Raw genomic sequence first — 72,089 nt, 5'->3', positions numbered from 1 at the left:
CTTATATATTTGATTGGGAGATAGAAATTGACTTAGTTACTCTCAGCACGTTAATCATCAGCTTAATTATATAACACCCTAAGTTTTATCCTATCTTGAGGGTCTTTAAAATAAGGTACCACACTCGACAAAGAAAAAGAATGACTTAATGGTTACGCAAGGAGGGAGAAAGTGCACGCATAGAGGAAAATGAGTAGCATTAAAACGTTGGAAATGAATAAATATGAAATAATATCTTAACCACGAGTATGGTTCAAAATAAAATACTTAGAGGAAATTATAGCAAGAAAAGAAACTAATTACGTCCTAACTAATCTCGTCGAAGAGGCTCCCATACTTGTATCCTATCCTATCCTTGATCAGGACCCTTCAGTTATTCACGAATCGAGGTACCAGGGGTCTTCCTCCAACACCTTTTTGCGCAGTGAAGATCTGGTTCCATTGTGTGGGATGAAACAAAACTCGACGGGGTGCCGAAGTGGGGAATAGGGCACGTATTCCACCTTTGGACTTCCGCAAGGGTTCAACTCCTCCTCTGGATCCTCCTCCATGGTGTCTTCCTCCTGGCCAGGGTTGTCGGATTCCTCTCCCTCGGTCTCGGAGTCTGACTCGAGGTGTATCACCTTAGATGACCGATTCCTAGATGCTGAAGCATTCCTATCTAGGAAGGTTACGACGGGCAGTTGGGGTTCTTCTTCCACGAACTCTTGACCTAAGTAGATAGTTTGGAGCACGATAGTAGTGGTCGCAACTACCGACGCGTGCTTCGAGGGGTCATACTCAGAAGTTACCTTCGGGGACATTGCGTCGTCTCTATCCGCTGTGCCATGTTCCTCTGGAGACAGTATGGGAAAAGAAAAGGAATGAGAACCTAACGTCTCAGTAGGAGTGCTATGCAACACCTCCATATCCATCTCCAGTCCACGTGCGGGATTTTTAAAAAGGGGCGTATGATATGGCATGTAATATGAACCTCTTGTAAAGCGTAAAACATATAGGTAAAAAGGAAAGAACATAGAAAGAAAATAAAAGGATAACATCTTAAGTAACATCAACATAATCATAAATAAATCTTAAAAAAAACATAAAAATCAAACTTTCATTCATGCTTTCTCCTTTCTTAACTTATAACTTTTATGGAAGGTATTGAGCTCAAACCGGTATAAAAGGTGGGAGTCCCCTTCCCTTACCGAAGGTTCTTATCCCAAACATTTTGGCGATCACCTTCCCTTACCGAAGGATCATCTCGATCGATCACCTTCCCTTACCGAAGGATCATATCGATACCTTGTCTTTGGGGGTCACCTTCCCTTACCAAAGGATCATTCCCTCAGTTCAATTTACAATCAATGTTATTTTAAACATACATAAAAGAGGGTCATACAAGAAGCATTCATGAAGATGGATAAAATTAGGATATACTAAATAATTAAATGTAATATGGTAAAAAGGTATGTACTCTCAACATTAAAGGAACATAAATGATATAATGATGTGAAAAGTCATGTAAATGCACAGGATAAAATTAGGATATACTAAATAATTAAATAAAACATGGTAGAAAGGTATGTACTCTCAACATTAAAAAAACATTAATGATATAATGATATGAAAAGTCATGTAAATGCATTGGATAAAATTAGGATATACTAAATAATTAAATGTAACATGGTAAAAGGTATGTACTCTCAACATTAAAGAAACATTAATGATATAATGATATAAAAAGTCATGTAAATGCATCGGATAAAATTAGGACATACTAAATAATTAAACAAAACATGGTAGAAAGGTATGTACTCATGAGTCAAGAGATTATGAATGACAAAAATAGATAGACATGGTCAATATGGATAAGGGATGAGAAAAAGGTACTTAATGTCATGAGACGCATGAAAGATAGTAACCATGCATGAATGGAAGAAAAATAACTAGAGCATACTACATGCGAACATAAAGTGAGAAAGGCATAATTTCCTACTCTTTTTCCTAACGCTTCTTCGAGCTTGCCTCTTGTGTTTGCACACGGAATATTATTTCTTTGTAGAGAGAGAAGGGAGAGGATTAATATTTGAGAGGAGTGATTTTCTACCTATGGGTGTGATAAACCACTATTTTATGGTTTATATTGTGTTTAATTGTGTGGTTTTATCATGATCTTTACCCACTTATTCATATGATTAGCATGCATTTATATTTCCTTCCTAAATTTGTTACATGATTGAAAACTTGCTTCCTATAGACTTTTAATTATGTATTTTATCTCTCCTTTATTCCATTCGATGCCGTGATATGTGCGTTAAGTGTTTCAGGCTTTATAAGGCATGAATGAGTTGGAGATTAGAAAGGAAGCTTGCAAAAATGGAAGGAACAAAAGAAATTGAGGAGATGACCAGCGAGAAGCGACGCAGCCGCATGGATGACGCGACCGCGCGAAAGAGAGGAAATCACAGTGACGCGGCCGCATGGATGACGCGACATGGAATAGCACGAGTGACGCGGCCACATGGACGACGCGCCCGCGTGGCAAAGCGAAATGCCGAATGACGCGTCCGCTTGAATGACGCGTCCGCGTGACATGCGCGATCTGCATAATCTGCAGAATCGCTGGGGGCGATTTCGGGCCCTATTTTGACCCAGTTTTCGGCCCAGAAAAGCATACCAGAGCCAGAGAACATGCAGAAACTAAAAACAACATTCATTCCGCGTAGTTTTTAGTTTTTAGATATAGTTTTTCTCTCCTCTAGGTTTTCTCTCTACACATTCATAGTTTTTAGGATTTGTTATTTTTATTGTTTTTGCATTGGGATATTAAGAAGAGTTATTGCCTCATCAAGACTTCGACATTCTAGTTCGTTCTCTTTACTTGTCTCTTACTCTTCCATGTTCCTTAATTTATTTAATTTTACTATTGGATTATTTTAGCATTTATTGATACAAGAATTACTTTTATTTTCAATTAATCTTTTGATCATTATTTATCATGTCTTTCTTTAATTCCCTTTCTTATGTTATGAATTTTACATTTACAATGAGCGAGTAGTTCCCTAACTTGATGGGGAGTTGATTGAAAGGAACCCTTGAGTTGGAATGCTCAAGAGAAAGATTGTAATTGGGTTTATTGTTGGATTGCTCTCTAGTCACTAACACCAATCCTCCCAAGAGCGGATTGAAACTTGTGGATAGAAACAGCATTCCAGCTTGTTTGACTTTCCCTTACTTAGTAAGGGACAACTAAACATAATAACCCTCAATTGTCAATTAATCTTGAGAGTACTCCAACAAGAATAGGGCTTCCAGCTAATCAACTCCCAGTCAAGGCTTTTATTTAATTTTATATAAATTCTCTAATTTAATTTTCTGCCATTCAACTCAACCCTTTTGAAAATATCTGATTAATAAAATAGCACACTTTTCTGCAACTCGTTGGGAGACGACCTGGGATTCATACTCCCAGTATTTTAATTTTAATTTTTGTGATACCCTTTCTAAATTGATAAACGAATTTCTGGTTGGTTGAGGACTATACTTGCAACGCATATTTTATAATCATTCTTAACTCGTCAATTTTCGCAACATCAGGGTGCTCCCCTATTTATATACATTTGGGGATAGGGTGGTTGGGATATTTTAAATTTCAAACGGAGGGTGGTTATTAGGTTCCTATCCATAAATTCAAAATTCTAAGCTTATCTCCTAACTGATTTTCAAATTTCGAATTTAATTTTGTTTCTAGAAGGGGTGGTTGTTACAGATTATATATAATATAATTCATGATTTTCATAATTAATATAATTACATGAAAAATTATACATTAATATAAAGGTTGTGCAGCAACAACAACAATTCTATCAACAATTCAATTTCTCTACAAATTTTTAATCAAATACCTTTGAATCCCATTCAAAACAAGCTTGGAGAAAACAACGATAAAACATGACAGCAACAAACACATGCTGCCATTAGAGGCCAACCATTAGAAGCACATCTCACTAAAGATAAAATTTCATAACAATATGCAAATCAACATCACCATATTACTGGTATTGAATCTCCTCGATACAAACAATGGATCCAAAATTATCAGAATTTGATTTCTTAGTTGTTAGCATTCATATATTCAACTTTCACACACAAGATAATAGGTTGTTCTTATAGCTATCAAATATGGAAGAAGATCGAGTCATACTTTACAAAATTAACAAAATTCAGAGCCAAACAACTAAAGACACAACCCAAGATGATAAAAAAAAAGGACTTACAGCTTCAGAATACATTACCAAGATCAAGACTGCTACTAACTCATTGGCTACATTCAGAAAATCTCTCAAACCAAAAAAACAAATTGAAGCAATTCTAGATAGATTGGCTATATAGCATGACATTATTTTCATAGATTTAATCAAAAAATACTTCTTACATCTAAACCTCGATTTACATCATCAAGAATGAACAATTTCAATTCTGCATCATCTTTATTAGCATCATCACAATCTGGTTCCACAACCTTTACATCTCCACCTTCAACACCATCATATCATAATCATTATACTTATGTTGTTGTACCATCATCCATTGCTGATGCTTCTTGGTACTCAAATTCAGGTGCGTCACACCATGTGACACCCAATCAATCAAACATGCTCACTAGTACAGATTATACTTGTCCAGATCAAGTACAAATTGGCAATGGAACTGGGCTCCTTATTAATTATATCGGTAACCCGTTACCATATTCTTTTGATTCACAAAGATGGTTTTGTTTACAAAAACTGATTCATAGCCCTGATATTACTAAAAACTTGATAAGTGTCTCAGAATTTGCAGAAGGCAGTAATGTGTATTTTCAATTTCAAGCATTCTATTATATTCTTAAATATAAATTCACTCACAAAGTACTTTTGCAAGGATATAGGAAAGGAGGTTTTTATCAATTCAGTAATATAGTAGTTCTTCACTTTGAAAAAAAATTGCCTTTTGTACATTCTGTTCAATACTTTTCCTTCGACTTATGGCACAACAGACTTGGACACTCAGTGACTAAAATGGTAAAATTGGTTCTTTCTTAGTGTAATACTCATGTGAATAATGGTTTGAATAAAAGTTCAGATTTGTTACCTACTATGTGTGAAAACTATGCTCATGCTAGGATGCATAAAATTCCTTTTTCCTGAAACAATTACTGAATTTATTTGTCTTTTAGACTAGGCTTGGAAGGGAGACGGAGACTAAGAGACTAAGCTAGGAGATGGAGACTAAGAGACTGAAACTTAATTAAGTTTCTATATTGTGTTTGGTATAAAATATTTCTACAAGAAAAATATTGAGAACTGTCGGATTTAACGTTGCACATTAGCATCGGCTTTACTGACGATTTTCGTTTCCAACAGTAAATTCGCCGGTAATACTTGCAGAAAAAATGGGGAAATAAGCGCAAAATTTAGCGTGAAATTTATCGTCAAAACAATCCGCCAATACACCCATTTTAGTGAAACGCTGCATTTTGGTGACCCGCAACAAGTTACCATCGGATTTATCCGCCAGTAAATCTGATTATAATGAGCCCTAAAATTCAAAGCGCAAACCCTTTCCCCCTTCAAATAGAAACCTACTCTCTCTCTCTCTCTCTCTCTCTCTCTCTCTCTTTCTCTCTCTCTCTCTCTATCCACCTCCTCTCCTCGCCGTGCCGTCAACCCCACCGCCGCCTGCTCCTCCTGTCGCTGTCTCCCTCCTCTCCTTGCACTGACCCTTCTCCGCGACGTTTTCATTGCAGCCACCATTACAAACCTAGCCTTCATTGCTGCCGCACTTCTTGTCACCGTTGACATCTCACCGTTAGTCCAGCATGCTTCATCATCCACCGCTAGGTCCAGCTTCGTCGTCGTCTGCCAAGTCCAGGTTGGTTAATTTTTCTTGCTTAATTTTTTGTTTTTAACCTGCTTTTCATAAAAAAATGTAATTTAGTTAATGTAGTTTGTAATGTATTCATAATGATTTAGCTAAAAAAATTAGTTAATTTTGTGTGTGTTTGTGAGCTCTGATGATTTCTTATTATGCTATGTATATAATGTAATTGACTAATTTCATGGTTATCATTTTATGATGAGACTTGAATTTGTCAGTTTGTTAAATAGGAGACTTAAATTTGTTGAATCGAAATCTTGCTAATTATTGATTTAGTTATGCTGCTGACTACTAATTTTGTGTACGTTTGCTAATTTTGAATTTCTTGAATGGGAAGTTTGTTTGTAAGACCCCAAATTTTTAAAAAATAAAATATGAGCTATTTGAGATTTGAACTTTGTTTTATGAATAATAAGAAAAAATATTTTGAATAAAAATCCGAACTCTAATCTTAAATATTTTGATCTTAGGTGGGCCAAATGGGCTAAATATTGTATCGGGCCTTCACCTAGGCCCAAGGCCCAAGCCCATGACCTATATAAATCTCTCATTCACTCCAAAACACACTCATTTTACAAAGAGAGGGAGTGAGGCACGAAGAAGATATGAGAGTAAGGGAGAAATCCTTGTTCACTATTTATCACCACACTAAAATCTACATATCTTTCAATCCATAGTTTTGATTGACGACCCCAGCTACACATTCATATTGGCTCCCTCTTCGATTTCTTCTAGCTATTGTGGTAAGAAACTTCAAAATCCATGCCCCATTTCCTGTTTCTTCATTGAAAATGCGTTTTGGGTATGTGGTGTTGAGATTTTTGTGAGTTTGATATTTAGAGAAAGTTTAACTACCAATTTTAGAGGTGTTTTAAGCCAAGATTATGTGGTATAAGGTAAGAGAACACTCTTCCTTTCAATTTCCCCTATATGTGCGATCCCTAGTTGAACTATGTGCAAAATTTGATGTAATTAGTGTTACTTGAGTGCTTAGATTGTTTTGGTGTGGAATTGGATGCTTGGTTTGGCATGTGGAGCTTTGGTTGAGGCTCAAGTTAGATTGTGAAGGAAATTCAAGGGGTTGAAAATTGCCATCAACAAGGTATTATGAGTTTTTCTTAAAACTGTTTTATTACTAAGAATTGTTATAAATCGATAACGATATGGAAATTATATTTTTGGTGATTATGCGAGTCTCATGAATTAGTATGTATGATTGTTGATTGCTTGAATGATGAATTAGTGTGAATGTTGTGTTTGATGGTAGTTGAGGATGTGTTTGATTAGTAAATGAATGTTGTGATTTTGATTACCTTGTGATGAGCTACGAAATTTAGTTGAATGGTGTTTGATGTGAGAGTTGGGCATAAGGCCATGATATGGTGAAATATTTCCTATTTGGTAAGTCACGGTAAGTGGTGTATTTGTCATGAGTGATTTGTTGTCGGAATGATGAGAATTGATTGTATGAATTGATTGTTAGTTTGGTTATTGGTGGGATAATGTTGGAAAATAAATGATTAGGGTTTTGATGGATTAGATTTGGTTGTTGGGTTTCAAATGGCTAGGGAATGAATTGTAATTTGTAATTGTGTAAAGGTGATGCCTAGGAAATGGTTTTGGGGTGGTTAGTTTTGAAATGAAATGACTTGGAGATTTTTTGAAAAATGACATTTTGCAGATTTTGGTAAAAATGGATTTTGATCAAATTTATCTTAAATTAAAGATAATGTGGAGATCTTTAAAACAATTTAAAAAATGAAGAAAAATAAATTTTTTTAGAGAAAATTATAAACGATTGAAAACTTGGATAAAAATCTAAAATATGAGATTATGCAGAAAACCAGAAAATTTGGGCGTGCCTAGACACATGGTTGTGCGTGCGCACCCATCAGAGCGAGTTTACAAGCTTGTGCCCTTGCACAGTATGGTGCATACGCACTCATTGGGAATGACAGTCTGATCTGTGCATAGACACAGTTGTGTGCATGGGCACACACCCTGTTTGCTTCAGAAAAACTTTAGTTTTGACTATTTAGTCTTTCCAATAAGCTTGTAAACCCCTTGTAATCCCTAAATTAAGTCTGATAACTCATGTTCATGCTCTAGATAAAGTTTGGTTAAGTCCAATGAATTAAATTAAATTATTCTCTGATAAACTCTTGGTTAAACCGGATGTTATTGTTGTGAAGATGGTGGTTTGTCCCACCCGCGGTCAGTACGATGGTGTTATCCCACTCACGAGGTAACCTAAGCTTGATAAATTAACAACAATTTGGGGTTAACGAATTTAGTAACTTATGAAATAGCTAAAAGACATTGATGTTGACTATTTATGGCGTGAATGGCTAAATTGGCAAGGACAGAGGTTTGTCCCACTTGCAAGGCAAGGTCGTGGGTTTCGTCTCGCTTGTGAGTTGATTTGGCACCTGCACTGGGCAAGGACGGTGGTCCCATCTCGCGTTTCCATGGTTGCAATGTGATGTAAGGACGGAGATTTTATCCCACTCACAAGTTGGGGAGGTTGAAGATTCTCTCTGGTTATACCTTCATATATATGAAATGAATTTTATAATTAATTATGAATATGATGAGTTTAATGATGATAATGATTATGATTGAAAAGTGTTGCGGGCACTATATCCCAAGAGTGTGCTGGGCACTATATCCCTGATGGATGGTAATTGTGATTATGATGAGATTATGATCGAAGTGTGATGGGTACTATATCCCAAGAGTGAGTTGGACACTATATCCCTGATGAATGCTGATTTTGATCATGATGAGATTTGATTGAGAAGTGATTATATTAAGTTGCGATTTTGTTTGTGATCTTGGTTGTATATGATCTGTTCCCTTTTATTGCATCGTACTCTCTCTGTTTAAGGAGTGTGTCGGGAACTATATCCCAAGAGTATGGCAGACACTATTTTCTAAGTGTGACGGACACTATAACCCAAGAGTGTGGGAGCACTATATCCTAAGATTCTGGCGGGCACTATAACCCAAGAGTGTGAGAGCACTATATACTGGAAATTGTGACGGACACTATATCCCAAGAGTGTGGCAGGCACTATATCCCAAGAGTGTGTGAGCACTATGTCCTAGAAAAGATATCGAGCACTATATTCCAAGAGTGTGGCGGACACTATATCCCAAGAGTGTGGCCGGCACTTTATCCCAAGATTGTGGAAGTGTAATAGAGAGACAATGTACGGATTAGCTACCAGATGTGTTGAGTTCTGGTAGTATAACTGACACATGAGCTCCTGGTCAGTAGGACAGGCATGCATCATACTGCATTTTTTTGCATTTGCTTGGGTTTGCATAATTACTTGGCTTGCCTAATTGACATCCTATTAATTGCTAATTGTACTACTTAACATACTTGCTCTCTATGTGCGATTGTTTGACTATCCGTGTGATTGTGACTCATTAGTTTGAATTATAGTAATTTGAGTACAATTGATTATATATTAGGGGCCAAAGGCCGTGAAGATTTATATATTTGGGTCGGAGGCTGTGATTTGATTATGCTTTGGGTTGGAGGCCATGACTAATTGGGCTAGAGGCCATAATTTGGTAAGTTGGTAAAGGTTGATATGCACATTGACTTGTGGTAGGTTGTATGTTGATTGATTTTGCTTGGGCCAAACACTGAGATTGATTATATGATAGGCCGGAGGCTGCGATTGATTTGTATTTAGGGTTTAGTAAAGTATGAAAAATCAAACTGGTTCAACATAGACTTAATGAACCTATGCTTGGAACAGATTGGTCATTCATACAGTTTAAGTAACTTTTAAGATTTTATAATGGAAATATGAATTTGGGTTTTGAATAAGTAACTATTGGTTTTTAAAATGATTCATAAGACGAGCGATGATCATTGCGGTTGAAAATAACTTTCTTTTTTACATATCCTCTTATGACAATTCTAAAATTTCTCTGGTAAGACCGTGTGGTTAGGTTCTTACCTCCCTACAGCCTTATCTTTTCAGAAAAACAGACAAGAAATTCGACGAAGATTTTGTTGACTAATCGATTGTACTTAATTGTTGTATTATCTTCGATATTTTCCTCGCCTTTATTTTTGTTATTTATTTTTTTTATAGAAGGATAGGAGTTATGATTTTATGATATGTTTGTATAGTACTTGATTATATTATTCTTATATATATAACAATGCTATTATGATTTGTATGTGTATAAATATATAAAAAGAGAAAAAAATGTACTTCCAGTTTTCAAAGAAAAATCCGATAAGGTTTTCAATTAAAGGCTCCTACTTATCATTATAAATATAGCAAAGTAGTCGTAATGTTCTCGCTATCAAAGTGGTGTAGCCGGAAGCATGACATTCTGGTAATAAGGATGTTACATTGTTAATTTTTATATGTTTGCTATTTAGTTCTGCTTTACGTAATTTCATATCTTGAATCTTCCAATGGTTCTAGTTCCATGAAAGGCTGAATAATATTATGAAAATATATCTACATGAGAGAAATTTGAATGACAACAGTAAAATATAAGTTAATAATTGTTATTTTTAGTTAACATGAGAGAGATTTGAATGATAAAAAACTTATTTTATATTAAGAAAAAATTAGGATAAGACTCGAGATATAAACATGAAAATTTAGTTATAATGTTAGTATATTCATTATTTGCTGTGTGTGTGTGTTTTTAATATATAAATTATGAAATTAAAATGAAATTTTTCTTAACTATAATTTTTAGTTGGCCATTAAGAATAAATAGTTGAACTTTCATTTTGCACAAATCTAATCTTATACAAATCCAATAATATTTTATAGGTCATTACAAGTTTACATAATAACTTGTTAGTCACATCTCTGCAGATTGAATTGCTAAGTTGTATTAGTCCATGGCACAATCCCACTCATTCAATCAAATTATGACGTGTGGGCAGAAGTCGGCTAATTAAGAAATCAATATAAAGAATGCATTGAAAGTATAGTTCTTAACCAGCTGAGATCCGCCTTGTCAATTTAAAAAAGTTTTCATGAAATTTAGAAATAAAAATACTGGGAGTATGAGTCCCAGGTCGTCTCCCAACGAGTTGCAGGAAAGGGTGCTAACTTATTAATCAGGAATTTTCGAAAGAGTTTAAGTTTGGGTAATGAGCAATAATTATAAATGAAAGCAATAAAACTAAGAATTATTATTGATATAAAAAGGCCTTGACTGGGGGAATGATTAATTAGAAGTTCTATCCTTGTTGGGATCTCTTAAGTGTAGTATCAAAAAGGTTGTTGTTTTCACTTAGTTAACCCTTACTAAATAAAGGAAAGTCAAGTGATTGAGCTAATCCTTATTCGCAAATCCTAGTCCTCTCCCTTGGGAAGGTCTAGCGTTAGTGAATACAAAACTAGCCAACAATTTCCAATTTAATCAACACTCAAGCCTTCCAACTCAAGTGTTTCCTTTTAATCAACCCCCATGTCAAGTATGGAGTCTACTCCATTGACATGAATATAATACTCAGAAAAATATAAGAAGACATAATAAATAAATTAAAATAAAAGAGAGACTGAAAATTAATTAAAAGTAAAAGTGATCCTCTTCACTAGCAATTCATGAAAATAATCCAATTAGAATTCTAAATAAAATAAATAAGGATATGGAAGAGTAAGGGACAAGTAAACAAACTAGAATAATGTTTTCAACGAAGGTAATGACTCTTCAATATCCAAAAGTATGAAATAATGAATGTAAAGTGAACCTAGAGGGAGAGTAATCCTCTCTAAATTCATATCTAAAAACCTAAAACTATCCTAATGTATCTAAAATTGTATATCTATTATGTCTAAGATGTGTGTGTTGAGTCTCTGCATGTTTCCTGGCTTTATTCTGTGTTTCTGGGCCGAAAACTAGGTCAAAACGCGGCCCGAAATCGCCTCCCAGCATTTTCTGTTAATTCTGTAGATCACGCAAGTCACGCGTACGCGTCGTCCACGCGTTCGTGTCATTCAGTGATTTTCCTTGTCACGCATACGCGTCGTCCACGCGTTCGCGTCGCTGTGATTTTCTCCATTCCACGCGTTTGCGTGGGCCTTGCACTCGCGTCAGTGTTCGCTGGTCATCTCCTTAGTTTCTTGTGTTCCTTCCATTTTTGCAAGCTTCCTCTCCATTCTCCAAGCCATTCTTGCCCTATGAAGCCTGAAACATTTAACACACGGATCACGGCATCGAATGGTATAAAGGAGAATTAAAATATACTAATTAAAGATCTTTAGGAAGTAAGTTTTCAATCATAAAACAATATTACGAAGGAATTATAAAATCATGCAATTAGTATGAATAAGTTGGTGAAGATTTGATGAAACCATTCAATTAAACACAAGATAAACCATAAAATAGTGGTTTATCAAATTCATACTTAAAGTTTTGTATATTGCTTTTGCATTGAATTTATACATGCCGCATTTTATTGTGCTTGATTATGTTAACTTGACTCTAATTAAGAATAAATAGTTCAATCTATTTCATACTTAAAATTTTGCATATTACTTTTGTCATTGAATTTATGCATGTCACATCTTATCGCTATAGATTTGAATCATGAAAGCTCCTTATTTAGTTGAGTTTAATTCTTATGAAATTAATTGAGTGTTGACTGATGCTGTGGAATGAGATTGGTTAAATTTATGGGAACTATAAAGGTAGATATATATCTAATTTTATGGGAGGTTATGTCCAATTTTTTCAGGAAGTTTTGTTGAATGATTCATGTAGTATATATGTTGATTAGTGTTAATAATATATTCTCTTTGCAGACATGATGATAGGTAGTAGAGGTAGATCGAGTGGGTCTCGTGATTGCGGGAGAGGGAGGGTTTCCACCGAATCCCAGGGACTGTTTAATCATCGCCTTCTACCCCGATTACCCTGTCGATCCTTATGACATCATAGGCGGGTCCAGCAGACTAGTAGTTCATCATGGTCCGAAACCTGAACTACGTGCCTCCTTTTGCTATGCCCCCTACAGATCCAGCGACAAATAATAAGTGAGCACATACTATTTTTTAATTTTAAGTTTGTTAATCTTAAGTTTATGTGTTTCTATGTGTTTGTTAATCTTAGATTTTTTTTTTCTAATAGGTTTGCACAAAACAATAATGTACACCACCCATAATCTAACTACACAAAAATCCCTGCTCAGATCAAAAAACGATGATTTCAGAAGTGAGCGGTAAGAATCCAATCATATTAAATTAATTTTTTTCCTTCTTTTATATTTTTTTCCTTCTTCTATTGTATTTTTGTGTGTGTTTAATTTGTTTTTTAGTTGTCACTTCTCCCCAAATTTTCTCCTTTTTTTTTTAATCTTTTCCTTCCAAGTTCACTATACAGAATTACAGATCAGTTGTTTAATTCAGATGGTAAGCATTATAAATTCATTTTCTTTTAGTTTCAAAATTAACAACTTAAGGGAAAATGTCATTGGGATTTTAGATTAAGTCAGTTAGTTAGTTATTCGAATAATTAATTAGTTATCATCAACTGCCACGTGTAGGTATTGGCAGAGTTAGTTAGGAGCTTAAACTTGTATTTAAGCTTAGCATCTCACTTCGCTAATTTAGTTTTCAGTGTATTCTAGTTTCACTGTAAGCAATGCATGAATAATAAACTCTCCCCTTCAAACACTCTTTGATCTCTGTTTCATTCTCTCTAATCTTCCACGCTCTTCTCTTCTTCTTGATCAAGATATTTCAACATTAGCATATATTTAAAATTTTATGAAAAAGAAAAAAATAAACAACAAAAACAGAAGAAAAAAAATAGAAGACTTGGATACCAAACAAACTTGATCATTAATTATTTGTTGTCTATTATTCTTGGAAATGAAGAGTCAAATGCCATTTCTAATGGTATCATGTATTCTTTTTTACAAATAGAGAATTTTTACTCTAAATTACTTTACATTCATTCATTTATCTTTATGTTATATTACATTTTCATTTTTTTAATTAAATATTTGTGACGATGAATCAATGTGAAATAAGAATCATTATTCTTTGACAAATGAATATAGGAGGTTCTCTTTATGAATGGTTGGTTCAAAATTTTTTGTTTTTCCCAAAGTTCTGAAAACGGGATTGAATTAGTCAGTCGAACTTATCAGACTAAAAAAATCGTTCATAAATTCAGTCCGGTCTATAAGATAAACTACCAATTTAAAAAATATTTGAATATCTCACATTTTACATATATTAAAACCCATTCATATTAATATTTTTATAATTATTGAACAAGTGAGTCTACCTTAAAAAATATAATTATATGAAACTTAAATAATAATAACGAAATTACTATTGTTGAATGGGATTCTTGTATCACTGCAAAAAAAAAGTAGTATTTGTTATAAAAAAAATTTGTAACTATGAAAAATGTCAAATTTATTACGATAAAATTCTGTAACAAAAAAAAAATTGTTACCATATGTTCTATTACAAAAGGTTTCTGTAAACAAAAAATGAAATTGTTATAATATAAAATAATATTTTGTACCAATATTTTTAATACAAAAATTAAAATTTGTTACATAATTAATAATAAATATAACAAATAAATTCTTTTTTATAACAATTTAGATTTTTTATGCTATAATATTTTGTTACAAAATACCACTTACTTTAATTTTGCATTTTTATTCTTTAGTTACAAATTTTGCAACATTTAATTAAATAATTAATATATCAATTAATTTTCTAAATACACTAGCTCAGCATTTATATAATTATAATCACATAGATAATTAAAATATCTTACATTTAATATAAATTTTTGTAATAAAATAAATTCAACAAATTCAACTAAACACAACTTTTTTTCTATCATAATATTTGTATCATATAAAATTTATAATTCTTGACTCTTCTAACATGTTTTAGTCAATATACAGTTTAGCATGTTACCATCAATTTTGTACCCTTGCAAATATAAATAATAAAAATTAAAATTAAAAAATAACATATAACACTATCTTCATGAGAGTAAAAATTAAGTTAGAACCTACAAGTCAAAGTTACCTAATTCTTTGATAATCTATTTTCAAAATTCAAAACTAGCCAATTAATAAGGATATAAATTATTAAGAATTGACAATTCAATACATAAACTAAGGCTAATTAATCATACTTCAATCACAACTTGGTGAACAAATTCATTAAATTATATTATATAAGATTTAATTACTCTTTTGGTCTTTATAGTTTCACCAAATTTTCAATTAGATCCTTATACTTTTTTTATTTTCAATTAGTTTCACCAAATTTTCAAAATTACCTACACTGCTTTTAATTTTATAATTAGGTACTTTTCAGGTCGAAAATATTAAAATTAACATAATATTTCTCCCAAAATACATGCGATCAAAGATCTAATTAGATTTTTAATTATGAATACCTTCAATTTGCGAAAAAATATTCAGTCAACTCTAACTTTTTATACACTAAAAAGGATCTAATTATAAAATTAAAAGCAATGTAAGGACCCAATTAAAAAAAAGTATAGGAACCTAATTATAAATTTGGTAAAACTATAGGAATTAACAGAATAATTAAACCATTATATAATTATATATTATATTTTCTAATTAATATATATGATCTAAAAATTCAATTATTATTTTTATAATTATTTAATTTTTATTTTTATTTTTATTTTATATTCAATCTTTCTTAAATTAACTATTTTTAATGGTACAAAATTATTAACATAAACATTAAATTTTTTATTAAACATCTATAAAAAATTAACAAAAATACTTTCATTAATCATAAAATAAATATTTTAATCATAAATTAAAAATAAATATTTTATGATTGGGAAAAAGTTTTTTGTTTATTTTTTATAGATGTTTAATAAAATTTAATGTTTATTTTAATAATTTTGTACAATTAAAAATAGTTAATCATAAAATATTTTACTTAGTTATTTATGATTAATTAAATATTCATAGATGTTTAATTAAATTTTTGTGATTAAAATATTTATAATTAGTAAAAGTATTTTTATTTAATTTTTATAGATGTTTAATAAAATTTAATATTTATATTAATAATTTCATACAATTAAAAATAATTAATTTAATAAATAATGATTATAAAATAAAAATAAAATTAAATAAATATAAAAATAATATTTAATTTAATTTTTAGATTATATATATATATATTAATTAGGAAATAGAATAATATTAAAAAAAGTATAACATATAACAAGAAATAATTGAATCTAGTGATAGTAAAGTTGTTCTCCCTCCATCAAGTTTCCTGTTAAAAAAAATCCTAGTCAAAAGTTGACAAAAAAAATCAGTTGCCACCTTGATATATATTTGAAAAGGATAACAATTTAATAATAAAAAAAAAAGTTAAAACAGTAATATATCAGTTAAAAAAGAAAGTCAAAAATATTGTCATCACTCAAAATTCTCTATATGGATAATCTACTGAATGGTCGATATGTCGTACAATATTACATCAATTCATCACAAGAATCCAACACCTAACCTCACGTTAATAACACACGGGTTAATTATTACTTAAAAACCAAAAGTAACTATTGAAAATTTCCCTTCACTCCTGTGGCAAAAGAGAAGTGCTAGGGGCAGTAGATTTTGTGAGTTGTAGCCATCAATTAGCCATCAATAATATATTTAATGGTGTGAGATTTCATCTAATGGTGGAGAATCACTCATTTTCTTTTTGCTGGCTAAATACTGGCCAAATTAATTTGCTGCCCCTAGACTTTCCCGTGAAAAAATGATGAGAAGACACTATATATAAACCCTTCATTGGAGGCAAATAGCTCATCAGCCACCTTCACAAATTCTTAAGCTCAACTGCTCACTTAACTACAAGATTTTCCAAAACATGGCCTTCAAACCATGTTCCTCTAATAATATTGCTCTTTTCTTCACACTCAACCTCCTCTTCTTTGCACTTGTCTCTGGATGTGGCTACAAATGCCCTAACCCTAAACCTAAGCCGAATCCAAACCCTAACCCTAATAATCCAAATCCCAACCCCAACAACCCAAATAATCCCAATCCTAACCCCAATAATCCAAACCCCAATCCCAACCCCAACAATCCAAACCCTAACCCTAACCCAAACAACCCTAACAATAACATGACATGCCCACGCGACGCGCTCAAATTGGGCATATGCGCCAATGTGCTGAGCGGTTTGTTGAACATAACTTTGGGTCAGCCGCCGGTGACCCCCTGCTGCTCCCTCCTCAGCGGTCTCGTCGATCTCGAAGCCGCAATTTGCCTTTGCACGGCGCTTAGAGGAAACATCCTTGGCATTAACATCAACCTTCCAATCTCCCTTAGCCTGCTTCTGAATGTCTGCTCAAGGCAAGTGCCACGTGGCTTCCAGTGTTCCTAAGCACAAATAATAACTATTATACTTATGTGAGAAGGTGAAAACTCAGGTGCAGTCAACTTCATGTAAAGTGGAAAACTGAGAGTCGTTAAATAATTTGACTGATTTGACTAAATTTTAATCTAACGGCTCTCAACTATCAACTTTATGTGAAATCGACTGCACCTAAGTTTCCACCAAGAATTACACTAAAATAATTTAATTAATGAATAAGTAATCGCTAAAAATAATAAATTCAAATTAGCATTTCTCTACTTATGTATCATATCATGTCCTTGACATACACAATAGTATTTACTTGGTGATGTATTTATGGTAGTGTGGTGTGGTGTGTATTAATTATTCTTATTATTGTATTACGACGTTGTACGTGCATGGATGGTTAACCTTTCGTTATCATCACTTCATTTCAGTACTTTCCAGTCATTGTATCATGAACACTGAATAAATTTCCTCCAGTCATCATTGTGTTGGAGGGACCCAAATGTTTGATGTACTTTAATTTATAGTATTGTTATTTAATAAAATGATTGAAGAATGTTACGTATAATATCAAAGATAGTTGTGACAAAATTGCTGAATCAAGATATTCTCTTTAGTTACTTAAATAGTTTGAGTTTGATGAGTGTTGATAAAAACCATTTTGTTTGAAGTCTTTAAATTTTATCCGTAAAACTTCTGTCAAGTCAACTTAAGTTAGTTCAATTGTTAAAATAGAATCTAAATGTCAAGTTGTGGAAATTACTTATAACAAACGTTTAAGTTATTAGATAGATTTAAATGACTGATTAAGTTGTGTAAGACATTTCTGTACTTAAAGCGTGATTGTATATAGGTTTATTTTTTGCCTTATGATAAAATTCTTTGAAAATAACGCAGATCAAATAATTTTAGAATTTTTCGTCAAATAAATTTGATATTATATTAAATTACATATTTTAAATGTTTAAATTGTTTAGTAAAAATTGAAATAAATAAATAAATATATATATATATATATAAAACAAAAAGTGTTTAGATGAAAGTTTGGCAGTGGAATTTTAAAGACCTTTCTGTTAAGTAATATTCTTTTAAAAGATTTTTAATAAAATAAAAGTAATTTGATATTTAAATATTTTATATAAAAATATATTTTGTCTATTTATCATGTTAAAATATTTTTTAAAGTCAAAAATACCTTTTTAAAAAATAAAATTGTAACTTTTGGAAAAAAATTTTTATTTTTTTAATTTTTCTAATTTTTTTTAGTTAAACTCTTTTTTTCTTAAATTTATTTAAAAAATTTTAAAATATTTTATATTAAAAATTTTTTTCTGATAATTTAATGACGACATCTAAACATACACTAATTCTCAAACAAATTAAAATATTTACAATCCAATAAAAACTTAATTTCCAATATTTTTTTTTTAAAATATAACATGCATAATGTTATATTTTTAAAATAAAATTGATTTAATATGAATGAATATTCATGAACGTTATATTTTTTAAATAAATATTGTTTTAATTAATATGAATGTTATATCATCCCGCGAAAATTGAAATTATCCAATATATAACAATCCGAATATTTCAATTAACTTTTACTTATTGGATTAACACTATTTTTTGGACTGAAATGGGACCCTGAATTACAACATGGAGTAAAACGATATGTAATAGAAAAAAAAAAAAATCCTAACTAATAAGCTAAAACAAAAGAGCACAAAAGTTTTCTTCAAATTAAACTTTTACTCGAATAAATTTATATACTTTGAAGGTTATTGAGGTATTAAATGAAGAAATGTCAGACGTAGGGTTTATGGCCTGAAACATAATTTTAATTAATTATATAATCAGTTATATATGTATAGAATATATATTAAAAAAAATTTAATTTTAATACATATTAAGATATTTATTATTTACATTATTAATATAAAAAAATAATTATTTTTATTAATGTGATATTATATAATTAAACGTACCGTATACATATAAAAATATTTTATACAAATATATATATAGCACATTAAAATTAAATTCTACTAAACATATAAAAATTTGTATTAAAAATTATGAAACAATAATATACATTACACACAAATATATAATAAATAAGTTGACAACTGATTTTTGGTATTCATAAAATAATTTTGTTCATCATATCACTAGGCTTCTTGTTGATGAACCTCCGTTACAAGAATTACAAATACTCTGATAAAAAATGGACATATAGAAGAGCAAATTGGTTGTATTTTTCTCCATCTGTCTAAAACAAATGGTTTATTTTAAAAATTTAATCTTGATTCATTCACAATATAATTATATTTTTGTAATTATTTAATTGATCTATTTTTTAGATAATTATTCACATAATAAATGTGAAAAGTAAATGTTTTTGTTGACGTAACAATATATAACTAATGGACATGCAAATATTTTTTACGTTAATAGTGTATTAACATTATATTCTTACTTTAAATGTATAAATAAATTTTTACATAAATTAAAAAATAACGTTGTTACATATTACAAGTTAAATGAACCTAACTCAACAACTTGCATTGTGTATAGAAAACAATTAAGTGAAATTTTTATTTTTAGAATTGATACTATATTAGAAATTAAGTGAAATCCTAAATATATAATAGCTAAAAGAGAAGACCGTTGCCTTGAATTTATAAAGCTAAGGATAGAAAAACATTCAAGTTTAGATAACATGGGTTGATATTACATAACAAGTGGTGGGTCTAGGAAAAATTGAAGTGTTAGCTTTATGGCGAGTTTTTTTTTTTTTTTTTTTGTCACTGCTAGCTATGTGGCGAGTATGTATTTGGCTGAGAGAGTTAGAGGTCGATTTGTAGAAATATCCAACACGCTTCATCATATGGAAACATTCAAATGAACCCGTGACTAATGTTTGATTGATTTTATTTCATAATTGCATGTATGTGTATTATTTTATTTCGCATTTGTATTATGTTTTCATTATTGAATAATTTTTAAAACTAATCTATATTAGCTGTCTGGGCCAACTCATCAATCCATTTGGCCAGTGAACTGAGCTGTTCTTAATTAGTTTTATCATATATAATATCACGGAGAGGAATATAACTAATCATCATGTATAGGTTGAATCTTATATGAACACTTACTTTAGCTATGACATCCCGCAAGAAATGATTTTTAGTCACGGAGTTGGGTACTCTAGTAAAACTGCTCATTTTAAAAGTTAAATTATTAGGTGGATACATATAAATAATCATGTATTTTAGATGACTTCTGATACAAAGTTTCTTTTAGATTTAAAATATGAATTATATAAGGGTCTTTTTTATCTTCTATTAGAATTTTTTTTTTCTAAAAAAATTGAGATAACAAGAATCAAATATTAAATTTTTTTAGTCATAAAATTAAAATTTTAATATTATATTATAAAATTACTTATTCAAAAATTTTAAAATATTAAACAGATATGTATAAATAATTATTTATTTAACGGGTACAAATATTTAGAATTTGACTCCGACAAAATATACTTTAAATTTTTAAAATATTCAAAAAGTTTCAAGATTTTCTTAACATTTAATTTGAGTTAACTATATCCTTAATATTTAAAATATATTTTAATTTACTGTTATCATCAATTTTTAACAATTAACTATTAGTCAAATTCTATTATTGTAATTTTACTCCTATTTTAATCCGAACTTCTCCGTCCTTCCCCATCCTTTAGGGACGGCAAATAGGTTTGGCCGTCCCACTCCACTCTGCCTTGCCAAAAATTTATTATTTGGCAGACTAGCACATCCCGTTTTGTCCCACCTTGTGAGGTAGTCCTAAATTTCTATTGTCAACAGATTTTTTTATTACTGTAACCCTAGTCGACCTAAACTTTGCAAGTTGCACTAGTGGCTATCATACTTATGTTATATCTATATCCTGTTTTTATTGTTCTTCCTTAATGTTTTACTTTATCTTCGCTTTCCGAACACGCTTTATCTTCCTTCTTAGATACGCGAGTGTTTTTGTTTGTGATTTTTTACTCCTTTTTAGGCTTCTCATTAAATAATTCTATTCATTTATATATGTATTATAAATCCACCTTGAGTCGTACCACCTTATTATCATTGATTTATGACTCGAGTATAACGATTTGAACATTAGGATGTTACACTTGTGATGTGGCTGTGTCAAGGAGAGGCTTGGATAATTAGATCCGAGGGGTATTTTATCACCCGGTAACTTGGGCTAACTAGCCCGGGATTATCGATTAAAAGTCCATTAAGAGTTGCCTTTGTGACAAAATACTAAGAGTTAAAATCCCGCAAAGATCTTTTTCCTAACCCAGATAAGAAGTGAACTGACTTCAAGTCATACAAATTTAAAAGAATTCTTATAATATAAATCAAATTTCGGTTTTGAAAATTTCTAAATCTTAAGTATGCAAGATCTATGTAGGATAAGAGAAGGCAAATGTAACCACAAGAATTATCATAAATTTCACTTTTGTTTCCAATCTTAAAAGCTTTTTAAATCTTTTTCATTGAGCTAAGTTCCGTTTATCTTTTTTTATACTTGAGGACAAGTAAAGTCTTAAGTTTAATGTTATGATGACACGTCATCTTAAACGATTTTTAGGGTACTTTTTTTATTTATTTTCTTAGGTTTTTAATCAATTAATTGCTGATCTCTTTGAATATCTTAGCTCCTAATGGCATCCATGATGATCTTTTTGCATCCGAAGTGGGTATTGTTACAAGACAAAATGCTCCTTTGGATGTAGAGAAATGGAGTCAAGTTGGAGATGATGTCAAGCAAAAAATATGCAACATTATTTTAGTAATACATATTTATATTTTTGGCTATTATATATTTTAAATCTTTATTTGTACTAACTAACTTTGACCAATCTTATGTAGGAAAAGTTTGATATAGCAGATACACAAATAATACGTAAAATGATTTTAGCTAAGGCTAATATCTGTTATTGAAGTTAGTGCTCAAGATTGTGTGAACACTATGAGTTGTATCAAACTGATGAGGAGCGCCTTCAAAATTCACCGAACAATGTTCTTCTAGAGACATGGGAGAATTCAGTGTGCTACTTTGGAGGTTCTTCTTTTTAGGTTTGAATTTTTTATTGTGACAATTATTAAGGTGTTCTTATATTATTTTGCTATTTTAGGTCAATGATATAATTATTACTTAACTCCTTTTGTCTTTTATGAGTTTGGTATTTTATAGGAAAAAAGTTTAAGAAATAAAGATAATAGAAAGCATCATGTTGTACCACATATTGTTGGTCGAAGAACATTTCAAGTTATTAAATGTGATCAGGTAAATAGTCTTGAAGTAGTCTTTAATTTGGTGTTATATTTTTTTCTATGTCACGTTTGCACTTAACTATATGTGATATTTTAAACTTTAAAAAATTTGCAGCGCCATCCTAGAACTAGTGTCGAGCCTGATATTCAAGAATTGTGGCAAATTACTCATCAAAAGAATAATGGAGAATAGGTCAATGAAAAAGCTAAACAAATTGATGTAACATTACTAACCTTTTCCTTTTGCTGTTGTATGGAAGTTAAATTTTATCTTCATTTTCGAATCACAAATTGGATTGTGCAGGATGATATTAGCTGTATGATCAATGAATCCTACGATTCTAAAAATTCTATCACTCAAAATGAAGCTTTTTTATTTGTGAGAGGTGAGAAAAGTGGTGCAAATTATGGCATAAAGGCTTCGAAATCTAAGTTAAGGATTCAACCACAACTTGAAGAGGCAATGCAAGACCATGAGGAGCTAACAAAGGTCATTTAGCTTTAATTGTAGATTGTTCATGCTGAGATATATACGTCGGTTGTTCGTGTAGTACTCAAGTTGGTTTTCTATCTCTAACTTTAAGTTTTATGCTAGACTTACTTTTGCTAGAAAAAAGTTTTAGAATGAAAGTGGGAGAAGGTTTCCTAGTGTGCCTTCTCGAAACCCTTGTCTGCTGAAAACTTGCGAAGTAATAAGGCATTATGCACTAGAACGGCTAGGATTTGATGTTTTATTGAATGCGTGCTTGTTTTAATTTATGCCTACAATTGTTTTCTCTAAAAAAATTGATAAATTTTTTTAGTAGATGTCTCTGAATTAAGAAAAAACTCTGCCAATTTTTTGTTAAAATTATTTAAAAATATTTTTGGTTTGTGAAAAAAAAAGAAAATTACAGTTGGTGGAGGATTCTAATTATAGAAGAAACTCTGCCAAAATTTCTAAAAAGTTTAATAAGTTATGTTATTGGTTGAATTCTAGGTTGTTTATTGCAAAATAATTTCAAGACATCGTATATGGATATATGATAGGAATAATGTTCAACACGAAAAAGGGGTTAAAACCTATGTTTTTTGAGGGGGTTGATCAGTTTGTTGTGTATGTCTTCAACATGGAACTGTTTAAGTCTCAAAAGGTATCTACTATATTTAGGTGTCTGTGATATAAGTGTCGACTGACTAAGTGGTTAAGACCTTCGGATATAACCATTCACCTTTATCGTAATGCGTTCAAGGATGGGTATTGATATAGATGAAACCCGAAGAAGTTGTGACCAGATTTCACCCTACGTGATGTGAGTTTTTTAAGAATTCATTAATATTTCAATTCGTAAGACAATTTTTTCATCTAATCAAAATTTCAATAATATGAAATTTCTTATTTATGATATTGCATCCTAGGGTATTCCAAGAAATAAATCCTGATACATCAGTTAATAATTTTTCACATTGGTTCAGAGAATATGTCCAAGTGAATCTAATTGACACAATAAAATGAGAACTAGTTGCACTTAGTTGGGGCCTAATAAATAAGGGAACAAGCTTCCCAATCTAAAATGTTAATGGATATATGTTTCATTTTTTACAATGGTCAGTGAAAAAAGAAATAGATAACACGATAGTCTGGGTTCATGGGGATGCACAAAGTGGTCATTTTTATTGGTATGATGTGTTGCACAATATAATTTAATTAGGGTATTTCTATCGCACTACGTATAAGGTGTGTGTATTTAAATATGAATGGTATAATCCAAGTCTGTAACTAGGAACATGAAAGCACAATTGTTAAAATATCACAAAGTAAATGTGACTAGAAAATGTAGATATTACAATATTTTTATTCTACCTCAAAATACATGGCAAGTATACTATTTTCTTTTTTTGGGGTCATGCAAGTCTAGTTGGGTAGTTGTGGTTAAGACTAAGTTAAAATGTCACATCAAGTCTGATGGTGTGGTGCAAGACCGCATTTGAGCCGTACAAGAATTGTCTATGGGTTCGGGTCATTCTTTGCCAACAACATCTGCACCTCTACCTTGAGGGTTTCATTTGCCTCAACCACCAGCTTTGTTAATCCCAAGGAGATCGATTTGTGGGAGTAGGTTCACAAGCTCACCCAAAGCCTTCAAGACTAAGGTCACCAGTTACATCTATCTAAGAGGTATAACGAGAACCTAGCAAGCATGGCAGCGAGAGATGCTTGTGAGGCAGAGACGAAGTCCCTGAGATAGGAGCTCAAGCGGAAGATAGAGTAGATTTGGTGGATGCGGCAACAGATGAAAATGTCTATGAGCAGATGCACGCGTGAAGCCAAAGTTACTGGCAAAATTTATCCAAGGGTAACCTCCTCCAATTTTTCACCACCCATTTAATGGAACCCACCGCTAATTTTGCCAAAAATTAGTGGCGGATTACAAAATCCAACAGTAATCAGTTACCAGCAAAATTTTTATTGTCGGATTATGTCCAACAGTAATAAATTTAGCAGTGAATTTTTTTTATAATTCCACCGATAAATCCGATAATATTTAAGAAAGTATTATCAAAATCAAACTTCTCAATTCACTAATTTTGAGTTAAAGTAATACTAATGATGATTCTTACAAACAAAGGCCTCACCACAACTCTGTATAATTTTTTGAAATTAATACCCTCAAGTTGGTGAAATCCTTTGGCAACTAAGCATGCTTTCTACCTCAAGATTTTGCCTTTTGAATTCTTTTTGATATTATAGACCTACTTGTAACCAACAATAATTGCATTGTGTGGAGGATCAAAAAGAGACCAGGTTCCACACTTAGTTAAGGTTTCAAATTTCTTGTCCATGGCTTATTTATAATGTTGACAGATAACAACTTGTTTAGCATTTTTTGATATCTGAGTAAGTAAACCTAAATAATTAGAAACAACCATCAAATTTCTATGTTTTAAGACACCAAACTTTGATCTAATTGTCATAAGTGAATGTTAGGTGGAAGAGAGGTAGTGTTGTTGTCAGTGAGTGTGATAGGAAGAAGGTTAATCTCAATTCCAAAGATAGGAATAGTACTAGTTACTGTTAAAGTATCTGTATTGGTAGGAGTTGTTAAATTACCACTACTTGAGTCAAGAGATTGAGAAAGGGAGATTTATAAGTGAGGAAGTTGGAGTGATAGGTGAATGAGAGACTATAATTGTTGGTGTATAGAGTTGTTTGTTGGGTGATGGAGATAAATGGTTATCAAATTAGGAAGGTATATCAGACTTTCTAGATTAGCTAACAAAGGGATTTCGCCAAAGTTTTCATGATTGAATGATTGAGAAGATTTTGAGTTAGAGAAACAAGAGCTACTCGATATCTAAAATAGAAAAATAATTTCATCAAACAATACATTTCTAGAGATAAAAATCTTTCCCTTTTTGTTGAAACATTTTATTACTAGAAACATAGCCTAGAAATACATGCATCTCATATTTGAAATCAAATTTCCTCTGTTATAGGATCTTAACAAGGGATAACATGTACATCAAAAAACTCTCAAAGACATATAATCAGGTTGCTTATGAAAAAAGCCTCATAAAGACTTTTGAAATTTAATTTTGCTATAGGCAATCTATTTATCAGATAGCATGCAATAGTGAAGGCAATATCCCAATATTCTAAAAGTATAGATGTAGCAGTTAAAAAAGACAATCCAGTCTTAGTTATATGTATATGCTTCCTCTCTACACTTTTTTGTCGTTGGTGAGTGTAGGGGCAAGATAAGCGATGAGAAATTCTATGTTCTTGTATTAAAGATTGAAAGAATTTCATACTAGTTTGATTCTCTATGAGATTCTTATAATTTTGAAAAGTTATCAATGGATAAGATTTGTTGACAAGAAGAAAAATGCATGAAAGTTTTATGAATGCATCAAGAAAGCATATATAGTATTTGAAACCAACTTTTGATGTAAACGGGGCTAATCTGTAAATATCTATATAAACTAACTCTAAAGGACAATTGATGCATTTTTGCCGCACTGCAAAATTCACAAACTTGGTAAGATAAGTTAGACTTTGAGAATGGAATGTGACATTGACTTATCACTTTCTGAACATTTCCTAAATTACTATGAGTTGACAAATGTATTGTGTGTTGATGCATGGGTTTGAATAGAAATTTTGGTACTAAGTATGTGAAATTTGGTAGGAATTTGTTAGAATAGTGGAATTTAAGGATTTGATACGTGAAGTGGATGATTTTGAGTTAAAATGTATGAATCGAGTAAGTTCGAATTTGGTTTATTTTTAATATGTGAATTGGAGTAGTTTGGGATCATTTTGTTGAGTTAAAAACTATTTTGGCTTGTGAACTTTTAGAAAAGTTGATAAATTCTATTTTTGGTTAAAATTGATTTTTGGCCAACTTCGGTGGACTATAATTCAGTCCTCGAAGTTGGAAATTTTATAAAATTGGAGTTTTATGAAAATTTATTTATCGATCTTTCCAACGGTTCAAGAGTGGTTGAAAAATAAATTTTGTAAAAATGTTATGAATGTTTGAAATTTGGGTTGAAAAACTGGTTTCTGCAGCATATCATCATTTTTGAAGTTTTGATATGTCATGTGTACGCCCATTGTGCGTATGCGGGAGTTGGTCACTACTCACACCCATGCGTACGCTAACATGGTCTGCGTAAGCGACACATGTCATGCATACGCGAGCGAGCTCCATTGCCCAAATTTCTCGCGTACGCGACGGTAGTCCGTGTACGCGACTATGCTAATTTTTACCCTCATGCGTACACATGTCCACCCAATTTTGCAAAATTTGAATTTTTGAGTTTTTAACCATTCTATTAGCCTTCTAAACTTCTATAAACCCCGATAAGAATCTAGAGTCAATGTAATTAAAGATAGAGGAGTTAGAGACGAGATATAAAGAGTTCAGTTAGTGGATTGGGGGAAAATAAACAAGATGTGAAGTGATGCATGATGAGGATGAATGTGATGATGAGTGATAATTGATTATGATGACAAATAATGATGTTGAATGAATTTAATTACTATTGAATATGAATTGAAATGAGATAAAAGGGGAGATTGTTAATGAGAATGATAATGAAATTGATAATGGCATTGATATAGAAATTGATTATGATTGAGATATACCTACCTGGGTAGATGCAGTACCGTTGTTTCACTTGCTCCGGATTATGGTTTGAGTCTCCTAGGGTAGATGCAGTGGTTCTCCCCCACTTTCTCCTAGTTGAGAATGATATGTGATATAAAAATGGGTAAATACCCTTTCCGGTCCCTGAACATTTTAAAGTGGGACATATCGCACCTTTATCATCCAGAAATCCCTACCCGATCCTCAACCAACCACATAATTTAACAAATCGACCCCTATGACCGGTTGCTTCCAGGTTACCCGGTTGACGTGTCAGGTAGATGCTGAGGTGTCAAGTGAGTGTGCCACGTGTAACCAAGATTTGTTGCAGGGACTCAAAACCCCCTCCCTGCAACTCAAACGACGTCGTTGTGTTTGGCCAATAATCCCCCATTCTTGAATGATTGAAAAGGTTTAGGGTTTGCATCTTCTGGCTATCTGAGAGGACCTGCAAGGGTGGGCATGGCGAGTGCAAATTCTGGTGCCTCATGGAGTTGTGAGAGAAGATGCGGTGGGGCTGACGAGAGTTGGGGCAGTAGAATGAGTGCCGATGGAAGCATTCTGGAAGGAGCGTCGAGAAGGATGAAGAAGAAGTTTGTTTCTCCAGTGTGCAATTGCGGATCATATGCCATTTTGTTCGAATCTGGAACTTCAAAAAACCCTAAGAGGCATTTCTTTGGTTGTTGCTATTTTAAGGTAAATTTTTCGGATATCGTTTTGTGTTTGGGTTGCTGTGTTATTTTGGTTTCTTGTTGGAGCTGAACAGTATGCATGTTTGATGTAGAAGAACAGAGGACATTGCAAATACTTTGCCTGGCTAGATGAGTATGTTGCCTCTTTTTGTATTGATGAGGTGCTACAAGATGCAGTATCGGACCCAACGAAAAAGATGGAAGAAAGAATTGCAGAGATAGAGAAGAAGATGGATGAGGTCAAAACCGATGAAATTAACAGTGGTGCTCTTAGCAGATGGAAAGTGTTTGGGTTGATCTTGTTGGGCATTGTAATAGGAAAGGGATGTAGTATTGTAACAGCTGCACAATGTTAACATGCCTTTGACATTGTAAATTTAGTGTTTAGTAAAGGGTTCAATGTCTGGATATATTGAAAGAATTGAATATGAAAGTGTAATGAACTATGTTTCTGGAATAAGAGTTTGTTTTGTCAGTTATGAGTATTTTCTGCATTTCATGATTTGTGTGTAATTGATTGACAGAATCATGGTAAACCAAATTGAAAACATTGTAAAAATGCAACCTCTTCACAAGGGTTAAGCATTGTCATTTCACAAATCCAAGTTACAGCTTGGTAACACAGATGGTACAGCAGACAAACATAACAAAATAAACCACACACACTTTGTGAGTCCAAGTAGTTTTCCCAAAAAACATGTCCCTAAACATATGCAGTTTTCAGAATTCTGGTGCAGCATCCAAAAAAAACATAAACAGCAAAGCAAAAACATGTCCCTAAACATTGCAAATTCCTAGTTAACTAAGTCTGCTTTGGTGGCCTGAAATTTGGGGTTGGAATGAACTTCAATATGTCTGAAGAGGTTCCTCCACTTGATGCAGCAACTGTTTCCTTGGTGATGGCCCCAATATTTTCTGCTGCAGAAACTGGTTGGTGGCTTGTTTGTGGAGACAGAGGAGCTGGTGGCCTAAAGGTCTTTAGCTTGGGCCTGAGTCTGGCACTTGGCTGGGCTGGTGGTGCAGGGTTGGGCTGGGATGGTGGTGCAGGAGTGGGCTGTGCTGTTGGTGCAAGCCCTTTCTAGGCTGGTGGGGCAGGACTAGGCTGGGCTGGTTGTGCAGAAATTGTCTGTGTAGGACTTGGCTGGGCTGCTTCACCTTGAGATTCCTATTCAACAACAACCCAAATAATTCAGTTAGTAGGCAAAAAAACATGAGTTAACATCTTAGACTGCATAGTATACTCTAACATATACCACTGGAGGGGCAGATTGAGAGATTGGAATTTCCTCTGGTGGAGCATGTGGCCTCTTGGACACCTTTTTCTTTTGCTTCTTTAGCTTGGCCTAATCCAGGAGTACAATAATAATATGGCATTCATTTCAGCAACAAACATAAACAAAACCAATGAAGCCAGTAAACCTAAAGAACGAAAAGCATAGCAAACACAAGTTCAGATATCTAACCCTAATTTCCTCTAAAGTAGGGTTCTGCCTCTGATGCATGGGTTTGTCTTGAGATTGGCCAGAACTACCACCCTGAACAGTGAGTAAAGAGTTCAGTTAACTTTGGTAGTATTCCATGGCTGCAGATAGAAAATCAAGTTGTGAAAAAAATTATTCCATACCTTGACAGTTCTCCTCCTTTTAGGTTGCCAGTTAGGATTTTTAGGTGCTCCCTTACATGTTTTGAAGTAGTGGCCAGCCTCTCCGCATTTGCTACAGGTAACCTAGAAGGTCCTTCTAACCTTGCTGCCATCAGATGGAGCTGGAGGGGTAGCTGATTCCTTTCTCCTCTTAACTGGTCTACCAACAGGTCTCACTATTTTTGGTGGATCTGCCTTCAGTTGTTCAGTTGGTTCCCAAAACTCCTCACTGGGTACTGGGTTGATACAGATATCATATGTCTTCCTTATTGCCTCCATAGTGAGAAATGGAGACACGAAGTCTTCAGCTGCCTTTACCCTCACTCTGGATATGGCTGCAACAGCATAAACACAAGGTACACCTACATTACAGAATTTAGCAATTATAGCATCTGTCATATATCAATAACCTGGCCAAAAAAATTTGAAACTGTTTAACATACTTTCAACTTACCTGTGAGCTGCCATAAGTTACATGTGCATGTTTGATTTTTCAGGTTAACCCCCAACTTGTGTGTATTCCTGGATACCTCAAACACAACCCTGTCATTGTCACCACACCATTGAGCATTCCACTTGTGACTTTCTGGCTTAATCCACTTGTCCAATTTCATTTGTTGTACTGGAGCCAGCTTTCCTTTATATGTCCCTAGGATCCTCTTGTGTCTAGCCATTTTGTTCATAACTTGGACCCTTAACTCCTCGCACAGTGTCAGGATTGGTTTCTCCCTAGCCTCCACGATCACTGCATTCCAAGACTCACACATATTGTTTGTCACAGCAGCGTTCTTAGGATAGTGACTAAAAAAAGCCCTACACCAGACCTTAGGGTCAAACTTATTCATGTACTCCCAAGCTCCATTACTCACACTTTTCAATCTATCCATAGCAGCCTTGAACTGAACTGGAGTTGTGCTCCTAGCTGCTTCCCAAACACAACCCTTAACTTGTTTGTCCCTAAACCTCTTCTCACAGTTTTTCCACATATGGAGCACACAGTTCCTATGATTAGCATTTGGCATCACCTCTTGGACTGCCCGAACAAGACCCTGCAGTTGAGCATTTCACATATTTAATCTAACATAAAGCTGAAAAATGCATAATGCTATATGATAATTATGAAACTTACTTTCTGTTGATCAGACATCAAATGCCATCCAAATAGCATGCTTGAGCCGAAATCCTCCTGAAGGCAGGTCAGGAACCATTTCCAATTATCAGTGTTCTCAATCCTGGTTACACCAAATGCGATCACGAAGACATGATTATTTGCATCCTGGGTCACTGCATAAAGCAATTGGCCTCCATAGTAACCCTTCAGAAAACACCCATCCAAACCTATCAGAGGCCTGCACCCATTCTTGAAGCCTTTTTTTGCAAGCATCAAAACTGACATACAATCTTTGAAACAAGTTTGGCCCTTGTGGCTGAGGTAAGGTGTTCATGTGTGCTGTGCTCCCGGGATTGCTTTTGTGTATCTCATTCAGATAATCCCTAAGCTTCCAAATTGAGCCCCTTCACTGCCCAACACAGTCTCCCTAGCCTGCTTGATTGCTCGTGTAATCATCTTCCGATTCAGTTGAACGTTGTAGTCTTCTTTCATATGCTGCATTGCCTCCCTAGGTGTCAACTTTGGTTGCGTCTTTAGTCTTAGCCCCAATTTCTCAGCCACCCTTTTTTTATCAGCAAGGTTGCTGCCATAATCACGGCCACATGTGTGCTGATTGTGGAATGTCTTCACCTCAAAAGACTTGGTAACCGAGTTCTTCGACACAAAAATCAGCCAAGGACAATCTTCCTCAGCACAGGCTGCTCTGACTCTCCCCGGCTCATTCTTTAGGTACATGCAATTCCTTCCATCTTGCACAAAGACATCCTTAAGTGCCCTTTTAAATTGCTCCATAGTTGCAAACTGCATCCCTAAACTAAATTGCACCTCTCCAAATGTTTTGCCCTCATTAAAATCTGGCCAAGAAGGGCCCCTCTCATCATCAGATGACACTGGGGTCACAAAACCCTCAGACTCATACTCATAAACAATATCCTCACCATCAAGGAATTCCTCACCAGCCTCACTTGCAACCCCCTTCTGCCCCACATGTCCCTCACTAGCTGGGCCTTCCATATTACCCAGATCCGGCCCAACACAGCCTCTACTACCTGGGCCTTGGCCCAACCATTCCTCTCCACTGCTAGGCCCACTCTCCCTCTCTGTATTCAGGACATGCTTCATCCTCCTCTTACCAGTGTATCTTCTGGAGGCCCTTCTCTTTGCCATGGTGTTAGGTGAGCAAGACTTCCCAATTTTCTTCTTTTTTCTTTTTACCTCAACAGCCTCCTCAGAACTGTCAGTTTCATACCCAGGAAGAGGGGGCTTGTAAACTTCATCTTCAGCACTCTCATATGAATCGTAGGAGGAGGAAGAAGATTTTGAAGAATCTGTTACCGCCAAGACTTCCTCATCTTCAGATACTCATTCCTCCTCCACAGGCTCATCCTCAGTAACCTCAGGGATATCCACTCCATGCTCAAAGTAAAGGTGGAACTCCTTCAGATTATTTCTCATGGTGAAGTCACACATATTGTTAATCTCCTTATCACCATAGAGCACATGCAGACCATCCTCGAACTCAATAACAGTTGGGTCGTGCCAGTAGATTTCTCTGTATGTCAAGTACCCCAAACCCTTGAAAAGTTCTTCCAAATCTTTCTTGTTTACGAAATCAATATCCATTGGAGGAAACTTCTCTACCTTCCCGTCCAAGTAATGTAGCTTACCATTAGTTCTAACAAGCTTTCCGCCATGGTAAAACACAGGGATCACAAACATAGACATCTGCAATATTTAGAAACAGTTTCACGGTAATGCACAACAATGCCACCATCATTATCATCACTATAACTACTACATACAAATTTCATTACCCGGATTACTGATTACGTTTATCAACCCCTAGCATTATCAAACCCTAACTAAAAATAGTGTTTCTTCTTAACCACTTTATCCATTAATCATACTAATAATCTCGAACGTAAAGCTCCTCACATCACACCCCGCATAGAAGTGCATGGAAAAAAACTACATTCTTAACTAACACTGTAAAAAATCGAAAAACTGAACTAACCTTTCAATGCAGTCTCACACACTGAACGTCTATGCCCTACCCACGTTCGTCGCAGATTTGATTCTCCCACACTTCCGTTCTTGCGTGGTGCAGAGGTTCTGGAGGGAAACAATGCAGGAAGATCAAGTGTTAGGGCTTTTTAGTGAATCAATGAAAATAAGAGGGAGTATACAGTAAATGTACTTCGAAGGAATAGGGGATTATTGGCCAAACACAACGACGCCGTTTGAGTTGCAGGGAGGGGGTTTTGAGTCCCTGCAACAAATCTTGGTTACACGTGGCACACTCACTTGACACCTCAGCATCTACCTGACACGTCAACTGGGTAACCTGGAAGCAACCGGTCACAGGGGTCGATTTGTTCAATTATGTGGTTGGTCGAGGATCGGGTAGGGATTTCTAGATGATAAAGGTGCGATATGTCCCACTTTAAAATGTTCACGGGCCGGAAAGGGCATTTACCCTATAAAAATTTATCTGAGTCACGACTTTCTCTGGGTAGATGCAGTGGGTCAGCTCCACTTGCTCCAGGTTGAGATATAGATTCTGTTGACCCTTCGTCGCAAATTGTGACTGGACACTTTAACTCCCCAAATTCCCCCAATGAAATGAAAATTGATTGATGAATGATTGTGAATATATGCATATACTCTTGGGAATGCACGTTTAGGAACTGTCCATGGTTCGCTACCGGACATGTCGGGTTTGGCTATATAACCGACAAATGAGACTCATCAGTCATAGGGCAGGCATACATCATTCTCATATGTTTGATTTGTTTGAGTTTGATTGATTGTAACTGGTTTGACTAATTGTATATGCTACATGATTATATGCTAATTGCTTTACTTGAATTAACTTGTGTATTACTTGTTTGCATTGTTTGTGTTTGCTCACCTAAGAAGTCTCTCATGCTGGTGTTGGTTGACGCTAAGGACTGATTCTGATTCTAGTCTGTTTGGAGAGTTGTTAAAAGACGGGAAATGTTGAATCAGATTTAGAATCCTCTTATGATAGTTGCCAAATTATGGATTAGAGAAAACTTAGGATGGATATGATGATGCATGGAGTATTAGATTGCTTAGTGAGTTTCTATTGCCTTATGCAGTATCTATTCGGCATTTTTACTGTACTGAAGACCCATGGGTTGGGGATTCTCATTCCATAAATATCTCTTATTTTTCAAATGCAGGTCTTGGTGCTCAAGAGTGAGCTGTGATTCATATGGGAGATGGCAAAATTTTTCTGGACTCCTGTTTTATATTTTGTTTAGGATCTCTCCTTATTTATCTTGAAAAACTTATATGTATGTAATTTTATTTTGAAAACTCACCTATAAAGGCCTTGATGTATATTTTGGGAGAGATAGGAAATTAAATGTTGTTGTCAACTTATTTTTATTACTGTAACCCTAGTCGACTTAAACTTCGCAAGTCAGGACTAGTAGCTATCATATTTATGTTTATATACATATCCTGTATTTATTCTATTCTTCCTTAATGTTTTATTTTATTTCCACTTCCTGATAGCGCTTTATTATTTTCATCGATACGCGAGCATTTCTATTTGTGATATTTCTCTTGTTTAATAATTTCTTTCAATTATATATGTATTATAAATCCACCTTGAGTCGTACCACCTTATTATAATTGACTTATGACTCGAGCATAAGGATTTAAATATTAGGGTGTTATGCAACTAAAATCCCAACAATGAAGTTTGTAGTAAATTTTGCAAGAAATGAAATTCACAACGAATTCTGCAACAAAATTCGTAACTAAAATCGCAGCGAAATTTGCAAAAAATGAAATTCGTAGCTAACTCTAACAAAATATTTGCAACTAAAATCGCAACAATGAAATTCGCAGCAAAATTTATGGGAAATAAAATTTGCAACTAATTCTGCAATAAAATTTTTGTAACTAAAACTGCAACAAAAGCTGCAACAATGTAATTTGCAACAAAATTCACAAAAAAATTAATTTGCAGCTAAATGTGCAACAATTTTTTCACATCTAAATCCGCAAAAAATGAATTCGCAATAAAATTTGCATAAAAGTAAAATCACAATTTTACAACTAAATTCGTAAATTTTGTTGTTGCAAATTTTGCTACAAATTTGACATAACTCAAATTTATTGTCAAAATTATCTATAAATTTTGCTGCAAATATTTATTTGCAAATTTTTTAAGTATTTTTCGCTTTCTATATATTATTCCGAATGATAAATTCACATTAAATTTGTAATAAATTTTTGCAAAAAAAAAATAACAAATAATATCTACATCTATTTTACTATTTTTTAGTAGTGACTTTCCTTTGAGTGTAGTCATTGGAGTGAGATAGTGGAAGCTAAGGTCCAAATTTCAAGCAAATTACAGTAATAGAATCAGAATTTATGTCAAGGTACCGAGGGGGCAAGGCATCGTTAATTTCCTACCCCCAACGAGTAACGCTTATAATAGAAACACGCAATATTCCACGTGCAATGCATATTGCAAATTGCAAATCGTAAATGTTGCCATTCAATGAGTCAGAGGATCCCAATTGATCAATCTTACGGTGGAATCGGGTTCCTTGATAGATGCAAAAACATTGAAATTATGGATCCACAAGTTCATCATGTAGTCACAAGAGTCCAAAACCTTATTACCTGATAATACTATCTGCCAGCTAAAACTTTCACGTTCACACATGTTCACTTCATTAGCTTAATTTGTCTTAAAGTCCATTTAACTATTTTCAGCATACAGTTTGCATGGTTATGAATATGCAGTTTGTAAAAATAAACATGGATCTGAGCATCAAGAGAAGATAGAGTTATAATGTTACTTTTGCTCTTTTTTTTTTTTTTTTTAAGATTTATATGACAAACATACAATGACAGAAAAGGATATAAAGTAATTAATAGGTTCGTCATAAAACTATTTCTTTTAAAATTTAAATTCATAAAAAAAACATACGATAAATAATTATATTTTTAATATGTTTCTTTAACTGAAAATTTTTTTAAAATTTGCTTGAATATGTGCATAATTTTTTTTTAAATATGTCTTGTACTAAATATTTTTTGTTAGAATCTAAAAGAGATTGAACTCTATAAACCTTTTAATCATATAAATTCTAATACAGTATCATTGAATTACTCTAAAAGTTAACTTAATAGGAAAAGATAGATAAATAATTATTTATTTATATTTTTAATACACTTTTTTATACCAAAACCGTTTTTGGATTTGCGTGAACTTTTTGTATTAATTTTTTTATTTATCTTTTTTTTTTGTTGAGAATAACAAAATTCGAAATTTGAATTCTAAATTCTTTGATTATAAAAATTTTGATATTATATCATAAAACTACTCCTACAAATTTAAATGAATAAAAAGAGACATGTAATGATTATATTTTTATCATGGCCGTTATTTCTTAATTTTCTTGATAGCACTCATTAGTTTTTATATCTTATTTTTAATATAACTTTTTTCTTACTGTGTGTGCTTACAGTAGTAAGTCTATATTATATAAAATGATTATCGTATTTTTTATATCAAAATACATCTATGTATAAGGTAAAACAGTGTATTATATATAATAATTAAAGAAATGAAGTATTATTAGAGATATAGTTATTATTTATGTGTCTTATTTTCTACACTTAATATTTTATAAAAGAAATAATTTTATGATATGATATTAAACAAAAGACATATATAAAATTTATATAAATCTAAAACTAACTCTTGCATGAGTGAATACGTTAAAAATATGATCATTCTATATATATTATATATGTAAAGTTTAAACAAATTTTTCTCTTTCACTAAATAAAATGTAAAATATATTTTATGTTCATATCATGTATGTTATGTCAAATAATAAAGAAATTATATCGATTTACTAAGACAAAAATAAATATTAAAATATTTCTTATAAAGTCCCTATTCCGATCTTTAATTTATTTGAAATAATAATAATAAGGGGAATGCTAGGGGGACAATGACTTTGTTGAACAATATGAACAACCACCAATCAAATAAAAACACACTATACCTCCAAATTAACCCTCTAAATTTTAATATTAAAATAACCATCCGTACACTAGTAAAATGAACATCCGATACATCTATTGTTTACATTGTTTAATATTTTCATTATTTACCTATACTTTTCCTAATAATAATTGTACGTCCACTCATCAATATTTAAAGTTAGAACAACTCATCACCCTCGCACTATATAAACAACCGTTCACTCCAAGTATTTCCCATCTTCAACAAACACTAATATCTTAATTAAGCTCAAGCACTTGTGAGTGAGTTACATAACTAATTATTAAGTTGAAGAGATGGCTTCCAAAACCACTTCCCTTGCTCTTTTCCTCACACTCAACATCCTCTTCTTTGCACTTGTTTCCGCTAACAATGCACCATGCCCTCCTCCACCAAAGCACAATAAGCACCACCACAAGGGTGGATCGGGTGGATCTGGTGGATCCGGATCCACCCCATCCACACCTTCCGGCGGGGGTGGCACTGCAGCCTGCCCACGTGACGCACTCAAACTCGGCGTGTGCGCCAACGTGCTCAACGGTCTGTTGAATGTGACTTTGGGGCAGCCACCGGTGGCCCCTTGCTGCTCCCTCCTAAACGGCCTCGTCGACCTCGAAGCCGCCGCGTGCCTCTGCACCGCCCTTAGGGCAAATGTTTTGGGCCTCAACCTCAACCTTCCCATCTCCCTTAGCTTGCTCCTCAATGTTTGCTCAAGGAAAGTGCCACGTGGCTTCCAATGCAACTAAGCAATGATGCAAAATATATTTATGGTATTAGTTGTTGTTTTAATTTCCATTATTATTGTTTTCGTTTTCTTAATTTTTCATTATTAATTGGTGTGTGATTCTTGTACGTGCATGGAGAGATTAACTTCTCGTTATTGTCCCTTCAATTCATTGTATGCTTTATCTTTAGAGTGTAAGGGTCTCTCTGAAGCTGTTGAGCTATAGTGTACTTTATTTGATTGAGAAATGATTATATATTCCAATAACTTTTTGTTATTTTAATCTCTCTTTTCTATTATCAGCAAGCTAATAAATTATTTTCGCTTTCTTACTTTTTTCAACAACTAACAAGATAAAATTAAATCAGAAAAAATAAAATAGAAAGGGAGAATAAAAAAAGAAAATAAAAACAAGCATAATGTTAATAAACCCCGGTATGGGCCCGTGAGAAGATTCTTGTATGGGACATGTCTAATCATTTTTTTTAATGGGCAAATCTAATACAACATAAATTAAGTGGACCTTGTTGGATTTTTATAATGGCAAATGTTTTGGTAACAAAAATAATTAGCCAAACATAATTTGAATTTATTTTATTTTATATTTATTAATTATTATAATAATTAATGAATGTTAGATAAGAAAAATTTTAGTTATTTTTTATTTTTTAATATTATTATTTTATAATTAAAAAAATATATAACACAATATATTAAATGATCAATAATTAAACTTTAATCATGTTGTAATATAAGAAGCTAGAATTCTAGAAATAAATATGTCGCATAGTAAAACCAAAACTAATTAATTAAATAAAGGTCATCAAGGCCAAAAATGGTAAAGACAAAGAAACGGCCATTAAATTTGCTGTCTCCTACGAGTTGCTTATATATTAGGGTTATAATTAGTATATCAATGAGAAAAATAAAAAAGTTATTTTTTAACTATTTATTCTCTCTATGCTACATATATAACTATTTATTTTGAAAAAATAAAAAAGTTATTATCAAAATTCTGAAAATTAAATCGGTGAAACTAAAAATATAATAATTTAAAAATTCAACTAATATTCAATTAGAATTAAATCGGATATAATAAAATAATATATTTATATATAAAATATACGTATTTTTTAAGAAAATAAATTTTTATATTTTTATTATTTTAAACTGATTAACTATTAAAAAAGAAGACCAATACCACCAGTTTGTTATTTTTTGACCTACCTTTTTAATTTTTAACTAACTGACAATCAATTTTTATTTTAAATCAGATTGGTTAGTTGTCCTCTAGTGGAGTAGTGGTTCCAGTTAACCACTTCGAAGCGATCCGGTGCTCAAAACTTCGTTCTTATGGTAGGAGTGAATCAATCATCCAAAAACTAAAAATGAAATAAATAAATAAAAACTAATAATTTACCCCACATGGCCACATACATACCAGTTGGGGAAGAATAAAGATCAAACTACGACTCTATTTGCCTATTGCTATAATGTATGGTCAAAGGTAAATTAAATTTATTTCTCTTATTATTTATATAAATTTCAGGAGAAGTTATATTCATTATTGGTTTCGTTGACGTTTGTTGTGACAAGTTTGTCTTTTCAATGGTATGAATTTCCATACAGCTTCAATTCCATACATATATGGTTACTAGATAGCCATTAAAATATATTAACCTTGTGCATTTGAGATGTGCCCTTATATACCAAAATTCCTTTTAGTTGTTATTTAATATGACAATTAATCAAAGCAAATAGACATGTTTTTTCCCATGGAATATGTCTTTTTGATAGTATGAGGATATATTTAGGTTAATGTATACAATAATAATTTATTCAGGATACAGAAACTTCTGATCTTATTAAGAATTTTAATAACATTGAGTATATGTATAGTTGGCAGATTAAAAAAAAATTGTAACAAAATTATTTCATTTGGGTTCATAATAATAAATATAATTTTGTTAATTTATACACCAATTAAAAAATACAAAATCATATCACCCAAAATCTCAAATCCCAGAACTAAATAGAAACTGATATACCATGTCGCCTTTATTATATAAGGTTTAATTACTCTATTGGTCCTATAGTTTCGTGAAATTTTTAATTAGGTCTCTATACATTTTTTTTAATTGGGTTCCTGCACCAAAAATTTTTTTTCAATTAAGTCCCTCTTAGTAGTAATTGGTTTAATTTTATAAGGACCCAACTAAAAAAAAGAATTGATACAGGGACCTAAATAAAAGAAAAAAAAGTATAGAGACCCAATTAAAAAAAATTTTGGTACAAGAACTCAATTAAAAGAAAAAAAAAATATAGAGACTTAATTAAAAATTTTGTAAAATTATAGGACCAGCAGAAAAATTAAACTTTTATATAATTATATTGTATTTTTTTATTGTATACTCAATCAACATTGCATATTGTATGGAGGGTAAAGCCGAACGATTCTTAATAAATATTATATAAAAATGTGATAGATATTATAAATTAAAAGTAACATTTTTAACAATGGAAAATACTATATAGTATATATACAAAGAAAATGTTTTGTGCAATAAACAAAGTGAATCATATTTCACACATCTGATCTCTTTTATTTTTCAATAATTTTTTCTTTTGTAAAACAAAAAAGCATGGTGTGTGATACATGATTCACTTTATTCATTATTGCACAAAGATTTTCTTTCTACATATATATTGCATTACACTAAAATTAAATGTGCAGTTTAAACACACATGCCCCGATTGATTTTATTTTATTTATTTTTAAAATTAGCTTTTTAATTTATTTGACACAAAATTGTTCAATATTATATGTAATTAATTCTTTTTACTTACAAATTTCTAATTTCATTCCTTCATTTAAAATTAAATATATGTCTATAAATAAAATTTAATATTTTAAATAATTTTTTTACTTTTAATATTAAAAAGTTTTTCTACAACATTCTTACTTTTTAAAAAGAAAAAAATTAACTGCGATAATTGAATAAACATTAAGTACATATATCCTTTTATTTATATATTAAAACATTTTATTTATTTATATAATTTTAATCATTACTAAATTTGTTTATTTCTTTTTTTAACTAATTTTTATAGTTTTAAACACGTATTTTAAGACGGGAAATTAACTATATACATTTATTGTTATTGTTATTTATCATAACATATCTAGAAGCAGAGGTTCCAGGGCATCGTTAATTTCTTACACTTATAAATCATGCATGGGACCTCTCTTCTCTTCCACATGCAAAAAGTTGCGTCCGAGTAAGTCCGTAGTTCTTCTATAGCACATTATTTTATTATAATAAACCATTTATGAAATCGAAATAATTACTTATTACAGGTTTTTTTAATTTTATTAGTTTAAATTTAAGAAAAATAAGTTTATAATATAATATTAGAATTTATCTAATTTAATATTATTATTGAATCACTTAACTGCCTGCAAATATTTACACTCTAAATGATCATTTTTAAGCGTGAAAATAATTGTTTAACAAGAATTTCAAAAAAAAAAATATTTATTTACTATTTTTTTGGTTTAGACTTGCAAGCAAATTGTCTAGGGTTTGAGCAATCTGCACCAGTTATTTAAATATTGTGCATATATGTGAAATTCTCTCTCTCTCTCTCTCTCTCTCTCTCTCTCTCTCTCTCTCTCTCTCCAACAATCTGCAACGTCTACCACTCTCCACAATCGTTGTAACGATTCTATTTTGTCGTTTCAGATATACGATGATCTTGGTTGAACTTTTTTTTTTTTCATAATTCATTCTTCTTTTTCTTATGTTATTTTTCAAATTTGTAAACCTCCTAATTCATTCTTCTTTGTCTTCAAATCTTTAAGGCCTCCTAATTCATTCATTCATTCATTTTTTTCTTAGTTTTTCAACCAGATTGCTAAACTCTAGACGAGTTAAGCTAGATCGATCAGACCCTAAGCAGCCAATCAACTTCCAAGATAAAAAAAAATTGAATTTAGTAAATAAAACCTTTATATTTTCCAAGGTTGCGAGAACCGGACCGGTCATCGAACCGGTCAAGTGACTGGTTTAATGGTTCAATGGTTCAACCGTGGTTGAACCGGTTTAATTAAATAGAGAGCGAAATTATAAAAAATTGAATACATAATTTTAAAAAGTTAAATTCAATAATTTTTAAACTAATAAGATTCAAAATTTAACAATTTCACAAAATGAACAATACATAATTTATCATTAAAAGGCCATAAACAACTTCAAATGACAATATTCAAAACGCACATAAATGACAAATGACAAAGTAACAAACACAATGTTTTGCAACCAAAAGAAACAATGTTCAACAAACAATACTTTAACTAAACAAAGACACTACTCATCAGAAGTCATAATCATCATTAAGTGTTCCGATGTCTCCATCATAAACAGGTAAGCCAAAGCCAGCATCTTCAGAAATATCACCAAAAGAAGTATTTGAGGATTCAATTACAACATCAGGCATATCCACTTCAACTTCCATGTCTCCACCATCTAATAAAATAGAAAGAAAACTCAATAAGAAATCAATGTTAATGACATGTATCTTTATGGAAGGAAACAAAGTTTGCTATGTCACTCACCATTAGGATACGAAGGCATAGCATTATCAGTGTATATTAAACTTTCAATGCCTTCAACATCTCCATTAGTAAATTCAGGATCATCCTCATCTGCCATTACCCAAAAATCTACTGTGTCAATGCTTTGAATGTCAATTGGGTCATAATTCCTCTTCTTTCGATGCAACCTAGATTGAAGGCGTAGGTTATAGGTGACATAAACAATGTCACTTAACCTTTGATGCTCTAATCGGTTCCTCCTCTTTGAATGGATTTGTTCAAAAAGGCTCCAGTTCCTCTCACATCCAGATGAAGAAGAGGTTTGATGAAGAAGACGAACTGCCATTTTTTGCAAATTAGGAGCACTCCCACCATGTAGCCTCCACCATTCACCTATATAGATATAAAAATCAAATACTTTTTAATGTTTACTAATTATCACCCAACATAATAAACTTTGAAACTAAACTGAACTTGGATATGAAATAAGTCAAATAACTTACCAGGTTCGAGTCTTGATGCCGCTCTCTTAGCACTTTCCCTCCCAAAACTTTCTTTACAATCTCGATACAGCTGTATCTCTTGCATTGCAGCAACTGAGTCATCACAAAGTGTTTCAACATCAAGCAAATCAAGTAAAGATCTCAAAACATTTGCCTTCTCAACAAAACCCTCACTGTAGAAAATGCCCGGATTTAAAAAGTACGCTGCCGCATGGAGATCACGCTTCAAATGCTTATCCCACCTCATTTTCAAGATACTCGTGTATGGCGTATAAGCAGCTTTCCGATTTTTGAACATGGTCTTGATAGCCTTTTTTGCTCTTTGCATGCCTTCATACACGATTCCCAAAGAGGGTTTTTCATCAGCATCAACAAGCCTCAACAACTTAATAAGAGGACCAACAATTTTCACAGTGGTAAAACAGTCTTGCCAAAACTTACTATCCAAGACAATTGAGCTAACCATCTTTCCATTAGCACTTTTGGATAACTTATGAGAAGTAAAATATTGGTCTACCATCAATGTCTGCAAATCTACCTTGTGATCATATATACTTTTCAAAGTAATGAAAACAGTGGCAAAACGTGTGACTCCTGGTCGAACAATTTCTGTCCAACTTTTTCTTTTTCTAAGCCAAGACAATAAGATCATATGATTGTAGACAAACACAGTCACTTTTGAAGCACGGGAAGCAAGGTTAAATATATGAGGAATACTTGCAATATCTTTCAATATAAGATTGATACAATGGGCAGCACAGGGAGACCAAAATATATTTGGGTATTTTTCATGAATAAATTTTCCAGCAGATACATAATTAGCAGCATTATCAGTGACCACATGCACAATGTTACTAGGCCCAACCCACTCAATAACATCAGCAAACAAATTAAACAATGCATTGGCAGTTTTTATCACATCAGAAGCATCAACAGTCTTAACAAACGACATACCAGCAGGACAATAAACTAGAAAGTTAATTAAAGTTCGTTGCCTTTGATCAGTCCACCCATCTGCCATCAGTGTACAACCCGTGCTTTTCCATGAGCTCCTATACTTTTCAACCAGCAACTGACACTCTCTCTTAAGATCAGCCAGCAAATGAACTCTCATTTCATCATATGAAGGTCCCTTAAAACCAGGTCCAATTGCAGCAACACCATCCAATGCAGGTTGAAAGTAAGGTGATTGAATTGCATTGAAAGGAATACGTGCATCAACAATCCATTTGGCAAGTCCCAACTTAGCCATGTGCACAATTTCTTTGCTAGCCAAAACACTTCTCAAAGTTGGTTGAGATCCTGGAGTAGTTCTTTCTTTAAAGTAACTTCCAATTTGTGTAGCTACTACAGCTCTTCTCTTTCCTTTGTCTCCCGTTGTTGTAGGAACAGCAGCTTGTATAGGGTTAGGCGATTCAGCCTCTTGTGCATGTGCTTCCCCACCATAAGCCTCCTCCTCAAATTTTCTTTTCTCCATCTTATTTTTCTTGTTTTCCATCAGAATCCTTTTGAATTGAAGTTCAACTTCTTCAGTTACTTTGCTACATACTTTGATTTGTCCAGGAATTTTCACAAGATGATATTTCATCCTATATATCCCCCCTCCATTATAAGTGTTCAAACAAAAAATACACGTATATTGTGCCTTATTATTTTTATCATATTTCACAGTGAAATATTCCCAAGCCGGGTCAGATTTTCCTCGAGAGGAAGCTGTCTGAGATTCTTGTCCAGCATTATGTTGTTGTTGTTGATCATTTTGTGACTGTTCCATCTAAATTCAGAATGCCAGCAATCCAGAATCTAGAAATATATCAATTCATAGTTCATAGTTCATACAATTTATAATTTTATATGCATTCAATAGAGCAGAATCGCAAAATAAAAAAAATAAACAGAGCAGACTTGACAAGATTAAAAAAAAATAAAAATTGAAGAACAGAGCAGAACATAATTTTCAATTTCAACATGCATCAATTTTATTCCCAAATCCAACATACAAATATACAACAAATTCATGTGGAATAAACAGACTTGACAAGATTAAAAAAAAAAAAATTGAAGAACATAGCAGAACATAATTTTCAATTTCAACATGCATCAATTTTATTCCCAAATCCAACATACAAGTATACAACAAATTCATGTGGAATAAACAGACTTGACAAGATTAAAAAAAAAATTGAAGAACAGAGCAGAACATAATTTTCAATTTCAACATGCATCAATTTTATTCCCAAATCCAACATACAAGTATACAACAAATTCATGTGGAATAAACAGACTTGACAAGATTAAAAAAAAAATAAAAATTGAAGAACAGAGCAGAACATAATTTTCAATTTCAACATGCATCAATTTTATTCCCAAATCCAATATACAAGTATACAACAAATTCATGTGGAATAAACAGACTTGACAAGATTAAAAAAAAAAATAAAAATTGAAGAACAGAGCAGAACATAATTTTCAATTTCAACATGCATCAATTTTATTCCCAAATCCAACATACAAGTATACAACAAATTCATGTGGAATAAACAGACTTGACAAGATTAAAAAAAAAAATAAAAATTGAAGAACAGAGCAGAACATAATTTTCAATTTCAACATGCATCAATTTTATTCCCAAATCCAACATACAAGTATACAACAAATTCATGTGGAATAAACAGAGCAGACTTGACAAGATTAAAAAAAATAAAAATTGAAGAACAGACCAGAACATAATTTTCAATTTCAACATGCATCAATTTTATTCCCAAATCCAACATACAAGTATACAACAAATTCATTCCACATTTGATTAATCATATAAAAAAAATAGAAGAACAGAAGCAAAAAAAAATTGAAACAGTATACATACACTGAACAAATACTAGAAACCCAGATCTTACCTCAAGAGAAGAACGAAGAAAAGCCAGAAAACAACACAGCACGAACAGAAGCCACAAACCCAGAAACCAAGAAGCCAGAAACGGAGAAACCCAGAAACCCAGAAGCCAAACGGAGAAACCCAGAAACCCAGGTGCGCGACGGTGCGCGAACGTCGGCGACAGTGCGCGAACGTCGGCGACGGTGCCTGAACGTAGCCGAACGTCGGGTGTTCTTCATGGCGCCCTAAGATTCGTTGTGTGCAGAAGCTGCTTCAATTTCGGAGAGTGGAGAATAGATTGGGAGTGGAGCTGATGGTTGGGAGTGGCAATGGAGGTTTCTTCAATCTTCACTCTTCAATCTTCAGCAATGTTCTTCGAATGTTTTGGAGAATAGGGTTTAGGGATTTTGCCTTTGGATTTTCAATTTTAGGAGTGGCAGCCTGCAAGTTACGCGTTATTCATCTTTGTTTTTTTTTTTTTTTTTTTTTACAAACGACGTCGTTTTACTAGCAGAAGGAAAAACCGGCGCCTATAAAAACCGGACCGGTTCGCTCGGTTCACCGGTTAACCACCGGTTTGATCGGTTTTTTACAAAGCGGTTTTAGAGGTGGACCGGACCGGTTAGGAGACCGGTTTCCGGTTAACCGGGTTGAACCGGCCGGTCCGGTCCGGTTTTCAGAACATTGATATTTTCTATTAGGATATAATTTTTTTTTAATTATTTTTAGAAATAATTTTCGTGAAGCAGTGTATAATAAATTTTACATCTCTCAAGAATAAAGTCTCTAGAGATTTATAAATGTGAAGCATTTTTGATCCTATAGGCTAGTTTTTGAAAATGATTTAGGCCACCTAATCTCTATTTTAACATGGTAACAGAACATCTATAATTAAAAGTCTAGAATTTGATTCTTATTAAAAATGTTAACAAAAATTCAGCATAAGACAAATAAAAAAAAAAAAAAAGAGATTTTTATATGCAGAGAAGTATTAGAGATATAATCTCCATGTACTTCCTTTTTGAGCACTTTTTATAATATCTATTTCAAACGCATTTTTAAATTTTATTTGTTCTTTAATTTTACAAGGAAAAAATGGAGAAAGGTTTAGAGTATAAAGTAGGTTAAATTTTACACTACAATCCCTTCTTTTTAAATCAAATAACACAAACACTCTTTAAAAAGTACTGATTAGCATTTAGCAAAATACACATAAAAAGGTTAAGTATATTCTTAAGGGTTAATTACTCTCTTGATTTTTATAATTTTATACTTTTATACTTTTTTTTTTCAATTAGATCCTATATTACTTTTAATTTTATAAGTAGATCTTTTCTAGTATAAAAAATATTAAAATTAATTGAATATTTTTTAAAAAAATTAAAAGAATCTAGAATTAAAAATATAATTAAATTTTTTATCACATATTTTTTTAGAGAAATATTTCTCTAAAAAAAATGACTTAATTATATATTAATATTCTGTTAATATTAATATTTTTAACATAAAAATAATTTAAAGATTTAATTAAAAAAATATAAAAACTTAATTATAAATTTAACAAAATTATAAAGGTGAATAGAATAGTTAAACCTATTTATAAAGAATAAGATACGGGTATCTTTATTTATGATTATATAATATAAGTTAAACTTGCTTGTTGATTATGTACATATATTATTTTCCACTAATGAGACAGACAAGTATGGTCTAGAGAACGTTACTAACCCACAAGTTCATATATGTGTAGTCCCCACATCCTCTCTTATTATTTTCCAATAATAAGTCACAAATGGCCAAAACCTTAATGTATACGTGATTACTCTGCCAGCTACAACTCTCATGTTCACACATGGCCAATTTGATTACCCTAATTTGTCCCAAACTCGTTTTATATTTATTTTTAAAAATAACAACAATAATCATTGTACCTTCACACAATAATACTTAACAAGTTAGAAAACAACTGATCACCCTACACTTTGGTGCACTCAAATTGGGTACCACCACCACCACTATAAAACCCGTTCCATTGAATAATAACTTACACACTTTTCTCTTAATTAAGAACTAGCAATAGCTAATTAGGGCACTTAATTTACGAGTTGTTAGTTTAATATAACGAATTCTAGAGTTTGAGATGGCTTCCAACAAAGCTAGTTCCTCCATTGCTCTTTTCGTCACACTCAATGTTCTCTTCTTTGCACTTGTCTCCGGATGTGGAAACAAATGCAATAGTCCCGGTTCCAATCCAAATCCTAACCCTAACCCTAACCCTAGTCCTTCAAGTGGCGGATCATGCTCACGTGATGCGCTCAAACTAGGCGTGTGCGCCAATGTGCTCAACGGTTTGTTGAATGTGACTTTGGGACAGCCACCAGTTACCCCTTGCTGCTCCCTCCTCGCCGGCCTCGTTGACCTTGAAGCCGCCGCGTGCCTCTGCACCGCTCTTAGGGCAAATGTTTTGGGCATCAATCTCAACCTTCCCATCTCACTTAGCTTGCTCCTTAATGTTTGCTCAAGGAAAGTGCCACATGGCTTCCAATGCAACTAATGAAAAGCTTTGAGGGCAAATGATGCATCAAATTAAAGGTCATGATATTTAATTTGTTACATTTGTGAGTTTTCACTGTATTTCTCAATTCTATGTTGTGCGTGTGTAAGAGTGTACGTGCATGGATAATTAACTAATGGTTATTATCTATTCAATTCATTGTGTGTTTCACTTAAAATAATAGCTCCAAAGCTATTGTTGAGCTAGTGTTATTTATTTGATTGAGAAATAACAATGATTATATGTAATTTATTTGTTAATGTATGAATTTTTTTTCTCTTTTTATTTTTTATTTTTTATTTTTTTGGTCTTCCAAGCAATGTGCTACAAGAGATATAGAGTAAACCAAAATTAATAATGATATAATAAAGAAACAAATTATTTAAACTTAATTGAAGGTGACATAATAGCTGAAATCCAGAATTAGACAACATAGGGACAATAGTTAATTAAGGTATTAAGATCCATGCATCAATATAAACAAATTCAAGAGGTCCATTGAATTGAAAATTATTACTTAAAGTAAATGTACAAGTTGATGCATATATATTAGTAAAATAATATAATAATGTTCATAAACAACAGAATCAACAGGTACAACAGCATTATTCAAGTTCCAAGAGTTCAGAATGAAGATACAATTTGCTTAGAACAATGGTCTAATCCCCTGCTAATTACAATTCAACATGATGATGGTGTTCCTTGAAGGAGGGCCGCATGAGTTATCTGAAACTTAATGATAAGATTATACTATTTACAAAACTAGCTTTTTAAAAAGAGAAAGTATAGAAACCTAACTTTCAGTTGTTTAACATAAGTCAATTTTAGGGTTTAGGTTATGATTTAGAATTTAGGATTAGGTATTTATGATTTAATGTATAAAATTTTAAAATAAATAAAAAATTTAAAAAAATTAGTTGATGGTGGTCGAACAAAATTAATTTCTTAATATTACTCTTTTTAAAATTATTAAATATTTAAAAAAATTTTCTGACAATTTACAAAAACTTACAAAATCTTTTACTTTAAATAATAAAATTTATCAATATATAAAGTTACATTGCAAGATACACAGAAAATTGTAACAGCAAATTAGCGACAATTATTTGAATTGCCACGAATTAGTAAAATAGCGGCAATTCTCATAGTGTTGTCAGGCTTCGTTCCAAGTGGATCTGGTTAGCGGCGATTTTCAGTCCTAACTGCAGCAAATAACTTATTTGTGGTGGAGGGGGGAGTTTATTAAAATTTTGGGTAAACAAAGTGATGGCGCCATCCTTCACGTTTGCGTGCGAACCCCAGATGAGCAAAGGCGCTAATCACCATCTTTGAGATACTCCGCCGCCGTGACTCTTCTCTTCGTCAGTTCTAGCCGCTACGTCTGTGTCATCATTTTTTCTCGTCACCCGTCTGCTCCCTCCGCTGTGTAGCTCCCGCGCGTGAAAGGAAAGTGAAAAGGGTCGTCCAAGTCTTCTCCATCCGCCATGCACGTCTGCATTGTCGTCAGCGTCCTACCCAACTATCTGTCCTAGTGCCATCATCGGCAGCCTTCCCTCCTTGCACTGTCCTATTGTGTATTGCCGATCGCTCGTCTCTCCTCTTTTTGGTTTGTTCTTTTTTCTTAGATTGTCCCAATTTAATTTGTCTGGTTGTTGATCGATTAATTTTTGCATCAATTTTATTCCTGTGTCTTCTGAATTTTGGTACGAATAAGGTTGATTAATTTTGCTCTAATTTGCCTTCTCCAATTTACACGATGAGATAAAATTAAGTAAAATCACTCTTGTCCTCAAATAATGTTTCAAGAAAACTTTGCCTGTCATCCATATTTCAACATGTATTATTCTGACTCTTCGAAGCCCTATTCAGACGTTCTCTAGAAAGATCCCACGCGCTTAGGTTGCGTTTGGTTGATGTCTTAAAATAATAAAGACATAGACACAAATACACATGAGTACATAGACATAAAAGACACTCAATTTTTCATCTTGTTTGGTAACTTAGATACAATAGAATATACAACTCAAAATTTTACTAAAATGTCAATTTTATCCCCATCATTCTTCTCTATCACTATTTTTGTCCAATCCCTTCTTTCAGAGTTATCATCAACATCAATACCACTATAATCTTCAACCAAATACAAAAGCAACAATATGTCAATCTAAATTAAATTTAATAAAATCAACAAAAATTTTAATTTGTTGCATATCTGTAAAATAAAATATACAGATAATTTTTTTAATAAAGGGATAATAGAAGAAGAAAAGATCAGAGACGTTCTTTCTAAAAAGGATGAACGACGTTGGTAGAGAGAGGATGTGGAGGGAAGTGCCATCAAAACTTGAAGCCGCCGGCGAATCTGGATGACGATGGATCTAGACTCCCGTAGCCCAAACCCTTCGAGAGAGAAGGAGGAGCAGAAGCAGCGGTTCTTGATGGAGGAGCAATGGCAATCGACGGCAAAAAAAAATGAATTCAGAACATTCATCTACATAATAAAATTAATTACAAAATCAGAACATTCATCTACATAATCCCATAACAAAACAAGATTTACAATATATATTCTGAAAAAATTTAAAAATAAAAATAAAGAAGTACAAGAAGATAGAAATAAAATAATGGTAGTATAATGATACTCACATTAACATTAATCAAATTACAACAAATTTAATATCAAAATTTAACAGTCAAACTAAACTCAAATAACCAAATCTGTGTTTAAATATTATTATCTAAAAAAGAAAAAATCTTTGAGGTAAAGTTGAAATAGATAGAACAATGGACACCTGCAGCACCCACATTGACGGCGAGTCTGAAACAGTGAGGGAGGGGCGATGCGGTGAGACCCGTAACAAGGAGGGAAGGAAGCACGGCAAGATGCAGAAGCGCAGAGGCAAGAGGAAGAAGAGAGACAACATAATGGTGAGAGGAGAGGTTGGGTCGGCGGAGTTCCAAATGAGGGATGCGGCTAGCAATGGCGGCAAGGAGATTGAGGAAGGCCGGAGGCGAGACAGTGGTCTGACTTCTAAGAGAGAGAAGAAGAAGAAAAAAAAAGAAGAAGAAAGAAAGAAAGAAAGAAGGAAGGAAGAAGATCTGGAAAGAAGAAGGAGGTTGAGGCACTGACGGAGGAGAAGAGAAGGGCCAAATGGTTTGGATAAATCTGAAATTTTTAAAAAATACTAAGGATAAATTTGTCCAAAATTTTAGTTTAATTTGTGTCTCAGGATAAAAATTCGTGTCTCGTGATTTAGAAGAGACGCAAAATACACGTATTTTATGTACTCTTGTGTGTAACCGTATGTCTCTTTTTTTTGTGTTTCACAAAACAAACAACACACATATACTCTTGTGTCCATGTCTTTGATGAACAGAAAGACTAAACAAACACTACCTTAGTGATGATAATATTGACATCCCTTGTTGAGGTTAGACATCCGCCTTTGATTTTTTTTCTCTTTTTGTTTCCTTCTTTTGTTGAACATACAAAATACTCAAAGTTTCATAACAACAAATATCAAAGAATAGTGCAATAAGCTGTCCAGGCAAAATTATAACCATATATATATATATATATATATATATATATATATATATATATATATATATATATATATATATATCTTTACATTGTGGTTGTTAGAATACATTAGAATTAATTAAATTTTATTAAAATTATTTGCTAAAAGCTCATAGGAGAGATTGAAGGTGAAATTGGAACTTATGCATTTAAGGTATTTATTGTTTTGATAAATTCCTGTGTGTTTTTTTTTTAATGGAATCTAGACTTTTAATGATTACAAATTTTGTAAACTAATTCATCATAATATATTCTAACAGTGATCAATTAAATCAAAAAACATAACATGATACTGATATACACCATAAATAATGGTCAAACATCATATCTCCTCAAATAGTGTGGACCATCAATTTTGCAATAAGACTTGGAAAAACTTTTGTACATAAGAACAATAAATGGTCTTTAACCAAGGAAGCGTTCCTATCAAGTAAAACTATATCTCACAAGTCTTTTCTTTTTGGCCCTACGTTTAAATGGACACAAGGGCAGTGTTGTTCATCTGAGTATTAACACTTTTAATAGATTTCTAACTTAATATTTTAAAGAACTTCTTAAGATTTTTTTTTCTCTTTGAGAATTTGTTTTCTAATTTAGTATTTGTATTTACTTTCTTTATTTTGAGATAATGAATGACCTAGCAACCTCTAAAAATGTGTACTGGGGAAGTATATCTATTTCTTTTAGCAACCTTATTCATATCAGTTTACTTGGATAAAAAAAATGAATATAATTATTCATAATCTTATTTATTTTCACTTTATAAATATTACTCCATGTTTTAATTGCTGTTGCTATGAATGACTTGCAATCTTGAAATATTACACAGGATCAAATTTTTCTCATGCCATGAAATACTCGTTACTACACGAAAAATATATTTTAGTGATAAAATTTTTAATGGCAATATAATAGCCACTAATTTTTAATTTAAATTATATTTTTACGGTAGTTATATATTTTCTATTATTATTATATATTATAATGACAATTGTCATTATTATTATTACTAATAAATACAAGAAAATATTTTTTTAGTAAAAATTTTAATGACCACAGAATGATCAGTATTATTCTTATTAAAATTATATTATAATGATAATTATTATTATTATTATTATTATCATTAATAAATACAAAAAAATAAAAATCCTTTTTAATAAAAAATTTTTAGTAGCTTTAGAATTATGACTAGTATTATTTTTATTAAAATATTTTTTTATCTAAACTAAAGTAACAAGAGATTCAGAGAAATTAAAACTAGGTCTCAGAGAAGAGAGAGTATAAGCTCACCGCCAAAGCTCGCCGTAGCTATTGCTGCTGCCGTTGCTGAGTTCAGATCAAAGAAAGGCTCATATCTATCGCTTTCTATCTTTTTCTTTGGTTTTTTATTTAGGGCTCACGAACTCGCTCTTTGACTCAGATCTTTCTTGCAGCTCCGATCTGCTCCTTCAGGTATCGCCGAGTCAACTCGTTCGCAGTTTCGATCTAATGTGCTTTCTCTTACAACTCCTTCATTTCATTCTCTTACAAGTTAGATCTTTGTATTTGCGTTACTCATCATTTTTATTGTTTTAGATCTTGCGGTTCTAGTTCTTAAGTTTCGAATTTAATTTTTTGCTATTAATACTAATTCTTGTTCGTGCAACTGAAGCTATGTATCGTCAATTGATGAACTGTCGTTTAGTTTTTTTTTTTTCAATTTAAGATGTGAGATGATAAAGAAATCTGCAATTTGGATGATGCCTAATTAATGTGTCTTTGAAAGTGTATTTTTAGCTTACGAACTTGGTTTAGGTGTTTTAGGATAGGAATTTGGTGGATTTCTCTTGGTTTTAATATGTGTTCATTTAACACTGTCATTTCTTTGATGTATTATTATTTTTTCAGTGTTGTTAAGTGTTTAGTTAAATCATTGTTCTTAATTCTTTATTTTTAAGTATAAATGTTGTAGATTTTGCCAATTTGTGTAGATAATTGTTGATGTTACTAAAGCTTGTCAACTGTGTACTAAAAGAGAGTATGCCAGATGGCTAATTAAATTAAATTCTTCTCTTGAAAGGTTAGCTCCTGAGACATGCACTGATTTTGAATCATTCTCTCAAGAAAGATTTATTGCTTAAGCATGGCCTGACATCAATTAAAAGTTATTTGTGTCTTTCTAGGAACCTCAAACATAGGATTGCTCCAATTATATCACTTTTCAAGTTCATAGTTACTGTATTTGATGATGTTAGTATGAAAGACCCTAATTTTAGATATATTTAAAGTAAAAACTATCATAACTTTACTTCCCATAAAAGTTATTTTTTTTACCTGTAGAAGTTTGAATATTTCCTTCTTAATTTGAGGTTAAAGCCTTAGCAGAAGCTAATGTAGTCTTCAACAAATTGTATTCAAAGTATAATTTTAGTTCTGGTAGATCAAACATCAAAGATAATATAAATTTTTGTCTTGATAGGTAAGTTTCAATTTGTATGAAATCTATATTATACATTTTATAATAGACAAGTTCAATTTTTATTTTTATTAATTTAGATTTATGTATACTGTAGATTCATCTCAAGACAGGATCTAATAGACTGGAAAGCTCAGTTGGAGTATAAATTTTTTACTGAAGTTACTGATTAGGTAGGCCATTTTCAAAGATAACATAAATATTTGTACTTGTGATTGATTCTGTCTTGAGACTGAATATTGGTGAATGAATTGATGCTTTTGATAATAGTGTGGTTGTTATATGTTGGGCCAGAGGCCGAGAGTTGTTTATATGTTGGGTCGGAGGGGCGCACTTGATTATATCATGGAGTATTATTTGAGCTTTAAAAATTTTTATAATTAATAAGGAACTTTGAATTTTGGATAAGTAAATGACGCGTTTTTAAAAAAGATTCATAAGACGAACGAAAATCTCTATTTTTAAAATTCATTCTTCTTTTTATACGCATCCTCTTATGACAATTTTTAAACCCTCTATTAAGAATTTACGAGGACGATGTTCTCACCCTCTATAAAAGGCTTCTCTTTTCAGGACGGACGAGGAAGCTAATGAAATTTTTACTAAGTCCTTAGTTGTGTTAGTTTTGTTTATATATATATTAGTCATCGTTTTTTCTTTATCTTTTTCATTATAATTGTGTAAAAGGGATAGGAATTGTATATTTTGTATGTATATAATATTTATAAGTTACTTGTATAAGAATTTTTGTATATATGTATATACCTTTTTATTTTCAAGTAAAAAGAACTTTTGATTTTTCAAAAAAATAGCTATCCGTTATTCGAGTTAAAGGCTCCTATTTTATTATTAAGTATAGAAGTCGGCATAATATTCTAACTATTAGAGTAGTGTAACTAAAAGTGTGACCTTCTAATAGTAAGAATATTACATAGTTTGTGGATTGTAACCACTTAGTTCCTTAGACCTATGTGTATAAATACATATTCTAGTATGCAGAACAATTTAACATACTGATATACAATTTACAATAGTCATTTAGATAAAGAAAAGTTCAATTCAATTTTCTGCATCATGTTTCAACTTCTTGAATCCAGTTTCTATTTCTAACCTTCTTTAACATTTTAACAATATGTATTTTATATTTCATTATGTCATAAAATCATAAAAATTCTTATATCATGTCATAAAAATATTTTTATAAAAATTTAAACTGATAAAAAGAGGTACATAAATAATTATTTCTAATATATATTTTATATGAATGACTAATTTTTTTTGTATATATAGAATAGTTGACAAAATATATAAGGATTAGATTTTATTGAATTTTGAAAAGTTTATTTTTTTTAATATTTTTAAAAGATTTTTTTGTAGCAAAATTATTTCACATCTAATAAACTGTTAAAAATTACTTTGGATTATTAAGAGTATTTTCAATTTTATTTGGATAAAAAAAAGTAACCTTTTGAAATTAAATTACACAAAAATATTGGATATATTGAAGCAATGCCTCCAGTCATAGTGTTTTGCTTTGTTTCTTATTTTTCGCTTTCATGAGCTCATAAATACTACTTACATTATAATATATATCAGAAAATAATGCACTAACAGGGGAAAAATGTGGTAGTGTGGAAGAACATTTGTGAACATTATAAACCAATTATAGGAGATGAGGTAACTATGCCGAAAATGCCTCTTGGATTTTAAGGCATGGAAATGGAAGAAGAAACAATAAAAGATAAGCTGTGATAAATAATTTTACGAAACTATATAATCTTAAAAAATGCTGGACAAATCGTAAACTAATTTTAATTACGAATCTTAATTATATGTTGTCAAATCCCAAAATACTAGCTATTATCCAACTCACTCTACATTTGATATTGTTCCAAATCAATTCATATCTCTAGCTAATTGAATTTTTTAGCTGCCCCAATCTAGAAAATAATCTATTGTACTATATATATCGCCTCTATTATTTGGATTGTTAATCTTATCTTATCAGGTCTTAAGATGGGAATGTCTCATTAATTAACTTTTAAAGCACGTATCACGCTGTGTTATTATTTCCTTTAACTATGCTAAATGTTAAAAATATTCCAAGGATTTAAAAAACGCGTGGAACACTTTGATTTGCTCTCAATATTAATGGCTGCCCTTGTCACGCAGAGATTGGAAATATTTATGCGATCATCTCAAGTTACCATTACACTTGTCTAACGAATATCTAATTTTTAATGAATCATCAGATAAAGGAATGTCAAATAATGAAGCTGGTTTTCAGATTAGTGCAAGCTAATATAATTGTTAGCATTGTTCCCGCAATAATATCGTGAGATTATTTATTTTTTAAATAATACTACACATCTAAATTTTTTTTATGAATAAAATCTAATAAAATTAAACAATAAAATTTAAAATAATTCTAGTTATAATTAATTTTTATTATATTAGACAAATTTAATTAATCAAAAAACTTAAATATATAATATTATTCTTATTCTTTTATTTATATATTTATATATATATTTTATTTTTTTTCTTCTTCTTCTTTCTTTTTCTTTAACCAGAGTTTTATTGGATTTTTATAATGTAAATAATATGATCTAATATTCATCTATAATTCTTGGGTCTATATTTCTGGCTAATCTAAAAATATCCCTCTTAAAAATATATTATATATGCTACACATCCAAGTATTTTTTTATCCAAGTTTTATCCAAGTAGGTCTAACACCAATAAAAACCATTCATTAAAAGAGCGTCATTAGGGGTGTTCAAAACCGATTCGGACCGACCTAAACCGACCAACCGAACCAAAAAATCGAAAACTGAATAAACCGAAAAAATATGTTTTGCTATTTTTATTGCAGTTCGGTTCAGTTTTGGGTTTTGATTATGAAACTCCAACCGAACCGAACTGAACCGGTATATTAAAAACCTTAAAAAACCAATCCCCCACCCCCAAAACGTGCGTGACCTAATCCCCCCCCCCCCAAATCCCCAATTGCCCCAATGTAAACCTAGCTCTATTCTCTCAGTCTCGCACTCTCGTACTCTCAGTCTCGAGCTCGAAGCCCTTCCTTCCACCACCTGGCAGCGCTGCAGAAGCCTTCTTCCTAGCGCCACCGAAGCCTTCTTCACAGTGCCGCCGAACCTTTCCTCCTCGCGGACACCACCACCGATCCCCAACCAGCACCACCCTCGCGAAGTCGCGGTTGTCGACACACATCGGCGCCACCCCCAACACCGTTTTTGGCCACCCGCAGCACCGAGCCACCCAGCACAGCACCACCGAGACATGAAGCCCGAGCCTCTGAATTAGGTATGTAATTATTTAAATACTTATCATACTGCTCTTCAGTCTCTGAACTAACTTCATTGTTAGATTCTTCTATTAACTAGAAAAGGAATTTAAAGGTTCAACATAAAAAAAGGGTAGAGAGCCAACAGAGGGTAGTTGTTTATGGTGAACAAGAACAAAGAAAAGTTATTGTCATCAACATAATAATCCTGTGATTTACTTGTTATTGATACATTGTTATTGCTTCATTGTTCTGATTGCTAGTTCACTGATCATTGTTCATTTTATTTGTTGTTCTATTTTTATTTATTTGTTGTTGTGTTTCTGCTCTTGATTTTGTACTATTGCTATATTATTATTATTATTATTTGTTGCTCTTTATTTGTTGTTGTGTTTCTGCTCTTGATCATTGTTTAATTTATTTGTGGTTGGCTTGTTCTTGATTCTATGGTTGAGTTGTTGATTCTGATTTAGTTTTTTAATTTTAAAATTTTTGTTCTGTTTTGATTTAGGGAAACTCTGGTTTTGGGTTGATTTTGAACTTTTTAGTTTAGAGGAAGACTTTGGAAGAGCTAAGGTATATAGCTAATGTGGGAACCATGAATTAGTTCAGCAGGCGATCGACAGTTGGTATGTCTATGAACATCACTCTAATAGACTATATTTATTGATCATTTCTAATATTATTGTGCCTGTTTTGACCGTGCCTTGAACATGATTACTTCTGCTGACAGTGAATGTAATAGACTAAGCTGACTTTCATGAAGCTGTTCACCATTATATGATTGATGAGAAGCTCCTGAAATTGAACAAGGATGGCCTAAGATTGATGAGAAGGTGTAAAAGATTCACCATTATATGATTCCGACCATTTATTTTATACTTTTTCATAACCTCTGTTGCATATAATCTGTTTGAAACCATTTATGTAATTCTTGGATTTACTTGTGCTGCAGGCGGATATGTACAACTTAGGTGAAAGAGAAAAAAATTGTGGAATTGGTGCACCACATGAACATTTTTGGAATTAGTTTGGTTGTATTTTTTACTTAGTTTGGTTCTATTTCTTGATTCAGTTTGGAATTGGTGCACCATTTTTACAAAATTTTTGAAATTAATTTGTTAGTGATTTATAAGTTAATCATTGTTCCATCTGCATCTACTGATTTTGCAAAATTGTTAATTATTTTAGTACCCTAGATATGATTTGATGATTAGAATAGGAAAGGTTTTCAAAACAATTTAAAAACCGAACAAACCGAACCAAACCGAACCGCACTATTAATATAACATTGGATCGGATGACTTTTCATTAAAAAACCGAACCAAACTGCACCGCAAACCCCCCTAAGCGTCATTACACGCAGATTCTTCTTCTTCTCCTCCTCCTCCTTCTCCTCTTCTTCTTCTTTTTTTTAAAGAAACTAGCTCAACACAACAAGTGGAGCGTACGAAGAACAATAAACAAGATCATCAAAACTATAAAAAGAAAAGAAAAACTAGTCAACACAAAGAACGATAAACTTTATTCTTTGTTATTTTCGGTATTGCTTGTCATCAACAACAAAAATGATCCACACCTAGCCACTCCTTGTAGTTTGTACATCACAAATGGGTAACTTCTTCAACCCCTTTTCCTTTATGCTGAAAAATCATTGTATTCCTTTTTAGCCAGATATTCCAAATAATCGCACAGAAACACACCATCCAATTCTTACGCACCTCCTTGCTATTGGATATCTCAGTCCAACTTAGAAAATGCTCCTTCAACATCCCTGGACATGTCCATTGCCTACCAACAAATGATAGTCAAGCACACCAAACCTGTTGAGAAAAGTCACAACAAAGAAACAAATGGTGACAATTTTCAACACCTTTGTTACATAACACGCAAATAACATCTTCATGGTTGATAACCCCAAACCGACTCAGCCTCTCCTTAGTGTTGACTTTTCCAGTCAATACAAACCAAACAAATAGTTCAACTCTTGGTGGCACTAGCCCTTTCCAAATTGTCCTCGTGAAGCTATAGCTTGTTATATCCTCCAGAGTTATTTCCGCCTGCAAAACCTGCACAAAAGAGTTAGTAGAAAAGACTTCTTGTTTATCAAATTTTCACACGACTCCACCCTCTCTGCCATTAGCAAGTTTGACCAGTCTTAGTGTATCATGTAGCTGGTTCATTAAATCCAACTCCCACTGGAATAACTCTCGTCTCCATTGGAAGTTTCAGATCCACTAAACCCCATCCCAAAACCCACAGTCCCCTATAACGAATCCTCTTTGGTTTGAAACTGAGAAGAGTCTTGAAAACTGATCTTTCAGAGAACCACCACGCAACCAGACATCCTCCCAAAAATGAGTCCCACTTCCATCACCAACCTCCATTGACAGTCCAGTAACCATCTTCTGTCTTACTTGCTGATCCTTGAACTATATCTGGCATATATTCTTCCAAGGGCCTCCCCGAACAGGTAAAACCTGGGAGGACAACATCACATTTGGGTCCAGGTTATTACAAGAGCATACCACCTTCTTTCACAACGGGCACTCCTCTTTAGAAAAACGCCACCACACTTAAATAAAAGGGCTGTATTACGCACCATGGCATACCCAACACCCAAACCACTAAACTTTTTGGGTGCCTGCACCATCTTCCACCTGACCAAGGCCATACCATTCTTCTTACCATCTTCCTTGCTCCACATAAATCGTCTCTGTAGAGAAATCAATTTTTTTGCAACAGCCTTTGGCATCTTATATAGACACAGATAATAAATAGGGAGACTATTTAACACAGATTTGATGAGCACTAACTTACCGGTTTTATTGAGGATCTTGGCTTTCCATAAGCTCAATTTATCCTCCACTTTGTCTATAATTGGCTTTCAAGTCTTCACTAATCTCGGGTTAGCTCCTAGCGAGATCCCCAAGTATTTAACTGGGAGAGAGGCTTCCTGACAGCACAGTATGTTGCATATACGCTGTACCCATCGATCATCACAGTTGATTGGAATCAAGTTAGATTTGTCAAAGTTAATACTTAACCCCGACATCAATCCAAAGCAACGTAGAATCCTCCTATAATTTTTAACGATCTCTTCCTCTGGAAGGCAGAACAGAATCGTGTCATCTGCAAACTGTAGATGCGACAGCTCAATATGATCTCTACCAACTAGTAGCGGAGATATGCGCCCTTTTTAACCGCCTCCCCAAACATCTTGTGTAGGGCATCCACAACAAGTACAAACAAAAATGGAGACATTGGATCACTTTGCCGAAGGCCCCTTTCCACCTTGAATGGATTAGAAGGTGAACCGTTTATCAATACATATATAGAACACGTACTGACACACTCCATGACCCACCCCCTCCATCTCCGACCCGTCCATATCCCATCTTCTCTTCTTCTCTTTTGTTATCGTCATCACCAACAATACAAACATTTTGTTAATGGATTATTTTTTCAATCGAATTGAATAGAATGAAATTGCTAAATTGAATTGAATGGACGCAAGTGTTCTGAATATGAATTGAATTGATGATCTTTAAATTGTAAACAGAGGTGTTTTGAATTTGATTTTATATAATGGATTATGTTTTATTCATTTAGTACTATACAATTATTTCACCATGAGTACGTGTTAGGTTCATTATGCAGAAAGCTGTTTGAATTTGATTTTATATCATGGATTATATTTCGTTCATTCAGTACTATACAATTGTTTCACCATGAGTACATGTTCAATTGATTATGCAAAAAACTGTTTGAATTTGATTTTATATAGTGGATTATGTTTTGTTCACTCAGTACTATATAATTTTTTCACCATGAGTATGTGTTCGATTCATTATGTAGAAAGCTGTTTGAATTTGATTTTATATAATGGATTATGTTTCGTTCAGTACTATACAATTGTTTCACTATGAGTACGTGTTCGATTCATTATGTAGAAAGCTGTTTGAATTTGATTTTATATAATGGATTATGTTTCGTTCACTCAGTACTATACAATTGTTTCACCATGAGTACATGTTCGGTTCATTATACAGAAAGCTATTTAAATTTGATTATATAATGGATTATGTTTCGTTCACTCAATACTATACAATTGTTTCACCATGAGTACGTGTTCAGTTCATTATGCAGAAAGTTGTTTGAATTTGAATTTATATAATGGATAATATTCTATTCATTTAGTACTATACAATTGTTTCACCATAATAACATGTTCGATTCATTTCTATTATGCACAATTCAAAACTCTTTTTTCTCACTTTCTACTGCTTCTTCACCAGGGAGAGAAGGAGGAAAAGACAAAAAAAAAATACAGGAGTAACAACAACAAAAGAATGACGATAAGGAGAAAATACGTGAAGAAGAAGGAACGCGAAAAAGAATGAGGAGAATGAGGAGGATGAGGAACGCAAAGAAAAAGGCGAAAAAGAAGAAGAAGATTCATGCGTAAATATGCGTGAGAAGAAGAAGAAGAAGAAGAAGAAGAAGAAGAAGAAGAAGAAGAAGAAGAAGAAGAAGAAGCGCGAGGGAGAAGCGAAAAAGAAGAAGAGAAGCGTAAGGAAAGAGGAAAGTGAGAAAAATGTGTGACCTAAAACTATTTGGATAAACTTAAATGCCAAAATTATTTGGATGCGAAGAATATCTCTAATTCATAAAAGATATAATTTGAATCATCTCTGTAAAAGTTTTTGTGTATATCTCGCATAGAAATCTATCTAATTTCTCTCCAAATTCATTATATTCTCCAAATGCTATAAATAAATAATTTAATATATGTCAAAGTATATTATATACCCCTAATTATTATATATTCTTCTTAGATTATTATATACTTGAGTCTTAGGGTGTTTTACAAATACCCCCATTTTCGTAGACATGCCAACCCAGAATAAAGAAGCTCACTGCAACCTCAAGTCACGATCGTACATATATAGTTATATTTGAGGATTAAGAGAGATACTCTTAAATTTACCTTGAGAACAGCAAATATGTATAACGCTATGTCTTTGGAAAGAACATATAGGAGCGAGATAAGAGTTGATAGGAGGTCCCAAATTTAAAACTACAAGTTCAACTACTCGTAACTCCACAAAAATTAACACAAAAAAAATTATATAAAAATTTTGCCCGGGAGATATTTCATTTGTCAAATTTATTTATTCATTAAGAATGCTAGTAGGTTTTGTAATTTGTAGTTATTAATTAGCTATGATTAATGTTTTAATAGTGTGAAATAATATTTAATGATGTGAGATTATTCATTTTTTTTGCTGATTAAGTGTTAACTAAATTTTAATAAAAGTGCTGACTTTCTAAACTTTAATTATGTTTCTAATAAGTTTTCCTTTTTTGTTACGTGAATTTGTATAGATTTTTTTTTTATTAGTCTTATGCTAATTTTTTTTCTTTTTGGAGTTAATAAGAATAAAATTTTAGACTTTTTGACTATAGAAATTTTGGTACCATAATATAAAATCACTTCTAAAAATTTAGACTAATAAAAAGATGCATATGTATGATTATACCTTTAATACTTACTATATAAAAATATATTGGGAACAAAAATCCAATAAGATAGTAGATGAACTAACCCAAAAGTTTAATTTAAATTATAATTCTATGATATAATTTTTTGTCTCAAAAATTAAGTGATTAAATAAAAATAAAAAATATTATTTGTATATTAAAATTAGTTATTAAAATTAATTATTATGTATTTTTGTATGAATATATGTGTTATTTATCTCATTTTTAATGTATATTTTGTATTTTAATATATATTTTATATTAGTAATTGATCTTAGTAGCTGATTTTAGTGTATACCTAATATAATTGAATAAAATATATAAACAATTATATATATGATAAATACTATCATTAAGTACTAACTAATTTTTATAAGAGGAATGTTAGAAAATTATTAAAATTTATTATTTTTGTCTATTACTTAATTATTAATATTTAAAAATATAAAAAAATTATGTTGTTAAATTATTAAACTAAAAAAATTAAACTAAAAAAATTAAATATTATTAAATAATAACAAAAAATAATAAATTTTGATGTAGTAGCATTTCTCATTTCATAATACTTAATGTTCTCGCGGTAAAGGACCATTATATTGTTAACGTATCATAAGCTAAAATTCAATTGCTTTGATAATAAACTAGCTTTCACAACGTACGTCTCATCCTGGTTGTCTCTTTTGTCTCCCAATCACATCATGATAAAACTTTTGCATTTGTTTACACCTATGCATTCAAAGACATCGATGTATTGTACATATAGATATAGATATAGATATATAGTTAGATACAAGTTATTAGAATTACTAATTGTTAATGTGAAGATCTGGTGTGTTGAGTTGGGGTGTACTCATGACTCATTACTAGATCCGAATTTCAAACCCAAAGAGTGACGCATAATGGGACCCACTATTTCACGGGCGAATGCTTGCGTTTGAAGTCCGCGAATTCCGCTGGTATAACTTAATTATGGAATTATGGATTCACAGACAAATTTTCTTCCAACCTAGTTGTTTTTAACTTTTTGTTTCCATGTTTATCAATAATTGAATAATATATTGTTTGATTTAAGAATATATTATTACAGCTAGAGAATAACATATAATAAAACTGCTCATTACTAAAGTAAATTACAATTACTACACCTTTCTGAGTTTTTGATTAGTAATTAGTAAAATTATAGTAAATTTCGATCCAAACTAGTTACAAAATTACACTTAATCCAATTTGTTTTAAGGTGGATATTCCTATAATTATCTTTATATAAAAAAAAATTTATTATTAAATGATGGATTATAAAATTTAATTTTAATATATTATAAAAATATTATCTTTATTTAAAAATATTATTTTTTACAAGTCACACTTTTAAATATATATTTTAATGGAAAAATAATTTTGACATTTTTATGGAATAAAAATCTTTTTAACTATTGTTGTTGTTATCTCTTGTAATCTTAATTAACTTGATGTATATCACGTACGTCAGGGAAAAAAACAAAAGCTTACTGTATATATACTTTTCTAATTACTTTTATACAAGTTTTATTATGCAAGTATCTGGCTTTTAAAATTTTACAAAAGTAACATTTAATAAATACTAAAATATAAATAAAGTTTAGTTTATTTTAGTTTTCTTTAGTCTCATCTACTACTGGCACAAGTAAATTTGTTGTGATTCAAATAGAATTTGGCTTATGTCATAAAATTATTTCTTCGATTATAAAAGTTAAAATCAACCCAAAAAAATACATATATAATTATATTTTAATATATTCTCTTACGTAAAAGTTTTTTATTTTTATATATTAAAGCTTAATTGTGTAGATGTATTTTTCTTTTTGTCTGGCCTTGCTTTATGCTGAATTTATTGCTTCTTGAAATAATAAAAATAGAATTTTAAATTTTTTTATTTTAAAAATTTTGATATCTATTATATTTATTATATTATTATATATCTCTAATTTTACGACCAAAATGTGCTACATATCATTTTTTCATTATAATTGAAATCAAATTTTTTCCTCTAAATTAAAGAATTCTCCTATTCTTACTAATTTTACAACAAAAAAAAATATGTCACATATTACTCTCTCATTGTAATTGAAATTAAATCTTTCCCTTCAAAATTAAAGAATTCTTCCCTCCTTATATATTTTACAACCAAAATGTACCACATAACACTCCTTCATTGAAATTGAAATCAAATCTTTCCCTTCAAAATTAAAGACTCCTCTCCTCCCTCTTCCTTTCTCTATTTCTCTCATTCTTTCAACCACTTTATCTATTTTATATATCATTATCAATATCAATGACTAATTACTAATTTGACAATCAAAATGTGCAACATGATATTCTTTAATTGTATTAAAATTAAAATTGAAATATTAAAATTGAAATTGAAATATACCTATATTATGTATCATACATTACTATATAATTTAATAATCAAATGTGTCACATGACACTCTCTTATTAAAATTGAGAGAAAATATTTTTTTTCAATATTAATAAACTCTCTTCTTAAATTCTCTCATCTACCTCTTTCTATTTTTCTATTTCTCTCTACTATTTTTACTCTATATATAATTTATATTTTATATTAATAATTTGACAAATCAAAATATGTCATTTGATATTTTTTTACAATTAAAATATTTTTTTCTTCTAAAATTAACAAACTCTCACTCTCACTCTCATTCTTCATCTTTATCTTTCTCTCTCTTTTCTCCCATTCTCTATTTTTTCTATCTTTCTCTGCTATAGAAAATAAAATTAACAAAATAATATAATTTAAATAAAAATATTATTATTATTATTGTTATTATGAGATAGACTCGATGTAATAAGAATTCTACTTTCTCTTTTTGGCCCTAATCCTAAAGACTTCTATTCTCTCTTATTTTCTATCTAATTCTCTATTTCTTGATACAAATTTGTATTAATTTAATTATTCTATTAGTCAGTTTTACCAAATATATAATCAGGTTCTTATAGATTTTTTCCTTTCAATTAGATTTCTACACTACTTTTAATTTTATAATTAAGTTATTTTCGTCTCAAAAATATTAAAATTAACATAATATTCCTCTAAAAAAATATGTGGTCAAAGATTTAATTGATTCTTAATTGTTGGTACATTCAAATTTAAAAAAAATATTTTGTTAAATTTAACATTTTATATACTGACAAGGATTTTATTATAAAATTAAAAACAGCGTAAAAATCTAACTAAAAAAAATAGGATTACAAATTCAGTAAAATTATAAAAATCATTAGAATAATTAAATTTTTTTAATTAAGCGTTAAATATTTTTTTTTATGTTAGCGTTGGCTGCCATGTTAACTATTCAATGTTAACTCTTAAGACTTTTTGTTTATTTAAATAATAGATCATTCAAATGTAACTTATGTTTGTTCAACCAATTCAACCTTTTCATTCGACATATAATCATATCATATATGAGAGCTTCTTACTAATGGCTAATACCAATAATTTGTAACTTTCAGTGACTTTACTGGCTTACTGGTTGTAACTACTCATGGATGTCAATCTAGCAAAAGCTTTGATCGATCATCTTGTCCTTGCAAGGCTAATCACTCTTTCTTATATATGAATTAGTGTTTTTTTTTTTTTTTTTTTTTTTTTTTTTTTTTTTATGGATGAGATATATATCAATTGAGGAAGAAACAGAGTATTCGTACCTACAAAAAAACACTCCAACTCTAAGATTCAAGTTAATAAATTAACAACATATTCTTTTTTTTTGTAAAGCTATTTCTTTTTATAAGTATAATAGAATTATAGTTGTTGGCCAGTTACAAATAATTTACTAAAAACAGAAAATCATAACGTAATTATAAAGTTAAAATTCAATTTATAAATCCATTACAACTGAATTATTACAGACATATCACATTTTATTGTTGCCCCTCACTACGAGTACATTATCATTAATTTGTTTGAGCATATAGCTTGCATGTCATCCAATGTGATCAAAATTACGCACTATCATTCGTATTCAAATAGTTTAATTAATACTCCTATATTCATCACCTTCATAAATATCTAGGTTTACTATTTGTTTCCTCTATAATCATGATTCAACTATGGCCTTTGCATGGTGACATCGAGTTTGAAACGGGTGATAAAGCACAATAAATTTATTAAGATTCAAATTTAGATTTTCAAAATTTAACTTAGTATAGAATCAATTACTATTGTAATCAATTTCACTTACTGTAAATCAAACCTAATAAGTATTGTTTAAGCATAATTCGGAATGACAAATAGACCGAAATTCGTCCAACCAATTTGTTTAACTCACTAATAAAGACGGACCAAGTTAAAGTTTTGAGTCCACTAAAATATAAAAAAAAATCTCGCTTAATTCGCACGGGCTAATTCATAGACTTTGGTGGATTTCGACGAAATAGATTAACAAGCTTGTCACCCTTAAATGTTATTGCAATATTCTTTTCTATATATTTATTACTTAAAAAAAAATACGGATAATCAAATTTTAGTTAGTCAACCTTAATTAACTTTTTTAAGTTTAGAATTTATAATTTCGAATTTAGAGTTAAAAATTTATAATTTAAGATATAAAATTTAAGATAATTAAAATAATTTAAAAAAATAGACGGAAATATTAATTTCATAACATTACTTCTTATAAGGAAAATGTGTTTTGGATTTTATCTTTGTAAAGTTTTATTAAAATGACAACACTACTTATCCAGAGATTCGGCAACTCCCCAATATATCCTCTTATGTCACAAGACTCCAAAACCTAGTTACGTGAGATTACTCTGCCAGCTACTACTTTCATGTTCACACATGCATGACTGATATTTTATTAACCAATCATTTAGTTTCGTCTCTTGCTCGTTAAATTTTTTTATAACAATCATTGTACGTTTAATAAATACATATACAACTTAGAACAACTCATACCTCACACTTTGGTCCTCTTAAATCAGACACCCCCAACACTATATAAACCCCATGCACTGCGAATTAATTCTCATCTTCAACTCAATAAGCTCTATTAGCTATAATACATAGCACACTTAGTGAGTCAATTGAAGATTCCGAAAACCCTAGTGTTTGATATGGCTTCCAACAGAGCTAGTTCCTCCATTGCTCTTTTCCTCATAATCAATGTTCTCTTCTTTGCACTTGTCTCCGGATGCGGAAACAAGTGCAATAATAGACCTAGTCCTAACCCAAACCCTAACCCTTCAGGTGGTGGAGCATGTCCACGTGACGCGCTCAAACTTGGCGTGTGCGCCAACGTTCTCAACGGCTTGTTGAATGTAACTTTGGGGCAGCCACCGGTGACTCCTTGCTGCTCCCTCCTCAACGGCCTCGTCGATCTTGAAGCCGCCGTTTGCCTCTGCACCGCCCTTAAGGCAAATGTTTTGGGCATCAATCTCAACCTTCCCATCTCCCTCAGCTTGCTCCTCAATGTTTGCTCAAAGAAAGTGCCACATGGATTCCAATGTAACTAAGCGCTTTGGGGGTGCACGATAAATAATGCATTATATATGTTGTTGATTCATGCATGTATGCATGCTATAGTTGTGGTTTCCTATTAGTGTTTGTTTTTCTTTTCTATTACTTATTGGTGTGGGATTGGTTGTTGTATGTACGTGCATGGTTGATTAACGACTCGTTGTCAACCTTTAATTTTCAGTTTATTGTATGTTGCAACGCGTTGTATTTTTACCGTGTATTTGAGATAGTTTATGTTCTTTATTTCATTGAGAAATAATATATTGTAATAATCACCCAGTTAATTATTTATTTTGTTCTCTCTCTCTCTCTCTCATGAGACCAGCAGCTTCTCTGACAAAGAGAAAAATTAAATATGTAACAAAGGAAAAACAAATAAACATGCAAATCCTGAATGAAACACCCGTGAGTAATGTGGTATATAGTCCACCGAGTCCATGCATATCTCCGGAGAGAAAAAAAAAAACTAGGTATGCATTGTAAATGTTGCAAGGGTGAGAAGAGTACAAAGTTAGTTTCACATCAAAGTAAGTAAAGAAGAGTGAGAAGTTTATAAGATGAGAAATCTATTAACTTATTACATTAAGGTTTTGAGGTGGATGTGATGTCTTCTCATCTCACTACCACATTTTTTATCTATTGCAACATATTTTCAAGACAACATTTTAAAAGAGTTGTCTAAAATAAAAATAGACAACACTTTATACTAATTGCTAATAAATAGAGTTATTACAACATATTTTTAATCAACATATTATAAGTGATGTCTTAAATAAATTAAAAGACACTTAACAAGTGTTGCTCTATCAAATATATAAGACAATTATTATAAAGTCAATATGTTACATTTTATAAGTGTTGTCTTTAAATTTATTTTAAATTTCGTCTCCTAAGTGTTGCCTAAAATTTTTAATACCTTTCTCAAAAATAAATCTTATAATTGGTACATTATTTAGCTTTGCTTCCCAGTTTCCAGTTTTCCACCGATTTTGAAATAAAACGAATCCAACTTATCAGGAAATAATAGAAGTATTTCTCAAACGAGAACGAGCAAGGAAAGGGACTAGGTCTAGGGTTCTACATTGTGTTGAAAAAAGTGAGCACGGCGATGGGGAGGGACACGGAGAATGACGAAGAGAACGAGAGAAAGGGAGATCCGCCATCGAAGGAGGAAGAAGAGAAAGATGGAGAAGGCGACAATGGAGAGAGAAGTCGCCACCGCTGCTTCCTGCACCTCTAGAGCTATCTCTGCCTTGCGCTGCTGTTGCCGTTTCTATCTTGCGCTGCCGGATCCGCCACTTCTGTAATCCCTCTTCTCTGCCTTGCGCAGCCTGAGCCGTCTCTGGTTGTCGTCGCTGCTCGATGGTCGTCGTCGGCTCGTCAATGCCTCACGTCTTCGCTGCTCTGCCTGAGCCGTCTCTGCTGTAATCCTCACTGCTCGCTGCAATCATGTCTCAGGTTAGGGTTTTTTCTCCTCCGTAATCTTAGGAAGCTAATTCTATTCTCAGATTGGGGAAATTGAGGAATGTGTTTATTGTCTAATCATGTCTCAGGTTAGGGTTGCTCTTATGATACTGATGGCTTACCTTTCATACCTGCTTGTTGAGGTGAGAATCTCCTTTTAATTTTAATGGAGGTATTTTTCCATGTCTATTCATTATTGATGCAATTAATTCTAATACTAATAATTTTATTTTCAAGAGTCACAACCAAGTACGTCAAAAATTTCAACATGTTTGATTTATTATGAGATTGCTGATCTGAATTAACCTATTGCGGGCATGTTTTTGCAACATTGTCATTCATTGTTGAGATATTTATATTCCTTTATGTTGGGATGGATGCACTGGACATAGAGAAGTGGCGATTCATAAGCCAAAGGTAATACTAACATTTCTAGATTAATAAACTTTGTAAAACGTGAAAATTTTAATTAACATTTTTGGTCTCTTGATTCATTAGTCCTGGAAAATCAGTTGGGATCAGTTCAGTGCTTCTAGGACTTATCCTATTTGGAAGAGCAGCATTTGTTTTCCCTCTCTCATTCTTATCCAATTTGCTCCAGAAATCCCCACATGTGAAAATTGACATGAAGCAACAAGTATGTGTTTTCTTTTCCTGTTTCAATTTCTTTTCAGAGCCTTCCTTGGTACATGACTCTTATCTCCTATGATCTTGTTTCACAGGTCACAATCTGGTGGTCTGGTCTCATGCGAGGTGCTGTTTCTATAGTACTTGCTTACAACCAGATGAAGTAATCAAACTTCATGGCTAGCTTTCAATACTAACTAAATCTGTATCTGGTTTAGCAATAAACTGAATCTTTGACATGCAGTTTACAAGGCTAGGCCACACTACGTTGCGTGAGAATGCCATCATGATCACTAGTACCATTTCTGTTGTTTTCTTCAGCACAATGGTTAGACACTAATCTTTTCTTGACCAACTTGGTTTGTAAGTAATAAAACAAGTGTTTGATTGAAAATATTGAACTAAAAGTCAACACTAAAAGGAAAAGGGGGACTTTGGTGGATTTGAAAAACAATAGTGTCAATGCATCATTTTCTCATACATGTGATGTGATCCCAGCATGTAATAATGTTTATCTTATTTTTCTTCTTGTTTTGGTTATTACAATTACTGGTTTCATGTCTGTAGTATTGGATTTTGTATCACCTTCTGAGAAACCTAAGCATAATTCTCCACGTTATGGGAGGTTACTGTAGAACAACAATATCTCAGGTCAAATTCTGCCAGAGTTTGGAACCCTTCCAAAGCTTCAGACATTGGATCTTTCCAATAATTGATTCTCTGGGGTGATTCCTTCCACTCTCGGCCAATTAGATAGACTCCAATACCTGTGAGTAGTTTCTTATTTTGTTTTTCCTTTTATTATCATTTTAAGGAGTAAATTGATTTATTAATTTTGGTACTACTTGTGAGTAGTTAATGCAAATAAGTAAAAATTAAACAAAGGTAATTAGATGAAAATGATATGATGATAAAGGTAATATAGTATATCTTTTTTTGTTGCTTTTATAATCTCACGCCCACCCCAGCCCAGGCCAGGTCAGACCAGCGAGCTCCATGAATGAATGAATGAATTGAAGGAAAGAAGGGTTCAAAGTTTGGGGCTGGGATATAGAAAGTTTGGT

At 32.0% G+C, this 72,089-nt stretch overlaps 6 protein-coding genes across 6 annotated transcripts; 4 read left to right on the top strand and 2 right to left on the bottom strand.

Annotated features, from left to right (window-relative positions):
* Positions 1 to 16,741: 16,741 nt before the first annotated feature.
* Positions 16,742 to 17,761, top strand: LOC107630153 (14 kDa proline-rich protein DC2.15). The gene has a single exon (XM_021121097.2). The coding sequence runs from the start codon at positions 16,806 to 16,808 to the stop codon at positions 17,322 to 17,324; it is 519 nt and encodes a 172-aa protein (XP_020976756.1). The 5' UTR covers positions 16,742 to 16,805; the 3' UTR covers positions 17,325 to 17,761.
* An 11,774-nt stretch (positions 17,762 to 29,535) lies between these two features.
* On the bottom strand, positions 29,536 to 31,495 carry LOC107606725 (uncharacterized). Its single transcript, XM_016308756.1, has 6 exons — positions 31,229 to 31,495; positions 30,554 to 31,148; positions 30,202 to 30,461; positions 29,921 to 29,992; positions 29,711 to 29,800; positions 29,536 to 29,622 (listed from the first exon to the last, which is right to left on the bottom strand). Exons 1-6 carry the CDS (start codon positions 31,493 to 31,495, stop codon positions 29,536 to 29,538), a joined length of 1,371 nt encoding a protein of 456 aa, XP_016164242.1.
* A 5,994-nt stretch (positions 31,496 to 37,489) lies between these two features.
* Positions 37,490 to 38,275, top strand: LOC107630164 (putative lipid-binding protein AIR1B). The gene has a single exon (XM_016333229.3). It carries the CDS (start codon positions 37,571 to 37,573, stop codon positions 38,018 to 38,020), a length of 450 nt encoding a protein of 149 aa, XP_016188715.1. The 5' UTR covers positions 37,490 to 37,570; the 3' UTR covers positions 38,021 to 38,275.
* Positions 38,276 to 42,372: 4,097 nt separating this feature from the next.
* LOC107606733 (uncharacterized) lies at positions 42,373 to 44,869 on the bottom strand. The gene is made up of 3 exons (XM_088500075.1): positions 43,096 to 44,869; positions 42,614 to 42,985; positions 42,373 to 42,524 (listed from the first exon to the last, which is right to left on the bottom strand). The coding sequence occupies exons 1-3, from the start codon at positions 44,867 to 44,869 to the stop codon at positions 42,373 to 42,375; spliced, it is 2,298 nt and encodes a 765-aa protein (XP_088356201.1).
* A 3,147-nt stretch (positions 44,870 to 48,016) lies between these two features.
* LOC107643530 (lipid transfer protein EARLI 1) lies at positions 48,017 to 48,784 on the top strand. The gene has a single exon (XM_016347209.3). It carries the CDS (start codon positions 48,111 to 48,113, stop codon positions 48,522 to 48,524), a length of 414 nt encoding a protein of 137 aa, XP_016202695.1. The 5' UTR covers positions 48,017 to 48,110; the 3' UTR covers positions 48,525 to 48,784.
* Positions 48,785 to 68,418: 19,634 nt separating this feature from the next.
* On the top strand, positions 68,419 to 69,225 carry LOC107630183 (14 kDa proline-rich protein DC2.15). The gene has a single exon (XM_016333259.3). The coding sequence runs from the start codon at positions 68,532 to 68,534 to the stop codon at positions 68,928 to 68,930; it is 399 nt and encodes a 132-aa protein (XP_016188745.1). The 5' UTR covers positions 68,419 to 68,531; the 3' UTR covers positions 68,931 to 69,225.
* Positions 69,226 to 72,089: the final 2,864 nt, after the last annotated feature.

This window comes from Arachis ipaensis, chromosome B1 (assembly GCF_059453495.1).
Source record: "Arachis ipaensis isolate K30076 ecotype BB chromosome B1, ASM5945349v1, whole genome shotgun sequence".
Lineage (NCBI taxonomy): Eukaryota > Viridiplantae > Streptophyta > Magnoliopsida > Fabales > Fabaceae > Arachis > Arachis ipaensis.
Note: the sequence above shows the minus strand (reverse complement) of the source record. Positions and strands in the feature narration are given on the sequence as shown.

Excerpts from the sequence above, each read along its gene's own strand:
- LOC107643530 (XM_016347209.3), top strand. The coding sequence starts at position 48,111 with ATGGCTTCCAACAAAGCTAGTTCCTCCATTGCTCTTTTCGTCACACTC.
- LOC107606733 (XM_088500075.1), bottom strand. The coding sequence starts at position 44,869 with ATGGAACAGTCACAAAATGATCAACAACAACAACATAATGCTGGACAA. Across the intron at positions 42,986-43,095 it reads GGCATCAAGACTCGAACCTG|GTGAATGGTGGAGGCTACAT; the intron begins GTAAGTTATTTG and ends ATATCTATATAG. Across the intron at positions 42,525-42,613 it reads TATGCCTTCGTATCCTAATG|ATGGTGGAGACATGGAAGTT; the intron begins GTGAGTGACATA and ends CTATTTTATTAG.
- LOC107630164 (XM_016333229.3), top strand. The coding sequence starts at position 37,571 with ATGGCTTCCAAAACCACTTCCCTTGCTCTTTTCCTCACACTCAACATC.
- LOC107606725 (XM_016308756.1), bottom strand. The coding sequence starts at position 31,495 with ATGTCAGTTTTGATGCTTGCAAAAAAAGGCTTCAAGAATGGGTGCAGG. Across the intron at positions 31,149-31,228 it reads TGATGTCTGATCAACAGAAA|GGTCTTGTTCGGGCAGTCCA; the intron begins GTAAGTTTCATA and ends GCTCAACTGCAG. Across the intron at positions 30,462-30,553 it reads TAACTTATGGCAGCTCACAG|GTGTACCTTGTGTTTATGCT; the intron begins GTAAGTTGAAAG and ends TCTGTAATGTAG.
- LOC107630153 (XM_021121097.2), top strand. The coding sequence starts at position 16,806 with ATGGCCTTCAAACCATGTTCCTCTAATAATATTGCTCTTTTCTTCACA.
- LOC107630183 (XM_016333259.3), top strand. The coding sequence starts at position 68,532 with ATGGCTTCCAACAGAGCTAGTTCCTCCATTGCTCTTTTCCTCATAATC.